At 45.2% G+C, this 65,000-nt stretch overlaps 3 protein-coding genes and 1 long non-coding RNA gene across 5 annotated transcripts in view; 3 read left to right on the forward strand and 1 right to left on the reverse strand.

Annotated features, from left to right (window-relative positions):
* The first annotated feature begins 4,229 nt into the window (after positions 1-4,229).
* ctps1a (CTP synthase 1a) lies at positions 4,230-15,128 on the forward strand. The gene is made up of 18 exons (XM_080532337.1): positions 4,230-4,398; positions 4,797-4,967; positions 5,482-5,582; positions 5,905-6,021; positions 6,650-6,733; positions 6,880-6,960; positions 7,098-7,249; positions 7,526-7,658; positions 8,032-8,120; positions 8,504-8,598; positions 8,871-8,933; positions 9,541-9,584; positions 10,192-10,288; positions 10,595-10,650; positions 10,755-10,851; positions 13,150-13,294; positions 13,781-13,879; positions 14,362-15,128. Exons 1-17 carry the CDS (start codon positions 4,233-4,235, stop codon positions 13,863-13,865), a joined length of 1,776 nt encoding a protein of 591 aa, XP_080388463.1. The 5' UTR covers positions 4,230-4,232; the 3' UTR covers positions 13,866-13,879; positions 14,362-15,128.
* A 1,282-nt stretch (positions 15,129-16,410) lies between these two features.
* On the reverse strand, positions 16,411-19,695 carry LOC308158878. 2 transcript variants are annotated; one of them, XR_013937469.1, is made up of 5 exons: positions 18,580-19,695; positions 18,274-18,327; positions 17,930-17,970; positions 17,412-17,499; positions 16,411-17,167 (listed from the first exon to the last, which is right to left on the reverse strand). It is a non-coding gene; the product is annotated as an uncharacterized lncRNA (long non-coding RNA). The 2 variants fall into 2 exon arrangements; XR_013937470.1 differs by having other exon boundaries at positions 17,930-19,695.
* Positions 19,696-20,208: 513 nt separating this feature from the next.
* Positions 20,209-39,643, forward strand: smarcc1b (SWI/SNF related BAF chromatin remodeling complex subunit C1b; the record flags this gene model as incomplete). The annotated part of the gene is made up of 28 exons (XM_080530552.1): positions 20,209-20,385; positions 20,785-20,904; positions 21,244-21,329; positions 21,505-21,586; positions 21,767-21,859; positions 22,128-22,197; positions 22,360-22,429; positions 22,569-22,644; positions 25,540-25,665; positions 25,885-25,970; positions 28,505-28,617; positions 28,752-28,811; positions 28,938-28,975; positions 29,211-29,326; positions 29,520-29,591; positions 29,677-29,790; positions 29,860-30,013; positions 30,237-30,347; positions 30,631-30,681; positions 30,831-31,089; positions 31,219-31,299; positions 31,435-31,490; positions 31,645-31,789; positions 32,137-32,276; positions 32,823-32,957; positions 38,689-38,821; positions 38,921-39,007; positions 39,304-39,643. 28 exons carry the CDS (start codon positions 20,209-20,211, stop codon positions 39,390-39,392), a joined length of 2,940 nt encoding a protein of 979 aa, XP_080386678.1. The 3' UTR covers positions 39,393-39,643.
* Positions 39,644-51,803: 12,160 nt separating this feature from the next.
* LOC308158117 (chondroitin sulfate proteoglycan 5-like) overlaps positions 51,804-65,000 on the forward strand; it is a gene marked incomplete at both ends in the record, with an annotated part of 15,327 nt that continues 2,130 nt past the window's right edge. The window contains 7 exon segments of the mRNA XM_080531714.1: positions 51,804-51,888; positions 55,598-56,480; positions 58,976-59,164; positions 59,848-59,950; positions 59,952-60,008; positions 60,600-60,656; positions 63,922-64,086. Coding sequence (XP_080387840.1) covers positions 51,804-51,888; positions 55,598-56,480; positions 58,976-59,164; positions 59,848-59,950; positions 59,952-60,008; positions 60,600-60,656; positions 63,922-64,086 — 1,539 coding nt within the window.

A 65,000-nucleotide genomic window follows, 5' to 3' on the forward strand; every position in this document is an offset into this window, starting at 1 on the left:
ATATATACACACAGCTCTGTTCAATAATTTAATAATTTCTTTATTCTTGTTGTAGATTACACTCTCTTTGTTTGTTTTTATCTTCACTCTTGCTTTGGCAATGTTAATGTATGTTTCCCATGCCTATAAAGCCCTTTAAATTGTAAATTGTAAATTGAGAGACAGAGAGAGAAGAGAGAGAGAGAGAGAGAGAGAGAGAGAGAGAGAGAGAGAGAGAGAGAGAGAGAGAGAGAGAGAGAGAAAGCCCATCCCCCCCTATCCCTCTGTAGGCTCAAAGAATTGCATGAGACGGTAATCCACACCAGCAAAGAGCCTCCACATGGTTAACCCCCCTCTACTGTGACTCAAGGCTCCCAGGGAGACCCATCTGCACTGAAGATTCTAATCAAACAAACGGAGTGACAGTTCCACTATTTATGTCACGTGGGGCAAGGATGACAAATTTCACAATTTGGTTCATCTTACTGGCTACACTTTCAACTGACACGTGAGAACCCTACAACCCTGTCAGTCTTCTTTTATGACATGGGGGGTTTCAAGTTTCAAGTTTATTGTTACATCCCATTATGCGTATAAGAGAGTAACATTCTTAGGCTTCAGTTCCTCGACATTGCAGCAACAACAGAAACAAAGTGGTGGTAGTTATGAAGACAAATAAGGCAATAAGGCAACAGAAATAATGTGTCAATAGTTATAAGAGACAAGTGTATCCATGACAACGTGGAGGTGATTATTGACAGGGACAGGAGGAATTGGGTGCAACCTACAGTAGGTCTTACTGTAGGATTAACACAATAGTGCATCACATGGTAAATATGTGTGCTTGTGGACTGGACACTGTGTCTGTGAAGATACACTGTACTGGGTGCTCCAGCTCAGTTTCACCTCCCTGTCTAAAGAGAGAATGGTGCATAGGAACATTCACACAAAGACTATTGTTGCTTATTAATAACACTATGGCGATATCCATCATTTTCTAAAATGTTCTTTCTATAAAATGATTGCTTGTCATGACGTGAAAAAGCTTTTTATACATACATTTGAAAGGACTGTAGTAGCTATGTTTAGTTTCGCTTACATAACAATCATACTCCTTAAGTGATCTATCCATTCTTTTTTTTTTTGCATTCATGAATGTATGTCATGAATGTCACCAAAACATATTCTATTGGATTTATCACAAGTTTCGATGAAACTCTTCATACGTAAACCAAAGTGTGTGTCTGGGCAGGCTCTCCTCCATCTTGATCACTGCTTCTTGTCTAATAAGAGGAAATGGCTTGAGAGGAGGAGAGGAGCCAGTGGTACAGTGGGAGGTTAATCCAATCACAGTCATGGTCAGATATGAATTAAAATGGCCTCATTAGGCTGTGTGTCTGAGAGAGTCTGCTAATGGGCACTGTGGGTCCATTTGGTACCCAGACTCCACGCGAGGTTATCATCAAACAGCACCAGGAATGACTTAGAGGACGTCCCCCTCTGGGTCAGCTGTCTAAATGGACAGAGCGTATAGCGCCTTATTCCAAAGAGCTTTACAATGGCCCCTCACTCACCCAGTCACACACACATTCACACACCAATGGCGGCAAGTTACCATGCAAGGCGCCGGCCCGCTCATTGGGAGCAATTTGGGGTTCAGTGTCTCGCCCAAGGACACCACAACATGTGGCCAGCCGGGGATCGAACCGCCGCCGAACCACCGACCTTGCGATCATTAGACACCGGCTCTACCTCCTGAGCCACAGCCGCCCCAACTGTCTGTCAGCCCGTAAGAACTGACCAACCCGACTACTCAATGTTCCGTTATTCATGGAAACCACGACAACTCCGGTTCTCACATGGTATACAGAACTCTGTTGGACCGGATCAAAACGAACACATAAGAGTGATTTTGTCCAGGGGACATCATGTGAGTGTTGTGCTTGTATGAATTACAAGCCCTTAGATGGAGATAATGGAGGACACACAGACCTCTGTCCTGAACTGTAAGCACTATAAGGGGACGGTTTGTTTTGGATTTTATTTTTTTGCTACATACAGTATGAGAGGGTGACCTTTGTTTGTACCACAGTGAACTGAAACTCACCCCTGAAAACATGTGCTTTAATCTAGGCTCACCAGCTGAGTGTGTGGATGTTATGTTTGTGTGGATGTTAGTGTTAGGGGAGAGGGGGAAGTGTATAGTGTTAGGGGAGAGGGGGAAGTGTGTAGGCCCCCGATGGAAATATTGTTTCTACATGTGACCTCTCTCTCACTCAATGAGAGCGAGGCAGTAACAGTTACTGTTCAGCCCATAAATTGCCGCTGCTTTGAAGAGCAGGACAATGTTTCACTGGCCACCCACTGGTGGAACAGATTAGTTTGAAGGTGGGTGTGATCTTGTGATCTGAAGTAAACAGACTTATTACGGTATATTTAATCTACATGGGAAGACACAATTTGCACCAGATGCAGATGAGAATTCAATTGGGTGACTTTGGGATGGCACTTAACATGCATTGGTAGGCCTAATGCCAAATCCTTCTACAGTTAATATTATTATTATATCTTTTTAAAATTATTATTATATATTTTGATAGTATTTTTAAATATATTTATTATATATTATATATAACAACAAGACATGTATATAAAAGAAATGGCACTAAGCGCCAACCTGATCTAACTTATCATTGTGTAACACAGTGGTCACAATTATTTAGGTAAGGCAAGTTAGAGCAGGTAGAGCATGACTGCCCTCTGCTGGTTGAATAGTTTTTGTCATACGACAGGTTGTGAATTATAATTTTAGGAAGGATTCCACAACCAATAGATATACATCTTTGCGTGAAGTTAGTTAGTTGGTTAGTTAGTTAGTCAGTTCGTTCGTTAAAGTTAGACATACTGTTAATAGTTCAAAACGTGTTAGAAATCCCTCCTGGTCGATGAAGAACGTACGAACTGCATATATTATGCGCAGATGCTACGCAAATTTGGTGTCCATCGACGATGGGTGCGTTCGTCAATTCCCTCTGAGGGCGGCGGAGCGCACACTGGGTTCAACGTCACAAAGGGACCGATTAATTTGATTGGGCGACAGGCATTCCATGAGTGCTGATCAGATTTCCAGAGCGAATTTACGAACGCAGCTGATGATATAGTTTTAGCCGCGGCTTTCCATTCTGGTAGTAGATTGGCCAGCCAACACGTGGTGAGTGGATGGATGTTGCACCGGCGTAAATAACAGTTTCTTTATCAGGACAATAATATTATAATTTCTTTATAGTAAGACCTCATTTTACATAATCGACGATTTAGGAATTGTATTTCGAAATCTTAACATCTAACCGCTGAGATCCATTTATTGAGTTGGTGAGTTGAAACGTGCTTGACTGCCTAGCACTTGACAGCATCATGGTTGCGCGCTAGCTAAAAGAACCTAGCTTGTTGTGAGGTAGCCGACATGTGAGGGACTAATGGTGTCCTTATGGAGTCAGCGGTTTGATCTTTCTCTCTACAGTCACATTTGTTATGATGTTGTCTTCTGATGTTGTCGTATTTTGACCTGGCAATAGATAGTTGTGCTCCGGACATGCATTTAGGCATTGTCTCTTTAATAGGCTGAAGTAAAGGCAACTCGAACTGGTCTTCATCTTGTAACCAACCTCTGTCTCATCTCTGACTAGGGTTGTATGTGTATTTACATATGGATGTTCAACATAGAAGCATAAATCATGTTCTAGTCATGTTGATATACACCACATCCAAATGTGAATACATATAATCGTATATGCACTGTATATGTTTTCACAGTCATACACTGCTGTTGTGAAAAGTTCACTTTCATTATGTTAGTTATCACTTATCTTATCATCTTACTTATCTTCTCTATAGTACATCTTCTCACGCAGCTATATAAATCTGGTTGGTTGGTTGGTTGGTTGCACTTTTTCCCATTTGCAATTAATGACTATGTTATCTTACCATAAAATACCATCTAGCTGCCACGTCTTAGGAATATAAATGTTTGTCTTAGACATTACAATACTTACAGCTGAAGATAAGAAAGACAAGAGGGCAGGGGTTTTCTTGTGCAATTTCCTCTGCATGATCTTAGTGGAATGGCAGGCGGAGCAGTGAATGAATGGTCCCTAATCAAGATCCACCCTATATGGTTCATGGTATTATGGGTAATAACAAAAATAATAATAATAGGTCTGTGCTTTCTTTCTCCACAGTTTCCCAGTGCCACAATGAAGTACATCCTGGTGACTGGAGGTGTGATCTCTGGCATTGGCAAAGGCATCATAGCCAGCAGTGTGGGCACAATCCTCAAGTCATGTGGTCTGCATGTGACTGCCATCAAAATCGACCCCTACATCAACATTGACGCGGGGACCTTCTCCCCGTATGAGCATGGTAAGGCAAAGGTCCACACACCTGACTTGTTTACTTCCTTTGTCTAGCACTGGTGACTCCATGGTCACATGACTGCACTTGTTCCCACCGAAGGTTTTTACTTACCATGACTGACATATAGTTGATTCACTTACGTAGACAAATGTACTTATTGTAAGTCGCTTTGGATAAAAGCATCTGATAAATGACAAGTGTAAAAGTAACCCCATACATATAAATAGCTGTATCACATGCCAGATCTGCTCCCTCATATATATCAGTCATACATCTCAAGAGGCATCAGCCCTTACTACGACTCCACATCCTATGGATTGGAGTGTGTGACTCTGGTCAGATACAGTTGTGCGGATGCTGATGTGTCAAGAGCGTAGGCCATATCATGTGATTGTCGTGTCCAGGGGAAGTGTTTGTGCTGGATGACGGTGGCGAAGTGGACCTGGACCTGGGGAACTACGAACGCTTCCTGGACATCCGGCTCACCAAGGACAACAACCTGACCACCGGCAAGATCTACCAGTCGGTCATCAACAAGGAGCGAAGGGGAGACTACCTGGGCAAGACTGTGCAGGGTGAGCCCTGGTTTTACTGGGGAGGGAGTGTGGGGGTGGAAGCAAGGAGGGAGTTGGGTAGAGAGTGGGGGAGACAGTGGGGAGGGTTGGGGGTGAGAATGGGGAGGGTTGGGGGGGGGGGAGTGGGGGGAGGGAGGTTGAGTGGCAATTCAGGAACCAGTATGGCAGATATTACCAAACGTTATTTATATATATTTATATATCACATTTCATACATAGATGCAACACAATGTAATATAAACACAGAAAATGAAAAAGACTTTCAAATCAAAGGAGGATGATGAAAGTATTACAGCTATGGAAATTCAAACACTGAAAAGCAATAAAACGGTGACCCAGTACACAGTAGGTGAGATCTATGAATACGGGGCTATGAGGAGCAGGAAGATGAGCTGTCCTTGTTGTGGGGAGCAGGGAGATGAGCTGTCCTTGTTGTGGGGAGCAGGGAGATGAGCTGTCCTTGTTGTGGGGAGCAGGGAGATGAGCTGTCCTTCTCTGTGGTCTGTCCATCCAGTGGTGCCACACATCACCGATGCCATCCAGGATTGGGTGGTGCGCCAGGCCCAGGTGCCCGTGGACGACGACGAGGTGGAGCCTGAAGTGTGTGTTATTGAGGTGAGACTGGGATGCTAGTTTTGTAACATTTAAAAAATATTTTATTCTATTATTATTATCTATTATTATCAATTGTCACTTAATCTTGTTGTCGGTGTTTGTGGTGTGACCTGCTGTAGCGCCTTTTTTCCCCTCGGAGATCAATAAAGTCCATTTCTATCTATCTAGTCGCTCTGCTCTGAGACCCCTCGTTTGGTTGGTTGTTACTGTTGTGTGTCGGTCCCTGTGCTTGAGCAGTCATGTCAGGCTGGAAAGTACCGTGGACTTGTTTTACTTGTTTAACTTGTGCGTGTGTGTGTGTGTGTGTGTGTGTGTGTGGCAGCTGGGGGGCACGGTTGGAGACATCGAGAGCATGCCTTTCATCGAGGCCTTCAGGCAGTTCCAGTTCAAGGTCAAGAGAGAGAACTTCTGTAACATCCACGTCAGTCTGATCCCGCAGGTGAGAAGGTGTCCCATGTGTACAGTATGTGTAGTCAGTCTGATCCCGCAGGTGAGGAGGTGTCCCATGTGTACAGTATGTGTAGTCAGTCTGATCCCGCAGGTGAGGAGGTGTCCCGTGTGTACAGTATGTGTAGTCAGTCTGATCCCGCAGGTGAGGAGGTGTCCCGTGTGTACAGTATGTGTAGTCAGTCTGATCCCGCATGTGAGGAGGTGTCCCATGTGTACAGTATGTGTAGTCAGTCTGATCCCGCAGGTGAGGAGGTGTCCCATGTGTACAGTATGTGTATGTGTAAGTCAAATCTGCGCGTCCACCTAAGCCTTGAGTCAATCAACAAGAGCAAGAGAACATCGTTGTAGCTTACGCCTGGGCCACACCGGATACCTCTAACCTCAGCAGCGCGTGTGCGTTTCATTTCGGCGCCCATGTGAACAGGCTAGAGCAGCCACACAGCCCGCTTCAGCCGCTGCGGCTGCTCTAACTTGTTAACACGGGCGCCGAAACGAAACGCACACGCGTTGCTGAGGTAGAGGTATCCGGTGTGAACCAAGCGTTAGTTAGTGTTAGTTAGCGTTAGTTAGCGTTAGCGTACATGTTTTAACACGGTGTGATCACGGTGTGCCTCCAGCCCAGTGCCACAGGGGAACAGAAGACCAAGCCCACACAGAACAGCGTGAGAGAGCTGAGAGGCCTGGGCTTGTCCCCTGATCTGGTGAGTCCCTTTCTTTTTTTATATCTCAGACCTCTTTAGTTACTTATCACACCATCAATCTCTGTCTCTTCAACATGACATGTTGTATCAGTCCTGTTGTAGTTTTGGATAGTGATGTAATTGTGTTCTTGTGGCATGGCCTTCAGATCATGTGTCGCTGTTCCACCCCGCTGGAGAACTCTGTCAAGGAGAAGATCTCCATGTTCTGCCATGTAGAACCTGAACAGGTAGGGCTTGAACCCATTAAGACACACAACACACACACACACACACACACACACACACACACACACACACAGTTGATCAGACCAGTCAAACCCCCCCAGTTTGTGACTGACTCCGTCCGGCATCGCCCCCTCCTCAGGTGATCTGCGTGGCGGATGTGTCGTCCATCTACAGAGTGCCCCTGCTGCTGGAGGACCAGGGCGTGGTGGGCTACTTCCGCCGCAGGCTGGACCTGCCCATCGAGACGCGGCCCAGGAAGATGCTCACCAAGTGGAAGGAGATGTCTGACAGGTGGGGTGTTACGCACCGTTACGTCACGTATACATCCACCAGCGTGATGTATCCGTCCGCCACGTTGAGGCTGAGGTGTCTAGATGGGGATGTTTGAAAGCAGCTCCTTTAGGATGCTCTTTTTTACAGGAGCTTGTCCCTTTAGTTTCAAGCTGAGGTAAACAGCATGATGGAAGATTGTGTGTGTGTGTGTGTGTGTGTTTTATGCTTTAAATATAAAATAAATCGCAGTAGAGTATGTATGGAATCATAACGTGTGTGTGTTTGTGTTCCCAGGTCAGACAGACTCCTGGAGCACTGCTCTATTGCTCTGGTGGGGAAGTACACCAAGTTCGCCGACTCCTACGCCTCGGTCATCAAAGCCCTGGAGCACTCTGCCCTGGCCATCAGCCACAAGCTGGAGGTCAAGGTAAACACGCAGCCCTTCTTCTGACTAGGCGTCGCTCTAACGTGGGATGTGTTTATCATATGGACTTGGCAAATAGCCCCTTTAATCCACATTATTCAGGACGTTATTTAGTGGGTAAGTAGGTGTTCAGTGGGTAGTGAGACCCCCTCCAGAATACGCTTCCTTTTGCTGTAATTATGGTGGTTGCATGTTAAGTACCTCAGTTTACGTGCACATTCATGGCATAGCTAGAATATGTGAGCTGAATGCTATCATTAGCTAAAGGCGCTACCCAAAATAGCATCTTGTAACACTCCCCCCCCCCCCCCCCCTCTCTCTCTCTCTCTCTCTCTCTCTTTCTCCCCTTCCATCCCTCTTTCTCTCTTTCTCTCAGTATATTGACTCTGCAGACTTGGAGTTGAGCACTCTGCAGGAGGAGCCTGTGAAGTACCATGAAGCATGGCAGAAACTCTGCAGTGCGGAGTGAGTGTGTGGAAGGGGGGGGGGGGGGGGGGAGTGCGTACCTGAAGCATGGCAGAAACTCTGCAGTGCGGAGTGAGTGTGTGGAAGGGGGGGGGGGGGGGGGGTGGGGGAGTGCGTACCTGCAGACAGTTATGAGCCTGTGAAGTACCATGAAGCATGGCAGAAACTCTGCAGTGCGGAGTGAGTGTGTGGAAGGGGGGGGTGGGGGGTGGGGGAGTGCCTACCTGCAGTTATGACGTTACACTGGTATTGTATTGACTTGAATGAACAGAAACAAAACAAATTAAAAGAATCCAGGGGTCAACAAGCCTTCCTTCCTGTTGTCTGTGTGGTGTGTTGGTAGTGAAGGTCAGGCTAGTAAACACGCCGTCCTTCATCCACAGTGGTGTTCTGGTCCCGGGGGGGTTCGGTGTCAGAGGAACGGAAGGGAAGATCCATGCCATCAACTGGGCACGGAAACAGAAGAAGCCTTTCCTTGGTGAGCGATTCATTTATGGCAGCTTTATAGGCAGGCGATCTTTATTGAAACGATTATGCCTGAAGAAGGTCTATGACCGAAAGCTCGCAATAAACAACGATTTCAGTGTGCGGATGCTGCTTTTTTTCCACTGTATTTGAAAAGATGAAGTGAAAGTAACTTCACTCTAAACTACACCTTACGCTTGAATACAAAAAAAATGTTTTTCATGAATGTTAATGTTTGTGTACTTCAGTGTTGTAACCAACCCCCGTGCCTCTGTGTGTGTTCAGGAGTGTGTCTAGGGATGCAGCTGGCGGTGTGTGAGTTTGCAAGGGACATGCTGGGCTGGACAGGTAAGGTCCATTATCTTTATGATTAATAAGAGACATGCATTGTGTGGAAAATTCACATTTATAGGCTGCATCCTTGAATACACTGGCTTACACAAATACGTCCGGCTTCACTAGCTCTGAATGAATCAGTCATGAGGGAAACATTTTTCTATTTATTTTTCAAATGTTATGCGACTAGATTTATCCTGCTTCGGAAAATGGCATAATCATAACATCCTCCACATAATGCAAGTAAAGTAACGGCACACAGCCACTACATTCATGTAATAATCCCCACAGATATAAATACGGTTGGTAGATTGGTGGAGCCCCGCCTGGCCACATGTCGAAGCGTCCTTGGGCAAGACACTGAAGCCTAAATGTGATGAAATGTGTAATGTTGAACTTTGTACCATTTAGAGGTTAGGTTTGCTTCTTTTCACTTATTAATTGTAAAAGGCATTTTGACTAAGGGTGCCCAAATTTTTGCACCCCACTGTACATATATTATTGTTATATAACACACATACATCGCTACATACAATACATGTTATGTCTTTATGTCTGTGTACAAATGTGAGGACCTGTGCTCAATGCGAGTCTTATTCCTTGTCTTGTATTTCCACAGATGCCAACTCCACTGAGTTTGACCCTGAGTCCAAGCATCCAGTGGTATGTTGCTCACAGTCCAGTGCAGTGGTCGGTTAACCCAAAGTTTTGTAGCTAAAGTAGAACCGGTTCTCTTAAGAAAATCCAGGACCACTGTCTGTTAGACCTAACCAGCGAAGTCCTGTCCTTCATTTAACACGTGGGGTTCTTTCATGCACAGAAGATTGACCTGCAAACAATGATTTTCCGATAGTTACTCTCTTGTGGATTTCCAGCTGGGTTGTTGGGAGGAATTAAGTATTATCATGTCTTTTGCACTATGCCACTATTTGCATCTGGTTAGATGCCAAAGTACATTTCGTTGTCTCAGTACTTGTACTCTGTGCAATGACAATAAAGTTGAATCTGATGTAATCTAAAAGTAGAGCTTTAGCCACAAAGCTTTTGGAAAACTGACCACTGTTCCTCTGATCACTGGAAATGCACTCATGCAAACATCTGATCCCTTATTGGTTGTTGCTAGGTGATTGACATGCCAGAACACAATCTGATCTCTTATTGGTTGTTGCTAGGTGATTGACATGCCAGAACACAATCTGATCTCTTATTGGTTGTTGCTAGGTGATTGACATGCCAGAACACAATCTGATCTCTTATTGGTTGTTGCTAGGTGATTGACATGCCAGAACACAATCCCGGACAAATGGGCGGGACCATGAGGCTTGGGAAGAGAAGGACCATTTTCAAGACCACCAACAGCGTGTTGAGTAAGAGACAAAGCGTTTGATGGTTATGCTGCATTCAGGTGCTCCTCAGAGGCAGAAAGCCTGAAAATGTGCGACTCAGCTACTTGTACTACTTTTAAATCTCAGAGTTTCCCCCACTCGTGGCTATCTCAGAATTAGCCAATAGGGACCCAGGGTTCTCCCCAGGATCTTTGAACATAGTGACGGAGCCATGTGGACAGGGTGGCATAGCACCCCTCTTTAAAGCAGTGGAAGGCAGCAGAATATCACAGTTGACGATTCCTTGCGCTTTCTCCACTCTGTGCTTATGGTTGTGTTTGATCACAGGACGGCTTTACGGAGATGCTGAATACGTTGAGGAAAGACATAGACATCGCTTTGAGGTATGTGAGAGGTTCACCTGGTAGTTCTCTTATGTATATTCCCTCTCTTTGTGTCAAACGTGTTGACAACTGTTTTGTTGATGTTTGTATGTATCCTCCCTCAGGTCAACCCAGAGTTGAAGCAGCACTTTGAGGAGAAGGGCTTCCGCTTCGTGGGTCAGGACGTGGAGGGGGAGAGGATGGAGGTGATAGAGTTGGATGGTAAGACCATACAGACGACTCCAGACTAGCTTTATTTGTTTATGTTACATTCTTGTTGTTGGTCAAATCAAAAGTTTATTTATACCACACATTTCATACACCGATGCAATACGGTACACACCCCCCCACCTGTCTAGACAGGCTTTGGGTGTCTGACTTTTTTTTTTCCGGTACGTTGCCCCTGTGCTGTCCCTATCTCCCTATTCTGTGTCTACCTGTCCCTGTTCTCTCCCTATCTGTCCCTGTTATGCAGGGCTTGACGCTTACCTTTTCCCCAGGTAGCACTGTGCTACCATGTCAAAAAATTTAGTAGCACACCAAGAATTTCAGTAGCACAATGAAAATTGCGCAATTTTCGTATGACGACAACAAATTATCATAATCATAACATATCAGAATTATCATTACCGGCTCTTGACACTGTAGGTGTTTATTAATGCCTGTGTGGTGTTATTTTTAAATGTTTACATTTTTTAGTTAGTAATTCATAAAATACAAAGGTTCCATCTCACAGAACATAATGGAATGTAAAAACTTTGACGCTCAATATCTCTGAACTGCCCTAAGCGGAGATAGAACCTTATCATTCTAAACGGAGATAGAACCTTATCATTCTAAACGGAGATAGAACCTTCTCATTCTAAACGGAGATAGAACCTTATCATTCTAAACGGAGATAGAACCTTATCATTCTAAACGGAGATAGAACCTTATCATTCTAAACGGAGATAGAACCTTATCATTCTAAACGGAGATAGAACCTTCTCATTCTAAACGGAGATAGAACCTTATCATTCTAAACGGAGATAGAACCTTATCATTCTAAACGGAGATAGAACCTTCTCATTCTAAACGGAGATAGAACCTTATCATTCTAAACGGAGATAGAACCTTATCATTCTAAACGGAGATAGAACCTTATCATTCTAAACGGAGATAGACTTTGTATGTTAATATCAAAGGAACATGTTGGAAATAGGTGTTCACACTTTCACATGTCATCCCTTGGATTACTGCTTACTGTCGAACCATGAATAAACTCAATCAATCAATCAATCAATCAAAGAGACAAAGCGGAGATTCCTTATTTGACAGCATCTAGACAACACAGCTCCGAGTCTGCCCAACCAGGTTAATGCCAGCACTCCAAAACCAACTCAGTAATCAATCAGCCAAACAGCAGTGAATATGCAAACCGTATAGCAGCCATTAATATGCAGCATACACAGGTAAGCCTACCTGGCTTCTGTGATTGTCTTTGGCTGCAGGTCCCGAAGTTAATATGTTGACAAGTTCAGTGATTTATCTCCTATGGTCACTTGTGATCATGAGGGACATGATCCCCATGATCTCTTACTCAGGGACACAGAGGCTCTCACAGTATGAATGAATGAATGAATGAATGGTCTTTATTGTCATTGCTATAGTACAGGTACCAAACAACGACATTTAGGAGGGGTGGCTCCCCTGGTGTTAGTAAAAAAAAAAAAAAAAAAAAAAAAAACTTTTTTTTTTTTTTTTATTCGCACTGGTGCGATTGAATGTATTTCCAAGTCGCACAGAAATATATTCACTCGCAAATGCGACCAAAACAGTCGCACTGTCGAGCCCTGCTGTTATGTCCCTATCTGTCCCGATCTCCCTATTCTGTGTCTCTCTCCCTATCTGTCCCTGTTCTCTCCCTATCTGTCTCTGTTCTGTCCCTATATGTCCCTGTTCTGTCCCTATACGTCCCTGTCTGTCCCTGTTATATCCCTCTGTCCCTGTTCTGTCCCTATTGGTGCTTCTCCACTACCGTTCCGTACCAGAACCTGTGTGCCCGCTTTGTTTTGCTTTCTCCACTGCCAACTGGGCCGTAGTACCCATACTGATCTTAGCTACCCTTCCTGACTCGGAGCGAAAGGTGCTACGATGTGACGCGTCATACAGCTGTTGTTTACAATGGTCCGAGAGCCTTCAGACCGAAAGCTCGCAATAAACATAGTTTTTTGCACAGATTTGAGTGTGCAATTGCTGCTTTTTTGCACTCTATTTCAGAGATTCCCAACCTATGGGCCCTATTCTGTGTGTCTATCTCCCCATCTGTCCCTGTTCTGTCCCTGTTCTGTCCCTGTATGTCCCTATATGTCCCTATATGTCCCTGTTATTTTTTGTATATTTTTTTTCTTGGCCTTGTTCTGGGCATGTGATAGAAGCTCTATATGCATAAAAGAAATGTGTGACTTTGTGGATTTAAAAATAAATAAATAAAGATGGTCGGTTCAGCTCTTGACCGCTGCGTCCTCCGGTGTGTTTCAGACCATCCGTATTTCGTGGGGGTGCAGTACCACCCTGAGTTCACCTCCCGCCCCATCAAACCGTCGCCCCCTTACTTCGGCCTGCTGCTGGCCGCGGCGGGGAAACTACAGGGCTTCCTGCAGAAGGGCTGCCGCCTGTCTCCACGGTAACCGCACCACATCAATCAGTCTGCACAACCATGCGATTTCATATTCCACACACGCGCACGCACACAGCACAATTGTAGTACAATCATGAAACACTGCATATAGACATACGCATGCTTGCGGAATAGTGATTTCCCCCCATATTGTTTTTTTGGTCTGTTTGGTGGACATCAGTATGTCACTGAGATGCAGCATTTGTTATTGCCTGCATTTGTGGAATGTAATGTTGTGTGAACACACACACACACCATCTGAATGGAATGATAAGCCTGTTTTTAAACACAGCAGTAGGACTGTAGTGAGATTTATTCTGCTTTATCTGACAAAGAATTTGAATGTCTTCCACTATAATACCTGTGAAAGCTGTGAACATTAAAACATGTGTAACAACTGAAAGAATATAATGAAGAAAATGTTTTTGAGAGGTGACTAGAAGTAGTGTATGTTTCTAAACGTACTGTTTGCGTCCCTCATCCTCTCCCTAGGGACACATACAGTGATCGAAGTGGCAGCAGTTCCCCAGACTCTGAAATATCCGAGTTCAAATTGCCCTCCATCTCCCAGGAATGACTGCTCTGTACAAGGTAAGACACAGCCCAAAATGTCACCTTCCTGGATGTTGCCATCTTTCTCATTTAGTTTTTTTTTGTTGGTGAACAGCCACAACTTTTTGTTGAGGATATGTAAACAGCATCACCACATGTTAGAATGTGCTTTTGGGAACCAGAACAGCTTCTTCACTGAAACATGATTACCCTAATGAAGTGATACCATTCCCTTAATTGCTAAGCACAGCCGATCAGCATTATTTATTCTTAAATGCAACAGAGTTGCAGACTCTTAATCTTGTATATAAAACATTTATTTTGCCACCTTCTCACTCTCTCATACCTGCATATGGTCAATATATAAAGCATTTATTTTGCCGCCTTCTCACTCTCATACGTGCATATGGTCATTACTTAATGATTGCATTTGTTTAAGTCTTCTGCTGCCCTAGTGCTGTTCCTGCTGTACCACTTCTATCCATCACGTAACAGAACTAACTCGTCATTCTCTCTTGCAGTGGGAAAGATGAAGACCTGATGAAATGGGAAGCATTTTGAATGCATTTTTAACAGAGGATCCTTCAGAGAAGGGTGGAGTTTTGCTTGTATAGAGGACCTATTTGTTTCCCTGACCTCCCATATTGCCTGACTTACGAACTCGAAGCAGATTTATTTTTCTTACGCTCCTGACGACACACGCACAGGCAGCTACGATCAAACCGTCATTCAGGTCAACAGCCCCTCGGACATCGACGTTACATGCAGAATTGTTTTTGCTGTAATATGCACTGAAGTATGTTCTCATGGCCGGTGGTGGGCAATGTTGTGAGAGCAAGCATACTGTATCTAAAGAAAGATCACAGGAAAGGTATTATACAAATTATGCATATTTAATGGAAGTATTCTGAGAGGGCTGGTTCTTCTACCTTCATTGGAGCTGTACAATGAATCAACGTTGTAACTTCTCTTCATCCACAAATGACTGTCTCAATAGCCACTGGATCTGCCTTATATGAAATTATTGTATGTATATATATTTCTGGTAGTAAAAATGACTTGTAACACTTGTCTTTTGTGAAAACGGCATCTTTACTCTGCTTCTGTGCACATTGTTGACCAGTTAACTGCAACAGCATGTCTGTCACAATCTGATGTACTGTTATGATCCCACAATTAATTGTGCTGCATAGTATTTAGACAATATTGGTGGGTTAGATCAGGTGTAACAGGTAATGCAGGAGCGCTGTCTGTCATATCTACACAACCTAAGGGTAGTGGTGGCCTGGCCTGGTGATCAGAAGGTTGAGTTCAAATCCCACCCTAGCACCCCCACTAGTGTGCCCTTGAGTAAAGCAATCAGCGCTAAGGACTAAGTCCCTGTAATCTCTAATTGCTTTGGATAAGAGTCTGCTAAATGGTTAAAACAATCCATGAGCCTTCTTTCAATTGTTCAAAACTCCTCCAAAAGGATTTGGGGATCGATTTTCTGCTGAATGGAGTTGTGTTGCCAACTGAGACTACACTATTGAAGGTTTTACAGACAGACCAAGCCACTCAAATTCAACTGCCTAATTGAAGGAGCCCTCTTACTAAAACGTCTCAATACTCCACTTGATTAAAATAAAATTAATCACAATGAATATTTCATTATGAATCTGAAGACCAAATACATTTTGTACCAACAAATAAACCCCTCAAAAAAAGTTCGGAAACGTCATTTTGGTTGATTATTCCTCCCCTTTAATAATACCAATTGGTATTGTATTTTATATCGTTGGAAAGCCTGATTAGTCACCTTTATAACGAGGTACAACCTGTAAGGATCAGGAATTCGTGGAATGAGCATATATATTATATAACACATATTGGCCATTTTTACACTTTATTAATTTTACACTGTCAGGGACCTCAGCAGTGTGTGGAAGATCCATACGCAGTCACAACAGCTTGGCACCTCCTCCTCATGCTGGTCACACACTGCTGTGGGACGGCATCCCATTCCTCAACTAGGATTTGCCGCAAGTCAGCCAACATGGTTGCGTTGGTCACTCTGGCACGTACAGCACACACAAGCTGATCCCACAAGTGTTCAATTGGGTTGAGGTCTGGACTCACGGCAGGCCATTCCACCCTCTCCACTCCCAAATTCTGGAGGTGCTCTGTGATGATCCTGGCTCTGTGGGGGTGATCATGGAGGATGGAGTTAGGTCCCAGATTCTGGCCCCAGAATATAATTCCTGTCAATTAAGTGCCATACACCTGCCAGCACTTGAAGCTCAAAACGAGAGTGAATACCAACAGAATGTTGCAGGGGATTTTGGCACGTTTTTTGGGGCTGCTACCCACACGTTTAGCTGTTACTCATTCCGCGAATGCATGATCCTTACAAGTTGTACCTCGTTGTAAAGGTGACTAATCAGGCTTTCGAACGATATAAAATACAATACCAATTGGAATTTTTAAAGGGGAGGAAGAAACGACTGAAATAACATTTCCAAACTTCTTTTTAGGAGTTTAGTATAAGAGTAGCACCTTAATTGAAAATTATAACTCAAAGTTTATTTTAAATCAAGCTTTATTTAATACCATTCACAAAAGCAAGTGACATGAGATGGATAGAGCTCAGACAGCAAGCCCAGCTCCACATCAAGAAACCATTAAGGCAAATGTATGGGGAATGTCCCTGTCATTCGTAATTGTAAGTCGCTTTGGATAAAAGCGTCTGCTAAATGGCAAAATAATTAATTATGTATTTATATAGCACTAGAACACACCTGTATGAGGCTAGACTGATTTGTATACAGGGTTGTAATAATGACAGTCGTGGTTACATTCATGAACATTCTCTCTTCTTGGTCCTTTATGTCAGATGAATTAGCACACCTAACAGACAGACATCCTGTTTGCGATCAAATCGACAGAAATTACCCCCTACAGTATGGTTGATATGTTCATGTGTTTATTTGGACCAGGAATATCCTATATTTTAGACTGGGAAAGCAATACTAGCTCCAATAACAACAGAGGCACAGAACTAACGGTAGGAGTTGGTGAATTGATGAATGGAACAGAGATAGCGAACCCTGAGCTAGGTTCAAAAGATGGTGTACAAGTAAATACTAGTATTTTAAACTTATGATTAATCACAGCCTATTACTGTAATTAAAATGTTAAATCAACTGACAGCACTACTATACAAACACACCAAATGTTTGTCCAGCACCACTGTCTGATGGAAGATGACGGAAGTTGAAAGAAATGGTTTAAATGTAAAACGCGTCCATCATCCACTTCATCACAGCAACACACCGTCCACGACAAGATCTGAAAATGAGAGCGTACATTTAGGCCAAGTAGAATCCCACATTAAACATCACATTCACAAGGGAGCTCTGATCTCAGTCCCATATCCGCTAGTTTCATCCAACAGTCACCAGAATAAATATATAATCACTGATCAGAACACAAGCCCTGTTGAATAACAACCCCTAGACTTAACTTAAACCAGTCCGTTGAAATGATCGAACCATGCATGTTTTGAAAAGTATGAACTGAAAAGTTCACATACCTTACGATGGTCTAGAATGGTGCACAAGCAACATCAAGCCACAGACAACCAGAAGGGGCACGGCCTGTTGGCATCTGATCTGCAACACCTGAGAACGAGGAAGACTTGATTATGGAATGACCGCCAACGTTACAGCTTTTGGCCAGACTAAAAATTAAATGGGGTCAAGACTACATTTTGACTAAGCACATGGCCTTCCCTGTTGGAAAGCTCTGATCTCAGTCCCATATCCGCAAGTTTCATCCAACAGTCACCATACTAAATTGGTATCATCACTGATCAGAACACAAGCGCCTTAAGTCAAACACACAAGGTGCGCTATATTGTGGCTAGAGCACAGCTGTGCTGCGGTCAAAGGCATGAGCACTGCTGGAAGGCACCTTATAACTAGTCGAGAGTTGCCAGATCTAACCATCCTACAAAACATTGAGACTTCAGAACCTTGTCTGTAGTGATGTGCAAGCCACATCTCAATTGGGGTGCAAACTGCAAATAATCTGGGGAGGAAGTACACATACCTAGAGTGTGCAGCTTGGGACATGAAGTGGCAACTCCAACCCTAAAGAAACAAATACATTGTTAGCATCTAGTCATGCAGTAAGAAAAAGTCACTTAAGATGGGTTTTCCAGCCACCAGTGGGGTGGAATTGAGGAAAACCATTGAGGCACCACTGCCAGATTGGGAGATGCGCCCGAACGCATTTGTTGGACAGTAGAGTGACCGCCAAAGGCACAGAGAGGCCCAGACAGTCAAAGACTCCCCGTTCATCTGGCATGCACTTGGAGAACCTGGAGCTACAGACAGAGCTCTGGTCCTTAGGATAGCATGCTGCTGCCTACCTACAAGTGGAATTGGACTTACCCACTACTCTACTCCAGCAGGTATGGTAATCTCACATGGTAGTGGATAGGAGAGCTGAAGAGTGAAAGAGGTTCATAACATTAGTTCTGTAAATGCTATCCAAAGCACTGATACTCACTGTGCAAAGACATTAATAAAGATGGCTCAGTCGAGTACTAAGAGTTCTCATTATCGAGGCACGCCACTCAGTGAGGGCAAGTTTGTCATCACTAGGCAGAATAGTTTTAATATTACACTTTTAAATCTAATTACCTTTACCTGCAACGTTTGCAGTAGAAGTGCTATACAAATAGAAGTTATCATTACCTCATATTCCAGAGTCAGGCCATTATTTCCCCTGGTTCTGGTCATGTTGGACTGGAGAGCAATGACAAATAATTTGTTTAGCAAATAAAACCAACATTTTCCATGTATAGACAAACTATTTTCAAATAGATTTGGCTCAGTCGCGTAATAAGTTCTCATAATCGAGGTTAGACCACTCAGTGAGGGCAAGTTTGTAATCACAGCCAGAAGAGTTTTAATTTAATATTACACTTTTAAATCTAATTACCTTTACCTGCAACATTTGCAGTAAAAGTGCTATACAAATAGAAGTTATCATTACCTCATATTCCAGAGTCAGGCCATTATTTCCCCTGGTTCTGGTCATGTTGGACTGGAGAGCAATGACAAATAATTTGTTAAGCAAATAAAACCAAAATTTTCCATGTATAGACAAACTATTTTCAAATAGATTTGGCTCAGTCGCGTAATAAGTTCTCATAATCGAGGTTAGACCTCTCAGTGAGGGCAAGTTTGTAATCACAGCCAGAAAAGGGTGTAATATTTAATGTAATCTGTGTATTACCTATATCATGTCCTCTTGTTAATTTCACCCCTGTCCAAGGGGCCGTTCAGTAGAATCCATCAGCCTGCATAGAATACGTTAACAATTAAACTAGGAACCTGCAAAATCACATCTCATACATAATCAATCCAAAGTAGTATAACGCAGCCATGTGAACTCAACGTGGCAGTTTATGAGTGTCCTTCCCCTTTATGTTGCTGAGACAGTTACGGTCGAACTGAACAGCGACCGTCGGTGAAAGTGTTCATTTCGGCAGTCTTTTGACCATTCTCTGCTACTGGGAGAACAAGAACGGCTTCGATAGGTGCCTGGTAGAGGTTGGGGTACAGAGAGGGCACGGAGACTTGCCTGTCTGCAGAATCAATGCATCCATGTGTTGAGGGCCAGAGTCCGGAGCACGCCTCAAGACCACCTAGAGGCAGGAGACAGGAAGTTAGCGATCAAATGAACTCCGACCACGTGCAGTTGCAATTGAGAATATTAATGCAATGTTCTTCCCCTTTATGTTGCTGATGAGCTACAACAAAACTACACAGCGACCGTCGGTGAAAGATGTTCTTTTGGCCCTTTGTTGACAGACAAAACCACGAATGGGTTGAGTCAGCTTCGATAAAGGCCGCCACGAGGCATACACACTTCAGACAACAGGCTACTCTTACTTACAGCCTACCCAAAACACGAAAATGCTTCTCAAGATTTGACTACACACTACTTCGCAACGTTTCGCTTGGGGACAGTCCAATTAATTGACACAGAAACAATATGACAGCTATATTGTGCTACGTACCATTGCTATTGCTGCTGCTGCTGCCGTATTCATCTTTGGAGTTGGAAATGAAGAGATGGAAATATCGCAGCCGGACTATTTATATACTACGGCCCAGCCGGGCGATTGGTCCAAATGTGTCACATGGAAGATTTGCATGAGGGGAGTCTTTTTACTCATCATATCGCGAGAGGACAACAGGAGAAGAAGATATCGCGAGAGGGATGTTACGGGAAGATGCTCCGTGAGTGCGTGCGTAGGCGGGTCGGTCTCCCGTCTGTTGCTCGTTCGCTCGCTCGCTCAGCCGTTATTCATTATCATGGCGACAATGTCGGGGGCAACGAACCCCGGTGTTCCCGGACCCAGCCAGCCGGTCAGTGGTACCTCGGGGCACCGGAAAAAAGACGGTTATCCGTCCGCAAGCTACTGGGAAAGCCCCGATACTGTAGCTCAACTGGAGACGGTGCGTCAGTGGATCGCGAAGCACTACAAAAAGGTGCGCAAACTGTGACTAAGCTAACGGCTAACCTCTGTCAACACACTGGGTCTGGTTGGTAAACAAAGCCAGCTAGCTAACCAGGTAGTATATCACAACCTCGCTTTATAGTAACCTCGCTTTATAAACACGATTAGCTCATCTTGAAAGTCGTTGACACATCATGCAGGCCTCCTAGCTATACATTCAACTTAGACTTCTTGAGATGCAGAGAGAGAGGTCACATTATTGTGATCCCATGTATTGTGAAGGATGCATAACACCGAGATTGAAAACCAAGAGTCAGAGTGCATGTAGCAAGTCATCCAAGAAAGCCCTCTCTATCCCAATACTTAGTCTTACTGTGTGTGTGTGTGTGTGTGTGTGTGTGTGTGTGTGTGTGTGTGTGTGTGTGTGTAGTACGTGCAGGTAGACCCTCCCTCCTGCCAGGCTTTGGCTGCCCTCACCCTGCAGCTGCTTCAGTTTCAGGAGGAGACGTTCGGTAGACGGGCTAAAAAACCCTCAATGATCAAACTACCTGTGAGTCCTCACTCTCTCTCTCTCACACACGCACACACACATTCACTCTCTCTCTCTCTCTCTCTCTCTCTCTCTCTCTCTCTCTCTCTCTCTCTCTCTCTCTCTCTCTCTCTCTCTCTCACACACACACACACACACTCTCATACACACACATTCACTCACTCTCTCTTCATCTCTCTCTGTCTCACACACATCTCTGCCATGACAACAAGATGGTCTTACACATATTACCATATGAATGCTAATGATGTCTCAATCAGGCTATTTAGTTTATTTGTATTTTTAAGATCAGTAAGTAGACATGTCCTGTGTGTGTGTGTGTGTGTGTTCAATCCTCAGACTCACTGCTTCCTGGACCTGCGGCCTGGGGGCGGGCTCTGTCACATCCTTGGTTCTGCTCACAAGTTCAAGACGGAGCAGGGATGGTGAGTGGGGGGGGGGGTGAGTGAAGGGTGTGTTGGGGGGCTGGGCTGATGGGGGGGGGGGGGGGGGGGGTGGGGGCTGGCTATCTAGAGGTTGATATGGAGTACTGGGTTGCAGTCGTTATACGCAAAGCATTGTGTCACTGATGATGATGACGATAATCATCGTCTCCCCCAGGCGTAGGTTTGACCTGCAGAACCCCTCGAGAACCGACCGCAACATAGAGATGTTCGTCACCCTGGAGAAGACTCTGGTCCAGGTGCCTGACCGCAACATGAACCACACTCACACACACACAACTCCAACATGACCATACACACACAAACTGCTTTTGGTCCATACCTAGACTGGACTGCACATGCTTTTGAGACACACTGACGTGAGTGTGTGTGTGTGTGTGTGTGTGTGTGTGTGTGTGTGTGTGTGTCTGCGTGTGTAGAATAACTGTCTGACGCGGTCTGTGGTGTATCTGGACCCTGAGATAGAGCAGAAACTGGCCGGCAGACTCTGTGACATCATCAACAAACACCAGGTGACCTGTTACAGGAGGAGAGGGGGAAGGGGATGAGGAGAGGATGATATTGGACAGAGGGAGGTGATATGTGCTATGTTTTTCTGCTTTTTTGGGGTCTGTTATTTCGGTGTTAGGTCATATTGTTTGTATTGTATTTATTATTTTGTTTAGTATTGTTCTTGACTATGTAAAAAGCGCTATACAAATACACACTCTACTACGACTCTACTAGTCTATGTGCACACTGGGTGAAAGGGCTGCTGGGTAATGTAGTTGTGTCTCTTAGGGATCGGTGACTGAGGACAGAACCCAGGCCACGCACCACGTCTACCCCTCACCTGCCACCACGGACGACGGTCAGTGTGTGTGTGTGTGTGTATGTGTGTTTACAGTGTTATGTTTAGCATTGCATGTATTTGTGTTCATAGTTTGTGTGAACAGTTTTGACTTGTGTGTGTTCATAGTTTTGATTGTGTGTGTGCGTGCGTGCGTGTGTGTGTGTGTGTCTTCTGTTCCAGATGAGTGGCTGCGTCCTGTCATGCGGAAAGACAAGCATGTCCTGGTGCACTGGGGGAAGCATCCTGACAGGTAGCACACATACACGCACACACACACACATACATACATACATACATACATATACACACACACACACACATACATACATACACACACACAGTCGCCTTATCTACACTGTATATCTGTGATAACATGCCTCCCTCTGTAGCTACGACAGCTGGATCTCTGCTAGTGACGTGGAGGGGGAGGTGGAGGAACAACCACACTCAGACAGACCCTGGAAGGTGAGGTAACACACACACACACACACACTAATTTATATATGTACACACTAGGGGTGCAACGGTTCTCTGTTTTATATTGAACCGTATGTCGGTTTTTCGGTTTATGCTATGTTCCATTGAAAGTCGGAGGTCGAATTTGCCTGGAAAGCAGTTACTTCTTGTTCAAATGTTTGTTCATGGCGAGCGGAGTTAAGAACATGGCAACAGTTTGAGGAAGCCCCGGATTGCTACAAATCTGCGTTGTGGGGTCATTCATTTTAGTTTTGGCATTGAATACAATGATGAGGGAACGAAGACAGTGAACAGAAACGTTACTGCAAACATTGCTTCATGCGTGTCGTATATGTGCATAATATGCGCATAATGCATATATGAGCTACCAGCTGTCATGGCTAAAGTGCACTTTTACTTTTATTTCCTCCTCTCCTATACCAGTAGTCAAGGCTAAGAGGCACTTTTACATTTGAAAGTGTTTTTTGTTAAAATATATTAATATGTTTTATATTATACAATATACCAGTCATATTCTGTAATGTGTCTGAATGTTAAAGTTCTGTAAGTATAAGAAAAATAAAGTAAAGTAACAGTTTGTAAATAAATAGTAGCATTTTCTTTCTCCTTACGCACAAAACACATACCGAAACTGACCCAAAAATCGAGGTTCATTATGGAGCTATTTTAGTGCCAGCAGAAATTGAATTGTATTTGACAGATTGAATTGAATATGAGCACAAATTGAATTGTATTTGACAGATCTGAATTGTATTTGACAGATTGAATTGAATCTGAGCACAAACTGAATTGTATTCGACAGATTGAATTGTATTCAATTCAGTTTTCATTATTTTCATTCAGTTTTCAAATTCAGTTTCTCTAAATACAATTCGGTTTTTCTCCAAATACAATTCAGTTCTCTAAATACAATTCAGTTTTTCTCAAAATACAATTCAGTTTTTCTCAAAATACGAGTTCAGTTTTAGAGGCACTCATCCGGGGACTCTGGGCTAGGTAGAATAATAGAGCACCGATTCTAACTCCCATCCCTCCCATCCGACGTCGTTATATGGAGAAAAGTAATGAAATAGGCAATGTGTGTCCTTTCAGTCTGCCTGAGGTGTTGTAGGGGGGTATTTAGTATAACAGGCTAATGGGTTTATTGTGAGTTTACTTTGATTGTTTGTTTATTGCCTTGATCACCGTATTGAGAAGTCATATGGTTATGGGGGGTGATATTGCAAGGTAATTTAAGCACCTGCGCATCTTGCATGGCGATAGTGGAGAGAGAGGGGAGCGATGTATTTTTGTTGACCGCATTATACGCATATTCTATAGGCTACGCATTGTTTGTTATTTTTCTGGTTTTGATCGCTTATGGATTATTTTTGTACGTCGCCAAGTTTGATTGTTCTATTCAATAAATGATCTCGCTACAGGTGTCATATAACCCTAACCCATATCCTGTCATATAAAAGTACCTTATTGACTCTCCAGGTAATGTATTTCTGACATCCATCACTTTTGCTGTCGTTAAGATCAGGGATCTCAAGTCTCACGCATTGGGCGTAAGACACACGCGGCGTGTGAACGGGTTGAAATGCGTGTGAGACTTGAGAGCCCTGAGTTAAGATACTTTATTTTTCTGTTTGGTAGTCTGTCCAATGTGACACTTGCCCTCCTCCACCGGCCCTAGTTTTGGATCTAGCTTGCTGTTCATTATTTTCATGATAAATCCTAGCTAGCTAGCTATAACATCTTCATATACACCATACAGGCAAAATATTGATTAACAGTAATCACCCTAACCCTACTTTGGCAAATGCCCATTGAACAGATTTATTTATTATCCTATCTTAAGAAAACGAATGTAACACTCTCATCTGGGGATTTACACGGTAAATCAAATGAAGAACTACACATCCCTGATGACAGGGAGATGACGTATGACTGCTCTGATGAATCAACCCCTATTTAATTAATTTTCTCTATATAACGACGCCGATCATTGATCGGCAACGACACTATATAATAGTTTGCCTAACTGGCCATCGGATTTGGGCTCCTAATATCTAAAAAGCACTACGGTTTCCTTATTTTATCGGATTAAAGTAGCAAAGACCAGAAATGTCCATTGACCGCCAATCAAACTTCTACACTTCTATCACCCAAAAAGGGGCGTGGACATGACGGGAGAGCAAAGTACCCGGATGCGTTGCTCTTATGAATTCGGATGGGAGGGATTAGAATCGGTGCTCTATTATTCTACCTAGCCCAGAGTCCCCGGATGAGTGCCTCTAAAACTGAACTCGTATTTTGAGAAAAACTGAATTGTATTTTGAGAACTGAATTGTATTTTGAGTAAAACTGAATTGTATTTGGAGAAAAACCGAATTGTATTTAGAGAAACTGAATTTGAAAACTGAATGAAAATAATGAAAACTGAATTGAATACAATTCAATCTGTCGAATACAATTCAGTTTGTGCTCAGATTCAATTCAATCTGTCAAATACAATTCAGATCTGTGAAATACAATTCAATTTGTGCTCATATTCAATTAAATCTGTCAAATACAATTCAATTTCTGATGGCACTAAAATAGGTCCATAGTTCATACCGAACCGTGGGCCAACTGAACCGTTGCACCCCTAGGACACACACACATATGTATGTTACGGTACATGTGGGAATACGGTACATGTGGGAAAACTAGGGTTAGGGTTAGGGTTAGACATGCCAGCATGTACTAAGTCACCCTAGCACCTAACCCTAACCCTAGTTTTCCCACATGTACCGTATTCCCACATGTACCGTAACATGTATACTACTGTATGTATGTACCCTTTGGTCATACCTTTATTTTGTCAATGTCTGTGTGTGTGTGTGTGTGTGTTTCCAGGTGCATGCCCGCTGGGTGTTGGACACAGAAGTGTTTAATGAGTGGATGAACGAGGAAGACTACCAAGTAGACGAAAGGCTCACTCCACTCATCATCCGCCGGCACGGCCACCTCAGAGAAGACCAGGTATGTGTGTGTGTGTCTGTGTCTGTGTCTGTGTTCAGAATCACATACTTCCGTACTGTTTGGAATGAGGCATAGTGAGTACATATAGCTGCCTTGTGTGAACTTTGCAATTTGTAATGTGTTCCCATTGCCCCTGTGTGTGTTGCTGTATTGCTTTGTCTCATTTTCTTCCTTCTTTTCTCTCCATCTGATCACTCTTCCCTTTCTCCTCACCTTCAGGACCGCAAGCCAACCCCTGTGAAGAAGAGAAGACGCTCCCCCTCTCCTCCCTCCTCCGAAGGCAGAAGGAAAGGAGGAAAGAAAGGGTAGGATCTCTGTGTGTGTGTGTGTGTGTGTGTGTGTGTGTGTGCGTGCGTCAGGGTTTCCGTTAGAAAAATTTGCCGTCGGACATCGTGTCCGGGAAGAATTCGATTTACCGGACAAACGTGATATATTCCGGTCATCATATTAAAATATAATAAAAAAAGAAAAATCTAAATCATTTTTTTTTTTTTATCCAAATCTAATATAGCTGTTTGTCGCGGTGATTACTGTTGTGTAGCGGCCTATATATGCCATTTAATGTCTATTTCTCATCCGATACGATTAGATGCGAGCTATATAATATATAATAATATAACATGATTTGACGCATGCGCGCTATGCCATGCGTCAAATCCAGCGCTGAACGGGTCCAGCGCTGAACGGGCGCCTCACTGGGAACTGAACAGACAGCATCGATCAATGAACGGACTCCACATTACGTTAACTGAAGTTTGTTAAATTGTTTGGGATTAATGTGAGTTTTCTATTTTCTCTTTACAGTTTTACCCTTTTTTTTTTTTTAAATCAATAAAACAACGTCATTTCTATAAGTCTCGCTGGTTGGGAAGGCATTTCGTTTAGCTCGGGAGTATGACAATGGGAAGAACATAACTGTTTATTGAGAAACAATTGATAGGCAGTCTGGGATACGTATATAAAGAAATACCACAATGTCTAGATGTATAACATTTTATTGAACAGTAACAGTGCAAGCATGTAGGCTACGGGGAACAGGGATTTTGGTCAGTAGGTCCTTTGTACAGAGGGCGTTTCTCTCCGACAACGCGTTCCCAGGTACCATGGAAGTCATAGGTAGTCCAGCACACTGACAGAGAGACAGACAGACAGACAGACAGACAGACAGACAGACAGACAGACAGACAGACAGTCAGCTTACTTCTACCCTTTTGAGTGGAATTACTCCTTTAATTAGCTGTTAGCCATCTCAAAGCCCCCTGAGCTGCTCGTCAACACTGAGAATAGACCACATTATAGAAACCAAAACACCGTTTTTTAAATCCACAGGGAATAACCGAGAGTGTAAGGAAAGGCACACCCAGCGCTGTCAGTGGTGGGGAGACTTGAAGTGACTTTGCTTGATTTCCATCACAGATTCAAGGATTGAAACACTGATGAAAATAGGGAGTAATAGTGATGGGATTATCTTAGATTAATTTAGATTAGATTAGATTAGATTAGGTGAGATTCAACTTTATTGTCATTGCAGAGTACAAGTACCAGACAACAAAATGCAGTTTAGCATCTAACCAGAAGTGCAAATAGTGATATAAAAACAAACACTTAACTTTCGGGGAAACTGCTAAAATAAAATAAATTAAATAAATTTAAAAAGAAAGCGACTATTAGCACCGCCGAATGACAACAAACGTATGAGTAATGAGTAAAACAATGTCACTTTTATAGTATGTTGTTTAACTTGCCGTTCGGTCGCCATGGCTCTGGTGTGTGTAGCAGCTTCAGCTAGCTGGCTGGAAACTTCTAGGGGTGCGTTCGTAAACACGCTCTGAGAGCGCCGGAGCGCACGCTGGCTTCGATGTCACAGAGCGACCGAGTCGTTCGATTGGACGAGAGGCGTTCCGCGAGTGCTGATCGGATTTCCAGAGCGTGTTTACGAACGCATCCAGCCAGCTTTAGCGAATTGTATTCAAAGGGAATTATTTTCACCGGACAATATGTCCGACGACTTTTCAATTTGTCGGACTTCACCTAATTTTACCGGACAAAGACCGGTAATTGCCGGTTAACGGAAACCCAGGCGTGCGTGCGTTAATTTCTGGTTGTAGCCACAGATTTCTGATCTCAGGGGACACCCCACAATCCAAAGGGAGCCATGCTTCTTCTTCTTCTTCTGTGGTCACTCAATGTCCTAATCAACAAGCCAAGAACCCCACCGCCATGTCCGGTTTTATTACTAAAATGGTTTCTGTCGTTAGAAACAGATACAATCGTTATCCCTGCGTTGTCATTTTGTAGAAAATAAATGGTTTCATCACTAAGAACGAAGCAAATCGATTGCACAAATGAGGAAACATATTCACCCGATGACGCCAAGCTACCACGAAAGGAACCGTTTACACACCGAGCGCACATACAGGAGATGCAGGTCATATTCACCAACAATCACCATCAACATGGAATGAACCTCTGGGCTTTATTGACCAATGGCACCTTGCTGAATTTTCAACTAGGCCAACTAAACATAACTGCTAGCATTGGAGCTGAAATCAGGATGGCACCAAGAGGGATGAACGGCCAGTTAACCCACCAACTGCCAAAGAGTTCCGGAACACTCCCCGCCTAGAGTGCCGAGTTTTATGTGGTGTTTACCTAGCAACAATACTTTGATTGGCTACAACATGAAGCTTCATTTATGCATTTTTGATAAATAAAGTCCCCCTCAGCACTCTAACATGTTGAAGTTTTGGCCGACTTTATTCAATATACTCGGCATTGAATGAGTTAAATGGGACATAGGGTGGTAACCGACGGTTACTGTCACTGCCTGTGTCATCAGTGGCTCCAAGAGGCGTGGCCACCAGGAGGAGGAGCCAGAGGAAGACATGACGAAGGACATGGAGGACCCGACCCCCGTACCCAACATGGAGGAGGTGATACTGCCAAAGAACGGTATGCACACACACACACACACTCACACACACACACACACACACTCTCACACTCACACACACACACACACACACACACACACACACACACACAGTTTTCTCTGACATGATCTCTCTCTCTCTCTCTCTCTGCAGTAAACTTGAAGAAGGACAGTGAGAACACTCCAGTGAAAGGAGGGACCATGGCTGACCTAGGTGAGTGTGTCCGCATGTGTGTGTCCTCCCAACCGTGTGTGTGTTTGTGTGTGTGTGTGTGTGTGTGTGTGTGTGTTTCTCTGTCACTTGTTCGCCTCTCATCCCTCTCTTTTCTCCCTCCTGCAGATGAACTGGAGGATGATTCCCTGTTTCCTGGAGGAAGGGTAACAATAACATCCTGAGATTCACCCTAGCTGTCCTGTGTGTGTGTGGGCGTGTGGTATGTGTGTGTGTTTGTGTGTGTTTGTGTGTGTGTGTGTGTGTGTGTGTGTGTGTGTGTGTTTATGTGTGTTTATGTGTGTTTGAGAAAAAGCAGGAATCGAGTCTGGGGCATTGACCTGTGAACTATGACTGTGTGTTTGTGTGTGTGTGTGTGTGTGTGTATATGTGTGTGTGTAGGAAGAGGATGAGGGGAGAGGAGAGGGGGGGCGTCTCTCTGATGGAGAAGACAACATCACGGAACAGACCCACCACATCATCGTACCCAGCTACGGTTCCTGGTTCAACTACAACAGGTACACACACACACACACACACCACACACGCTTCCTTGTTTGCTTTCTCCCTTGTGTCCATTGAGCCCAGTCCAGACTTCATCAGCAGACTGTTTACATAACATTTGGATTCATCTATTTTTAGAAATTGAACTGTGTGTGTGCGTGTGTGTGTGCGTGTGCGCGTGCGTGTGTACGTGTGCGTGTGTTCCAGTATTCATCAGATAGAGAAACGAGCGCTGCCTGAATTCTTCAACGGAAAGAACAAGTCCAAATCTGCAGAGATGTGAGTACTGACATTACCAACACATACACACTCTCCACAGAAGACCTGATTCTGCACTGTTTAACTGTGTGTGTGTGTGTTGCAGATACCTGGCGTATCGTAACTTCATGATAGACTCGTACCGGCTGAACCCCCAGGAGTACCTCAGCTCCACCTCGTGCAGACGCAACCTGACTGGAGATGTCTGCGCGGTCATGAGGTGTGTTTGTGTTTGTTTGTGTGTGTGTGTGTGTGTGTGTGTGTGTGTAACCCCTGTCTCTGTGTGTAGGGTCCATGCGTTACTGGAGCAGTGGGGTTTGGTGAACTACCAGGTGGACGCAGAGAGCAAACCCCTCCCCATGGGCCCTCCCCCCACCCCTCACTTCAACGTCCTGGCTGACACCCCCTCTGGGCTGGCCCCCCTGCAACACAGGCCTCTACAGGTAACACACACGCACGCTCAACACCTGTACCCCCTTACTGTTTTGGATCCCCTAAAAACTGTGGAAGTCTGGATGTTTAGAAATGTACATACTGTATCTATTCCTCTCTTTTCTCTCTCACTCTCTCTCTCACCCTCTCTCTGTCCTCTCTCTTTCTCTCTGTCTCTCCCTCTTTCTCTCACTCTCTTCCTCCCTCTCTCACTCTCTCTCCCTCTCTCTCTAGGTGTCTGGCTCCCAACAGATGTTGTTCTTCCCAGAGAAAAGCAGAGAGAAGCCGTCTGAAACTCCCAGCTTTGGCCTCCGCAATGACATCTACGCCAGGAAACACCCCAAGGTGACACACACACACACACACACACACACACACTCATACATCTATGCCAGGAAGCACACACACATACACACACAACATGAAGATTTGTAATTCTATCTGTTTCTGTGGCTGTCAATGATCCTGAAACCACACAGAATTACACATGCCAACGACACTTACCGTGTGTTTCTTTGTTTGTTTCTCTCTGTCTTGCTTTCCTCCGGCCTCTCTCTCTCTCTCTCTCTCTCTCTCTCTCTCTCTCTCTCTCTCTCTCTCTCTCTCTCTCTCTCTCTCTCTCTCTCAGAGTAAGGCAGGGAGGGAGTGGACGGAGCAAGAGACACTCCTGCTGCTTGAGGTGAGCCAATCAGCTTCAACACGCTTGTTCCCTCCAGCAGACGGCTCTGATCTCAGACCAAGGACTAGTCACTCTCTCTCTCTCTCTCTCTCTCTCTCTCTCCATCCCTCCCTCTCTCCATCCATCCCTCCCTCTCCCTCTCCCTCTAGGCGTTGGAGGTGTATAGAGATGACTGGAACAAGGTATCGGAGCACGTGGGCTCTCGTACCCAGGACGAGTGTATCCTCCACTTCCTCCGCCTGCCCATCGAGGACCCTTACCTGGAGGACTCCTCCTCCTCGCTGGGCCCCCTGGCCTTCCAACCCGTGCCCTTTAGCCAATCAGAGAACCCCGTGATGAGTACCGTGGCGTTCCTGGCCTCCGTGGTTGACCCGCGAGTCGCCTCCGCCGCCGCCAGGGCTGCCCTGGGTCAGTGTGTGTGCATGTGTGTGTGTGCGTGTGTGCGTGTGTGTGTGTGTGTGTGTGTGTGTGAGAGCAAGGTGTCTATGAGGGTGTGTATGCATTTGGATTAACTTCCTCCCCTCTCTCTCTCTGTAGAGGAGTTTTCTCGTGTGCACGAGGAGGCCACTGAGAAGGTTCTAGAGGCTGGCCCTGGCTCTGACCAGCCTGACAAGACAGGTATAACACACACACACATCAGAACTCCATTAACCTCCTCACAACGTGTGTGTGTGTGTGTGTGTGTGTGTGTGTGAGTGTACTCAACAGATCCATAACCCTCTTCTTTCCTCCATCTCATCTTCTCCCCTGCAGAAGCGATAGTTTCTGAGAAAATGGAGTCAAACTCCAGCGACCTCCAGCCTTTGCAGGTGAGGTGATACTGCCCTTGATTTCTATCGGAGTTAGTCAGATTAGTCTGGGTGTCTTCTTTTTTACTGACTGTTATTTTTTCCTGTGTGTGTGTGTGTGTGTGTGTGTGTGTGTGTGTGTGTGTGCGTGTGTGCGTGTGTGTGCACATTTCAGGCTGAGGCGAGAGCAGATGGACAGAAGGTTTCAGAACCCAGTGGAGGAGAGAGAACAGTGGAGGGAGCACTGGTGAAGAGAGAGAATGCTGAAATGACAGTTACAGAAGAGAGAGATGGAGAGAGGGGAGAGGACAATAAGACAGGTGTGTGTGTGTGTGTGTGTGTGTGTGTGTGCGTGTGTGTGTGTGTGCATGCGTGTGTGTGTGTGTGTGTGTGTGAGGGAAAGTGTGTCGTCTACACCAGTGGTTCTCAACCCTCTCCTCGGGGCGCCCCAGCCGCACCACATATTTGATCTGTTCCACCACCAGCACACGTGATTCAACTAATCAAGTACAAAGCAATTATGGTTTGTACTTGATTAGTTGAATCAGGTGTGCTGGTGGTGGAACAGATCAAATATGTGGAGCGGCTGGGGTGCCCCGAGGAGAGGGTTGGGAAACACTGGTCTACACAATCAAGAGACCATTGATTCTTTTTCCCACTCTTTCAGGCAGGGGGGAGGATGAGGACAGTGCAGGGCAGAGGGATGGAGAGGGGGATGAGGGGAGGACAGAAGTGGAGCTGGAGTTGCCAGTGAACGTTGCCATGGCAGCAGCAGCTGCCCTCGCTTCTGCCGCCACCAAGGCCAAGGTAAGCTCCGCCCACGGAACCCTCAAACGGACCTATCACAGAAATGTAGATAAAACTGGTTGTGTATTCACAATGATTCACTTGTGGACTATTACAGGCACTTAGATTGTTTCTGTTGCCGTTGTTTCAATCACCAACTGTCACCAATTGAAAGCTCTACGAGGCGGTTTTCCTGGACATAGATGAAAAGCCTATTCCTGGATACTAAATCACACTTCCAATGGACAATCTCCATTGAACATGTCTTTTAGTCTAGGATTAATCGTCTTGTATGTCTGGGAAACCGGCCCTAAAACAACATAACTTGGGATAGTAGTGGTCTAGGGGATAGTGAGTTGGATTGGTGATTGGAAGGTTATGAGTTTGAATCCCGCCTGGAACACCACCACTACTGTGCCCTTGAGTAAGGCACGTAGCCCTAAAATAGGGTTAGGGTTACTGTCCCTGTAACTTCTAATTGTAAATCACTTTGGATTAAAAGCGTCTCGCTAAATGGTCAATTATGTTATTATTATAACATAACTCCCCCCCCACACACACACACAGCACCTGGCGGCCGTGGAGGAGAGAAAGATCAAGTCCCTGGTGGCTCTGCTGGTGGACACCCAGATGAAGAAGCTGGAGATCAAACTGAGACACTTTGAGGAGCTGGAGACCATCATGGACCGGGAGAAGGAGGCTGTGAGTCTGGGAGATCTAATCTGAGGGATCTAGTCTCAGGGATCTAGTCTGAGGGATCTAGTATGATGGATCTAATTTCCCAGTGATGGGACAATAAAGTGACTTTTGACTTTGACTTTGACTTGATCTAGTCTGAGGGATCTAGTCCGTGGGATCAAGTCTGAGGGATCTAGTCTGAGGGATCTGGCAAGGCAAGGCAAGGCAAGTTTATTTGTATAGCACATTTCATACAACAGGGCAATTCAAAGTGCTTTACATGCATTATTAAAATATACAGCAAGAGGAGCATAGGAAAATACAAATTACAATGAATAAAAGCAAATATAAGAAGTAAATAGATAAAACATTTAAAAAGACAATAGTTAATGGAAAAAAGACATTGATAGAAGTGTTTGTGTTTAATCATAACTGGTGCAAAACATGAAGGTTTTTAGCTTAGATTTAAATATTTTAAGGGTTTGGGCCTGTTTGATTTCTTCAGGGAGTTTGTTCCAGGAGCATGCAGCAGCGTGACTGAAAGCTGCTGCACCGTGTTTTGTTTTTACTCTTGGAATTATTAGCTGTTTTGTCTCAGCTGACCTTAGGGACCTTGCGGGAATATAGGGTGGGAGGAGATCTGATATGTATTTTGGTCCAAGACCATTTTGTGATTTGTATGTAATTAGGAGGATTTTGAATTAAATTCTCTGAGAGACTGGTAGCCAGTGCAGGGATCTCAGGATTGGTGTAATGTGTTCAAATTTCATTGTTTTTGTTAGGACCCTAGCAGCGACGTTTTGGATGAGCTGCAATTTACGAACAGCTGCTTTAGATAGGCCTGTTAGTAGACCATTACAATAATCAAGTCTACTCGAAACAAATGCATGGATGAGTTTTTCAAGGTCTTGCTTGGACATGAAACCTCTCATTCTTGTTATGTTTTTCAGGTGATAGTAGGCTGATTTAGTTATCGAGTTTATGTGGCTGTTGAAGTTTAGATCGGAGTCTAGAATTACACCAAGATTTCTGACCTGTTTTTTAGTGTGAAGAGAGAGAGAATCAAGTTTTGCACTGACTTTCGATCTTTTGTCAGGTGCACCGAATACAATTATCTCTGTTTTGTCCTTGTTTAGTTGGAGGAAGTTTTGTGTCATCCGGGCATTTATTTGCTCAATGCAATTACAGAGATTGTCAATGGGACTATAGTCGTTCGGTGAGAGGGCTATGTAGATTTGAGTGTCATCCGCATAGTTGTGGTAGGCAATTTTGTTCTTTTTTATGATGTGTCCCAATGGAAGCATGTAGAGATTGAATAGAAGGGGGCCAAGGATTGACCCTTGGGGAACCCCACATGTCATTTTAATTTGGTCAGATTCAAAGTTGCCAATGGAGACATAGTAGCTTCTGTCCTGTAGGTAGGATCTAAACCAGTTCAGGGCAGTGCCCGAAAGTCCTACCCAGGTTTTTAGTATATCTATTAGAATGTCATGGTCTACAGCAGCGGTCGGGAACCTATGGCTCGCGAGCCATATATGGCTCTTCCGGTGACGGCATATGGCTCCCAGACAATTGGGTTGAAAATTAAAAAAAAAAAAAAAAAGTTGAAAAAAAAAAGTTCAGTTTGGAACTGATTTTAAAATACTTGTGATATTGCGTAATAATACTGTGTCATTTTAAAGTAAACAGAAATTAGTTTTGAAGTTAAATTTCACGGGACTCTTCACGGGACCCATGACCCGTGACCCGTGGGTCGGGTCGGGAACCAATGTCTCGCGAGAGTGTCAGAGGTCGTTGTAAAGGTGAATAAATAAAAAACAATTTGATCAGATAGTGAACTAGCTTATACGCTTCAACCCTTGTAACGAGAAAGATGGCAAAAAGAAAAAAAGACGATGATTACCGTGCATTCCAGGCTGCGTGGACAGAGGAATTTGCATTTGTGGAGATCGCAGGATCTGCGATATGTCTAATATGCAATGATAAAATTGCATCGATGAAACGGTCAAATATAAAGCGGCACTTCGATACGCATCATGCTTCATTTGCATCGAAATATCCAGCGGGGGACAGCAGGAAAAAGGCATGCGAGGAGCTACAACGGAGAGTGCAGACGAGTCAACAGCAACTGCGTGGGTGGACCAAGCAAGGTGACGGGAATTCCGCTAGCTTTGCGGGTGCTTTGGCAATAGTCAGGAATGGAAAACCATTCACAGATGGCGAGTATGCCAAAACATTCATGCTTGATGTGGCCAATGAACTGTTTGATGACTTCCCAAATAAAGACAAGATAATCAAACGAATAAAAGACATGCCTCTGTCAGCAAGAACTGTTCACGATCGTAGCATCATGATGGCAAATCAAGTTGAGGAAACACAAATTAAGGACATAAACGCCGGGACATACTTTTCTCTCGCGTTAGATGAGTCAACAGATGTTAGCCATCTATCTCAGTTCAGTATATTTGCCAGGTATGCTGCAGGTGACACACTGCGTGAGGAAAGCTTGGCTGTTTTGCCAATGAAAGGGACAACCAGAGGAGAGGATTTATTCACGTCTTTCATGGAGTTTGCTAAAGAAAAAAAAACTGCCGATGGATAAACTTATTTCTGTCTGTACTGATGGTGCACCCTGTATGTTGGGGAAGAACAAAGGATTTGTAGCGCTTCTCCGTGAACATGAAAAGAGAGCCATCCTAAGTTTTCATTGCATCCTGCACCAGGAGGCGCTTTGCTCTCAGACGTGTGGCCAGGAGCTAGGTGAGGTGATGTCGCTGGTCATTCGAGTGGTCAACTTCATTGTTGCCCGAGCTTTAAATGATCGCCAGTTTAAAGCTCTGTTAGAAGAAGTTGGGAATCATTATCCCAGTCTGCTTTTACACAGCAACGTGCGTTGGTTGTCAAGGGGAAAGGTGCTCAGCCGTTTTGCAGCTTGCCTGAGTGAAATCCGGACTTTTCTTCAAATGAAAGGCGTCAAGCATCCTGAGCTAGACAACACTGACTGGCTCCTGCAGTTTCACTATCTCGTGGACATAACAGGCCATCTGAACCAGCTCAATGTGAAAATGCAAGGTATTGGAAATACAATCTCATCCCTTCAACAAGCAGTGTTTGCATTTGAAAGCAAGCTGGAAGTCTTTCTCAGGGACATTGAAACAGGTCGTCTTCTGCACTTTGTAACACTGCAACAATTTAGAGATGCATGCTTAGCAAGTGACTCCACTCAACATCTGGATCTCCAGCAGCTAGCTGGCTTTACGTCCAATCTCCTGCAGTCATTCAAAGCACGTTTTGGAGAATTTCGTGCGCGCACTGGTCTTTTCAAGTTCATCACTCATCCACATGAGTGTGCACTGGACAAAATCGACCTGACATGCATCCCTGGGGTCTCTATGGGAGACTTTGAGCTGGAAGTTGCTGACCTGAAGGCATCAGACATGTGGATGAGTAAGTTCAAGACACTTAATGGAGAGTTGGAAAGTCTTGCGCGACAGCGAGCAGAGCTGGCGAGGGAACACAAGTGGACAGAAATGAAAAAACTTCAACCTGAAGACCAGCTGATTCTGAAAACTTGGAACGAGCTTCCTGTGACATACCACACAATGCAGCGTGTTAGTATTGCCGTATTGACCATGTTTGGCTCTACATATGTATGTGAGCAGTCATTCTCGCATATGAGGAACATTAAGACCAACCTACGCTCACGTTTAACTGATGGAAGCCTCAACGCCTGCATGAAGCTCAACCTCACCACGTATGAACCAGACTACAAGGACATCAGCAAAACCATGCAGCACCAGAAATCGCATTAAAAGTAAGACATATTTAATTTATTATATGTTAAAAATACTATATGGCTCTCAATGAAATACATTTAGAAATATTTGGCTTTTATGGCTCTCACAGTCAAAAAGGTTCCCGACCCCTGGTCTACAGTGTCAAAGGCAGCACTAAGATCTAGTAGTATCAAAACTGAGATTTTTCCGGAGTCTGTGTTTACGCGAATGTCATTAAGGACCTTAATAAGGGCCGTTTCAGTGCTATGTAGGGGGCGAAAGCCTGATTGAAAGTCATCAAAGAGATCATTTAGGGTCAAATAATTGCTAAGTTGTTCGTGGGCAACCATTTCAATAATTTTTCCTGTACAGGGAAGGTTTGATATGGGTCTGTAGTTGTTTAGTACAAATGGGTCTAGGCCGTTCTTTTTTAGTAGAGGCTTAATAACTGCAGTTTTCAGGGCTTCAGGGAAGATTCCTGATGAAAGGGAGGTGTTAATTATTTGTATTACTTCGCCTGCCATGCAGCTAAATATGTTTTTTAAAAAGCTTGTTGGCAGGACATCAAGGGCACAGGTGGATGGTTTAAGAGGTGACATGATTTTATCTAGGGTCTTGTAATCAATGGTGTTAAATTGTGACATGGTTGTTATGTCCGCCCTATTTGGGGTTGTTAATGGGGACATGTTTTTCATGCCTGACACAGAAGACCTAATGCCTTGTCTAATGGTTTCTATTTTATTGTTAAAAAAGGATGCAAGCTCATTGCATTTACTAGTTGAGTGAAATTCCTGAGCAATGGGTGTTGGGGGATTTGTTAGTCTGTCAACAGTTCTGAAAAGGATGGGGGCATTATTATTGATGTTATTGTTTATGATCTTAGAGAAAAATGATTGCCTGGCACTTCTTATTTCTAAGTTATAGTTTTGAAGATTCTCTTTATAGATATCATAGTGGACTTGAAGGTTTGTTTTTCTCCATCTGCGCTCTGCTTTACGACATTCTCTTTTTTGGGTCTTTACGGATGGGGCAGTTCTCCAGGGAGCTTTTTGCTTACCAGAGATGCATTTGGATCTAATGGGTGCAATATCATCAATGGTTTTTGTGATTTTTAAGTTGAAGTCGTGTAGAAGGTCATTTACTGAGGTTGGAATAGAAGTTTTGGGGGGGGGCTAGGGAAAAGGCCTGTGTGAACAGTGCACTGGTCTTTTCATTGATATATCGTTTGGAAATAGTTTTAGACATAGTTTGAATAACAGGAAAGATAGATACGTCAAAGAATATGCAACAGTGGTCAGACAGGGCAATGTCAGTTACAACAACATTTGAAATATCTAGGCCTTTGGTGATGATAAGGTCCAGAGTGTGACCTCGATTATGAGTAGGGAGGTTCACATGTTGTTGAAGTTCAAAAACATCTAACAGAACAGAGAGTTCTTTGGCTTTGTTGTCCTCTGAGTTATCTACATGAATATTGAAATCACCAGCAATGATCAGACCATTAAATTCAGTAGTAATGATGGAGAGAAGCTCTGTAAGTTCATTAAAGAAGCTAGTAGAGTGTTGGGGTGGTCTGTATAAAATTATAAAAAGAATTCGAGTGGAACATTTAAAAACAACTGAAAGATATTCAAATGATAACAATTCCCCGAAGGATTTCTGTTTGCAGTTAAAACTGTCTCGGAAGAAAGAGGCGATTCCACCACCTTTTTTGTGGGATCTAACGACATCTAAGGTTCTACATTTGGGGGGTGCTGACTCAATCTGGTCTGGGGGATCTAGTCTGGGAATCATGTCTGGGGGATCTAGTCTGGGGGATCTAGTCTCGTTTTTGGTTGCCTGTTCTAGTGATCTAGTCTTGTGATCTTGTACATCTAGAACAGAGGTTTCATAGATGAGTGTTCCTTTATTTATTACTCCTATTGTTTTCTATGTATCTGATCTCTCTCTCTCGTCCTTGTGTGCATGCCTGCGTGTAGTTGGAGCAGCAGCGCCAGCAGCTGTTGTCAGAGAGGCAGAGTTTCCATGCAGAGCAGCTGAAGAATGTGGAGATTAAGGTTCGCCAGCAGAGGGAGCAGCAGGGACAGCCACCATACACACTACAGCACTCAGGTCTGCGTACACACCTACATTATAGTTAAAGATGTAAAAGAGTGAGTATGTTCAGATGTAGTCATCACACTAACCATACCACCCCCCCCCCCCCTGTAGGCCAGTCCATTCCCAACCGGATGATGCCTAGTGGGGGGAATGCTCCAACCATGGCCCCCCGCCACCCTGGAGCTCCTAACGGCATGTGTAAGTACCTTAGAACCTCGAATCCTAACCCCTATCCCTCCTGTCTTTAACCTAACCCCCAACCTCACTTCACCCCAGTCTTAACACACATATAAATCACATATGAGTCTTATTTGTAGGTCTTTACATAAAGTGAATTTACACACAGCAGTTACACCCAAGCTAACAGCAGGGAGCACAATTCTGTTTTTGGATTAACTGTTTTCTATGTATTAAATAATAGAGTCTAGTGTATGTATGATATGATGAGTGGGATATTTTATATAAGTCTTCTTCTTCTCCTCTCCCTTACTCAGACCCCTCCTCTGCACAGCCTGATGGGATAGCCCCGGTCCAGCCAGGTCCTCCTGCCACGCCCGTCCACAGCCGAGGCGCCGAGACATGAGACACACACACACACACACACACACAACTCACCCAACTCCCATTACACAACACAACACACAACTGTATTCAAAGAATATACACACACACACACACTGTACCTGTTCAAATCTCATGGGTCCTCATATTTGACTGTTTATTGTAATTTCTACGTCATTTATTAATGCTTTTAAACACACACACACACACACACACATACACTGTATGCTGTCTTTGGTTCAGAATGTCTGATGTCTGTAAAATAAGTCTGTACTGCACAGTCAAACCAGCGCATTAAAGTTGTTTTGTATGAAACTTCCTCTGTGATTTATGAGCTGTCCATTTTCTACCATGTTTCCCTTCCTATGGGGAAGTGTGCATTGTTGGTAGATGAGTAGGGGGATGTTTGTGTATTACTGTGTATGTAGAGTTACACAGTCATACCCTTCTCCTGAAGTATGCTATATGAGTGTATATATATATATAAGTATACTATATGAAGTATTTTTGTATACTTCACTATATACAACATATTTATCATATATGTATCATAGCCTGTACAATTGCACATTGTATATAATGTCAAAAAAAAAAATCTTGTACCATGTAATGACAATAAAGTGAATCTAATCTAATCTATACACTTCCATCAGTGGAGGCTGGTGGAGGTAGAAATCGGAGAGGATCATTGTCATGCATGGGAGGAAATATGGAATGGTATCAAACACATGTGGTACTATGAGTCAAAACAATGTGTTATTGATTGACATTTATTAAGAATCCTTTCTGAATCAGAATCAGAAGACTTTATTGCCATGACATGTAAACATGTTAGGAATTTGGTTTGGGACAATGGAGCACGGTTTACAGCAGGACAAGACAGTGCAAACCAACATCAAAGTGCAAGAGTCATAATTAATATAAATATAAAGTGCAGAGATCAAGTGTTCATATCCAGACAGTCCAAAGCTCTCTGGGTGGGGGTGGAGGGAGGGTAGATAGATAGGGGTCGGGTCAGGTCAGGGGGGGGGGGGCCCAGCGGCATTTAGGAGCCGGATGGCTGTGGGGAAAAAGCTGTGTGCATGTCGGGCCTTCACAGTTTTTAGGGACCGCACCCTCCTGCCTGAGGGGAGCGGGGCGAAGAGACCGTGTCCTGGGTGTGCGGGGTCAGCCATGATCTTCCTGGCCCTCCCCAAAGCCCTACTTTTAAACAGGGCCTCAAGGGGGGGCAAAGGGCAGCCAATCACCCTCTCCGCCGAGCGTATCACCCGCTGCAGCTTGGCCTTGTCCTTGGCCGCGGGGAACCAGATGATGATGGCGGAGGTGACGATGGACTCAATGATGGCCGTGTAGAAGTTCACCAGCGTGGTCTTTGGTAGGTGGAATTTCCTGAGCTGCCTCAGGAAAAACAGTCTCTTCTGGGCCTTTTTTGTGAGGGCGTCGATGTTGGGCCCCCACTTCAAGTCCCGAGAGACTGTCACCCCAAGGAAGCGGCATGACTCCACTGTGGTGACTGGAGTGCCTCCCAGTATGATTGGAGAGGGAGGGGGTGGGTTCCTCCTGAAGTCCACTATCAGCTCCACTGTCTTAAGAGCATTCAGCTCTAGGTTGTTCCGGGTGCACCAGGAGACCACCAAGTCAATCTCGCTCCTGTAAGCAGATTCATCCCCCCTGGAGATGAGCCCTACCAGGGTGGTATCGTCCGCGAACTTGAGGAGCTTGACCGACTGTAGTGTAGAGGTAAAACAGGAGGGGAGACAGGACGCAGCCCTGCGGGGAACCGGTGCTGATGGTCCTCAGCTCAGAGATGGACTTCCCGAGCTTCACCCGCTGGGTCCTGCTGGACAGAAAGTTTGTGATCCACCTGCAGGTGTAGTCAGGCACCTGCAGTGCAGAGAGCCCACACTCCAGTATGGGTGGCAAGATAGATAGGCTTCACAAAGACTTTAACAGGAAACCCAAAAAAAAGCTAAGAATCGGAGTAACAAATCGTAACAAATCCGTAACAAATCCATGTGTCTGATTGACATGAGTCCTTTCAGTTTCACAATGGGAGAGAAAAAAGGGCTAAGAATCGGTGGCGTACCAGAAATTCATGTCCCCAGTTCAAATTCATGTCCCCAGTTCCCAGCACAGGTTCATTATTCACCTCCTTCCTTTTAATTCCACACCTTAACTGTGATTGACTTTCTCAAAATAACAAAATAGATCAAACGATTAGGGTTCTGTGAGACAGCGTGGCTGTTGTGGTTGGACTCAGATGAATGAATGGACTTTATCATTATTGTCATTGCTACAGTACAGGTACCAAACAACGAAATTTAGGAGGGGTGGCTCCCCTGGTGTTAGGAAAGGGGAAAAAAAAAAACTTTTAGAAAAAGAATAAAATCACAAGAAGGTAAGGAGCTGGTTTACATAAATAAAGGCTATGTACACAATCCACTCTACTATACTGCACAGATAGTCAACTAGGGTTGTCATATTGCACAAAAGTATTTTTTCACGTTATTTAAAGTGTCACAGTTTGCAGGCTTGAAATGTACATGTTTGTGCCTTAGCACTAGCTGCCATACAATCCGTCCAGACTGTCCTGGGCCCAGAACTTAGGCCTTTGCTGTGTTCAGGGCCTAGACGGCCCTGTGGTAGAAGCAGTTCTTCAGTCTGTTTGTCTTAGCGGCCGGGGTCCTGTACCTCCTTTTCGAGGGCAGCCTGATAAAGTGTACGTGCCCAGGGTGGGTCGGGTCGCTGCGCAGTGGAGAGCATCCTCACCTACTGCATCTGCAACTGGTTCTCCAGCTGCACAGCCGCAGAGAGGAATGCTCTACAGAGAGTCGTGAGAACGGCCCAGAAGATCACCGGCGCCCCCCTCCCCTCTCTGGAAGAGCTGTACAACACACGCTGCCTCAGGAAGGCCTCCAAGATCTCCAGAGACCCATCCCACCCTGGGTACGAACACTTTGCTCAGCTGCCCTCGAACAGGCGGTACAGGACCATGTACGCAAGGACAAACAGACTGAAGCTCAGCTTCTACCCCAGGGCCATCCAGGCCCTGAACACAGCAAAGACCTAGGTTCTGGGCCCTGGACAGTCTGGACGGATTGATGGCATCTGCTGGATTGAAAATCAGGTGTAGTGCTGAGGCACAAATGTGTACATTTCAAGCCTGCAAACTGCGACACTTTAAATGAATGTGCAATAACACTATGTGCAATAGGACAACCCTAGGGTACATAAGGTTGCAGAGAATAGGAAATGTTAGAATAGGTATAGCATAGCATAGAGTACAGCACAGTGTTTTATTTGTACAGTATAGTATCAGTGGCGGCTGGTGCTAAACATTTTGGGTGGGGCACAGGTTATGGGGGCATGCTCCACGGGGAAGAATATCAACTTTAAAATCTGGATTTACAGTCGATTTTAGTATGAGAATATTCTACCCCCCTGTACAGACCTCGCCATCCCCTCTACCCCCCTGTACAGACCTCTTCATCCCCTCTACCCCCCTGTACAGACCTCTTCATCCCCTCTACCCACCTCTACAGACCTCTTCATCCCCTCTACCCCCCTGTACAGACCTCTTCATCCCCTCTACCCACCTCTACAGACCTCTTCATCCCCTCTACCCACCTCTACAGACCTCTCCATCCCCTCTATCCCCTGTACAGACCTCTTCATCCCCTCTACCCCCTGTACAGACCTCTTCATCCCCTCTACCCCCCTGTACAGACCTCTTCATCCCCTCTACCCCCCTGTACAGACCTCTCCATCCCCTCTACCCTCCTCTACAGACCTCTTCATCCCCTCTACCCCCCTGTACAGACCTCTTCATCCCCTCTACCCCCCTGTACAGACCTCTTCATCCCCTCTACCCCCCTGTACAGACCCCGTCATCCCCTCTACCCACCTCTACAGACCCCGTCATCTCCTCTACCCCCTGTACAGACCTCTTCATCCCCTGTACAGACCTCTTCATCCACTCTACCCCCCTGTACAGACCTCTTCATCCCCTCTACCCCCCCTGTACAGACCTCTTCATCACCTCTACCCACCTCTACAGACCCCGTCATCCCCTCTACCCCCTGTACAGACCTCTTCATCCCCTGTACAGACCTCTTCATCCCCTCTACCCCCCTGTACAGACCTCTTCATCCCCTCTACCCCCCCTGTACAGACCTCTTCATCACCTCTACCCCCCCAGTTTTCTCTACAATTTCTACAATTTTCTCTCTACAGTTTCTACACGTCAACGTGTACCGAAACACTTGTTTCCAACGTGGTCCTACGTTTCTCCTACACCAAGACACATACAAAGAGCATAGAAACATACAAAGAGCATAGAAACATACAAAGAGCATAGAAGATACAATCAGAATACAGTCTGCCATTCCTTCTCCCAGCATCGATTTGGTTTTCCTATCATGACTGAAGGACAGACGATTCACTTACTTACACTACTGTAAGTCGCTTTGGATAAAGGCGTCTGCTAAAATGCCAAACATGTAAACAAATAAATCATGTAAATGTCGGCTAAGGTGATCAGCTGAGCTTGACTTGGGACTTGACTAACAACAAGTGACACATTTCCCATCTCACACGCTGTTGTTGCACAATGTTATTGTGTGTGTGTGTGTGTGTGTGTGTGTGTGTGTGTGAGTGAGTGAGTGAGTGAGTGAGTGAGTGAGTGAGTGAGTGAGTGAGTGAGTGAGTGAGTGAGTGTGTGTGTGTGTGTGTGTGTGTGTGTGTGTGTGTGTGTGCGTGTGTGTGTGCGTGTGCGTGCGCCCGTGCGTGCGTGCGCTGGGTGAATACATAAACAAACAAGCGAAAAGACGACATTAGAAAACGTACCATGCTGACGATATTACTAAATGTTTGAAGTAGCTTTTATCTTAGCTGACTCTCTTACCTTCAGGTCGAGTTTGTGTATTCTGGCTTCGCAAAAGACCAACAGTAGCAGGAGAAACACGTCTCGAAATACATGTCGGGGCCGTGCCATGGTGGCTAACTAAACCAGCTAGGTGTAAACCAGCTAGGTGTTTTTGGCGCCCCGGCCGAGAAATAGGAGACAGCCAATTGGAGCGCTGCTACAGCTCACGTGGAAGCCAAAAGTATTTGGCCTGCGATAGACTTGCATTCGACCGGCGTCCCGACTCCTCCCCCTATGTATTTGAACAGTGAATTTTACACACACACAGATAAAATGTTTATTGTATTGGAGGATTTTTAATGAATGCTGATAGGCGCCGACAGAATATCAGCCGCATTTTGTGAATAAACAATGTTTATTTAAAAAAAAAATGTATATAAATCGCAACTAGGAAGTGAAGGTGGGGGTGGCGCCCCAGCGCCCTCTATCGGCCAGCCGCCACTGTAGTGGATAGTGTACATAGCCTTTATTTATGTAAACCAGCTCCTTTCCCTTCTGGTTTTTCTTTAGTTTTTTTTCTTCTTTTCCTAGCACCAGGGGAGCCCCCCCTCCCAAATGTCGTTGTCTGGTACCTGTACTATGTCAATGACAATAAAGACCATTCATTCATTCATTCATTACTGTGTATGTAGAGTTACACAGTCATACCCTTCTCCTGAAGTATGCTATATGAGTATAAATATATATATATATATATATATATATATATATATATATATTATAAGTATACTATATGAAGTATTTTTGTATATTTCACTATATACAACATATTTATCATATATGTATCATAGCCTGTACAATTGCACATTGTATATAATGTCAATTTTTTTCTTGTACCATGTAATGACAATAAAGTGAATCTAATCTAATCGATACACTTCCATCAGTGGAGGCTGGTGGAGGTAGAAATCGGAGAGGATCATTGTCATGCATGGGAGGAAATATGGAATGGTATCAAACACACGTGGTACTATGAGTCAAAACAATGTGTTATTGATTGACATTTATTAAGAATCCTTTCTGGCTTCACAAAGACTTTAACAGAAAAAAAAAAAAAAGCTAAGAATCGGAGGCGTAACAAATCCATGTGTCTGATTGACATGAGTCCTTTCAGTTTCACAATGACTTAAACAGGAAAAGAAAAAAAGGGCTAAGAATCGGTGGCGTACCAGAAATTCATGTCCCCAGTTCAAATTCATGTCCCCAGTTCCCAGCACAGGTTCATTATTCACCTCCTTCCTTTTAATTCCACACCTTAACTGTGATTGACTTTCTCAAAATAACCAAATAGATCAAACGATTAGGGTTCTGTGAGACAGCGTGGCTGTTGTGGTTAGACTCAGATGCTCAACCAGGAGGTTCAGTCTTGCTTTCTTTGTCCTGATTGGCCCAAACCCCTCAACCACCACTTCTTCCTATGAGGAGGTTGTCCTATAATAATACAATAATACAGGCAACACCATCTCAGTACACTCATACTATATCATCATACTGAACTTTACACTCAGGTACACAACAACAACAACAACAGTAAAACAAAACTGTAGTAAAAAAGCAGTGGAGTGACTTACTGGGATGGTTAGGGTTAAGATTGATTTTTCTACTGATTTTGTAGATAAATACAATGACTACAGCCACTATTCCCAGCACAGCCAGATCAGCAGTATCAAAAACCATGGCTCCAATAGTCACAGCAAATGCACCAAAGGTCAGCTGTACATCATTGCTGAAAAAGAAAAGATCACTCTCAACATCCATTTGTCTGAACCCTTTCCCTTGGTTAAGTTCAGCAGCTCTGATAGTTACAATCTATTTCCATACCATACAGTACTGAGTAGAACATTAAAGGAAGTAAATTAATTCATAACATATTTTAATGGATGATGTTCATTAACTAGACACATGAATGAACATTACTAATGAGAAAGAGTCTAAAGTTTTAGAACACCAGTTTTCTATTGAAACTTAGCTAAAATGCTAACATGTCATCAACAAATCACTCAGTAAGTGGAATTGAGTCCATCTTAATCCAAGTATAATAGTTTATGTAATTTTGGAATTAATAATCTTAAATTCTTTTAATAATCTTACATTTTAATAAGGTTTATTTTATACATTTTTATTTTATTATTATTATTTGTTTTTATAAGGTCTCTGATTTGCATAGGAATCAACTACACACTGGGTGTATCAGGTTGTCATTACAAACTGAGCAAATGGAGAGGAACAAAACGGCATCTACAAAGTTGAATGGTGGAGAGGAAAAAGCAGTCGATGGAACATCATCATCTCAGTTACTCTCCAACTTGATCTATAACCAAGTGACCAAAAACAATCCCTTTATGGAAAATAAGAATCTCATCCATAATTGTTTGAAACAATGAACTCATGTGAAATGTATGCAGTGAGTGCATACATTTCAGTCTATATGGTCCCAGTGGGAAGTATTAATTAACTAATTAATTAACTAATTAATTAATTAACTAATTTAAATGTAATACATTGTTCAAAAGTTATCTGTCCAGCTCGTCTCTCTCATCCCAGAGACTCATTTGTTAACCTACACCTGTCACTTACCTGATACTTATGCTTTAATTATTGCTATTGACTGCGCCTTACTTCATTGTGCATTGTTAATATGTTTACTGTGTAATTACTGCACTGTTGAGAGAAAGCTTGCAAAGTAAGCATTTCATGTAGTTTATAACCTGTACACTGTGTGCATGACCAATAAACTTGACTTGACTCAAGTGCAAACCTACCCATTTCAAACATAACCTTATTGGTCAACAGGTTTATATCCAACTTCAGTTTTCTCTACAAATAAATCACTTAATTCAATCACACTCTCTAAACAGCGTAGCCTACTACCAACGAGAGAAACGATCTACAGAGAGTCGTGAGAACAGCACAGGGGATCACCGGCGCCACCCTCCCCTCTCTGAAGGAGCTGTACGAAACACGCTGTCTCAGGAGGGCCTCCAAGATCTCCAAGGACCCGACCCACCCTGGGCACGAACACTTTGTCAAGCTGCCCTCGAACAGGAGGTACAGGACCCCGGCCGCTAGGACAAACAGACTGAAGGACAGCTTCTACCACAGGGCCGTCAAGGCCCTGAACACAGAAAAGGCCTAAGTTCTGGGCCCAGGACAAGTCCGGACGGATTGTAATGGCAGCTAGTGCTGAGGCACAAACATGTACATTTTCAAGCCTGCAAACTGTGACACTTTAAAAAAAAATGTGAAAAAATACTTTCTTGTGCAATATGACAACCCTAGTTGACTATCTGTGCAGTATAGTACAGTGGATTGTGTACATAGCCTCTATTGATGTAAACCAGCTCCTTATCTTCTTGTGATTTTATGCATCTATGCTTTTTCCAAAATGTGTTTCTTTTTCCTTTCTTAAACACCAGGGGAGCCTCCCCTCCTAAATTTCGTTGTTTGGTACCTGTACTGTAACAATGACAAATAAAGTCTATCTATCTATCTATCCCGAGGGGCTCAGGGCCGGCGACTGGGATGTGTTCGCAGAGTTTGGAGGTGTTAGCCTCCCACTCCGCGCGCCACATATAATCCGCCCATTATGCCGCACTGATGTTGAGATCTCTGCATTGCGGCAGCCCTAGCCCTCGTTTATTCAACTAGTGAATACTGTGCCCCAGTATGGTGTCGCAGTGCCCACACCCACCTCATCGACTCGCCTATAAACGAAGCCTTGCGCATTGTGACAGGATGCCTGCGTCCTACCCCCGTGGACAACCTTCCCATCCTAGCAGGCATCCAGCCCGCAGGCCTCCGCCGCATGGGAGCCACAGCACGTCTCGCCTGCCGGGCCGTGGAGCTTAATAACCATCTGCTCCATGATAGGCTCACTATAACAGCGGAGCCCTCCCGGCGTCTCAAGTCGAGACACCCATTTGTGCCTGCCGCACAGGATCTCAGGCAGCAATGCAGAGATCTCAACATCAGTGCGGCAGGATGGGCGGATTATATGTGGCGCGCGGAATGGGAGGCTAACACCTCCAAACTCCGCGGCCCTGAGCCCCTCGGAATGGAGATAAGAAAAGTGTTCTCGCATAGTTCAGTGAGTGATGTCTGAAAGTGAAACAAACAAAAAAGACAACTCTGTAGGAGTGGCTGCCAGATACTAGTGATGGGGGAAACGAAGCTTTCGACGCATTGACACATTCAACACAGCTGTTGTGTCGGAAAAATTCTGGCAGATACCCTGGCCTCGTCCACTTCTAAAATGTATCAACATTACCCTCCTAAGACCTGGCAATTCATTGTTGTCCTCTTTGGGGGCATGAGTCTGAGACCTCTAAGTTATGCAATCTATTTGAGTCCTACTGTCCTGTCAAGAGGACATCATTTCTAGTGATGCCACAGACAGTTGTGGGGTGTGGCTAACAGAGCACATGGACTTTCTTTTCAAAGTGGCTGGCATCCCATGTTCCACATTTTATGGCAACAAGGGAGTTAAGTGATACATGTTTTGTAGATATTATGTTTCTATTGCTAATAATCAAATAGTTTCTTCAATATGAGAGTCTTAACTTCAATTTAGTAAGATTTCAAAACACATTTATTCAATGTCCTTTGTAGTGGACAGCAGGACCTCCCGTTTTTAACCAATTTCAATACTTCAGGAAGCAGAGGGCTGAGTGAGGCAGAAAAGATTTTACTCAGAATTGTGGAAGGGGAGTCAGACTTAGAGCTGTCAGGAGATGAGGTGGAGGAGGGTCAGACAGTAGACAAGGGTCCTCATGTTGACAGACACCAATAGCAGACTCCAAAGGTAAGTGCAAAGGTAGAATCAATACTAGACATTGACTACTTTCTTATGCCTGCACAAATTATGTGACAGAACACACCTGACTAGTAACCAGAAACACCTGTCAAGCCAGTTGTCCCAATAATTTAGTGCCATGAAATAGGGAGACTATGTATAAAAAATACCCTCAAATAAAAGATGAGTATCTTTACTTTAATCGCATAGTAATTGTTTGATTTCAAATCCAAACTTTTGGAGTATAGTCAAAATGTGAAGAAAAAGAAATATTGTCCAAATAATTACATAGGGCACTGTATGCAAAAAGAAGACCATTTAGTATGGCCTCTATAGTATTACCATCTAATCTATATGTTCCAACACCTATACCTTTCATGTAAACTATACATTTCCATTTGAATAACAGTTATGCAAATAATCATAATGTAAAATAACTTAGAACTTATGACTTTCGCTTTGGATAAAGACGTCTGCTAAATGCCAAAAATGTACAAATCCTTTATGATCTGACTGTCCAAACCCTTACTTCAAATATGTCCGTATCACTTTGCACAAACCCCCGTTGGACGATGATGATCCATAATGTACACAAATGAGTGTGAGTTACTGTATATACGCGTGTACGCGTGTACTTGTTGTAAGTCGCTTTGGATAAAGGCGTCTGCTAAATGTAAAAAATGTAATGTAATGTGTCTCCTAAGATTCAGTCCAGATTGAGTGGGAAGATAATTCCTGAAGCCAAGTGTGATCACAGCATCAGATCATGATAGAGCCAGAAGACACTGATAGGCCTCTGCTGTTGTGAATGAAGTAAGCTACCGTGCCTGATCCCCAAAGGACTGTGGTAGAGTCCAACCACCTGTCACACAGTAGGACACACACACAGGCATGCAGACACACACACACACATGCACACAGGCAGGGATGTGCACACACACACACACACACACACATGCAAGGGCACGCACACACACATGCACGCAGGCAGGCATGCACACACATACACACACACACACACACACACACAGGACGTCACAGGCGCCCCTGCTGTTCAACACAGGAACAGGATGAACAGACTGCTGTGATCTGAGCTGATGACGCATGCGTACGCGGACACACACACACACACACACATACACACACACACACACACTGAGGTGCGCGATGCATTCAGTGTGACCCATCTGCTCACCCAACACCCAAGACACTTTCTTCTCTATCGTTCTTTCAATGTAAAATACTGACTTACTGTCATACATACAAATACATCACTGAAGTGAACTGAACTGATATCACCTGAGAAGGAGGGACAATGAGAGGATTGGCTCACCAATGACTGTCGTGTAGAGAGATGGGGTATGTGTGTGTGTGTGCCTGTTCATTTCCAAAAGCACACCTTCTAACACACACAGATTGATGAATGAATGCATGGGAGACTGCTTTCCCCACCGATACAGGGAAAATGAAATATGCATGGGGGACTGCTTACATGCAGGACTGCTTTCTGCACCAAAATCTGACTGCCATGTAGAGAGATGGGGAGTGTGTGTGTGTGTGTGTGTGTGTGTGTGTGTGTGTGTGTGTGTGTGTGTGTGTGCGTGCGTGCGTGTGCGTGTGCGTGCGTGTGCGTGCGTGTGCTCATGTGCGCGTATGTGTGTATGTGTCTACTGTACATGGGGGTGGGGGATGGGCTAGCATGTGAGGGGGCAGATACAGTTTATTTCTGCTCTGTTTGGCAATCTCTCTCGGCTTCCCTCTGTCTCACTTCTTTCTCCCCTCTCTTTCTCCCACTCCCCTCCCCTCCCCTCCCCTCCTGTCTTCCTTCTACCCCCCCTCTCTCCCCCATCTCCCTCTCCCTCTCTTTCCTCCTTTTGTGAGAGATGGGGATGGAGAGATGGGTAAGGGGTGAGAGGTTGTAGGGGTGAGGGTGAGTGGGTGAGGAGGGTGAGGCAAGCATCTGCCCTGTCTGGAGCCCCGACCTCCCAGATACAAAGAGGATTACAGCACCCCCCCCCCCCTCCATGCGTACCCCATATTCACCCTCAAATAACCCCCTCATCCATCCTCAATGTTTGATACCCTCCTTACCCTGCCCACACACACACACACACACACGCGCGCACACACACACACACACACACACACACACACACACACACACACACACTTGCAAGCCACTGGCTAAAATTGAGCTTATTGACTTCCAATAGACACATCAAAACACATGCCCCCCCCCCCCCCACACACACACACACACATTGGGAGGAGTAAAGACAGATACAGTATATAGCTTGACATCGTTTTCGCTACACACACACAGCGCGCGTGCGTATCTCATCACGGTCATCACCAGCGGGGCTTAACGGATCGCTCACGCAGGAGCGACCGGGGCTCATTAGAATCCCATCTACACCGCAAGCCGTCCGGTGTTGGACCCACAGAAACGCGCACAAGACGATGGGACCGGAGTCGACGCTTTAACTGCAATACACCGACGCACAGAGGATACTAGGCTACATTTATTGAAACGTTGGCGAGGACACGGTCAGCCATGGTGAGGTCGAGAGATCTCTGAACTCAGTCAGGATTCACTGTTTGGATTATCCGCAGCCTGCTACTACACGTTAACCCGTGGTGGAGCCGGTATCCCGTTGCTAAGGGACAGCTCTGTTCGGTGTGTGTATCGGGGTGTGTGCGTATTGGTGGAAGCCGGTATGGCGCGCGAGGATGGTCGTTCGGGGATCTGGCAGGTGCTGCTGCTGTCCATCTCACTGCTCATACTCCCTCTGTCTGGTCACGGTAAGATTATGTATGTGTATGTGTGTGTGTGTGTGTGTGTTTGTGTGTGTGCGCGTGCGTGTGTGTGTATGAAGGAATGTACCGCGTATTTAGTAATGGATGGGCATGTGTTGGGCTTATCACATGAGAGAGAGAGAGAGAGAGAGAGAGAAGGAGAGAGAAGGAGAGAGATCGATCGATATCGAGTATAGAATGTAGGATAACACACCTTTACCTTTGGCGCGCTATGGTCATATTCCATGTCGTTGCCATTAGGCTACAGTTATTATAGGGGGGCCGTTGGTATGAGTATGCAGCCCACACCACACCCATATCTGCTTTAGTGATGAACTCCTGCTGAGAGCTTTATCGATGACCGATGGCACTGATGGCATTTAGCCGCGGGTCAGCGCTGTCTGGTCCACTTCACATCATGTTCACGTTCAACATGCTAGTCGCCTATGACTAGCAGCAAAGGAGAGGGAGGAGGGAAGAAGGGAGGCACACGGGGAAAGGGCGAGCAGAGAAAAGAAGGAGCAAAAGAAGAAGTGGAAAAGGGTCGCAGCTGCGTCCCTTCGAATCGGTGCCTGGCCGGGACAATGGCCGGATTACGCGCACCGTGGCCGGCCTCTGAAGCGTTATAGGCTATCCATGCCAGAGCTGCATTCCCCCATATCGCTCCAGACATCCCCCAGACAACACCACAGGCAGACAGACATCCCCTTCCCACTCCTCTCCTCCACCTCCCTCCCTCTCTCCCCTTCTCCATCTCCTCCTCTCCATCTCAGCCTAGACAACCCTCTCTCTCTCTCTCTCTCTCTCTCTCTCTCTCTCTCTCTCTCTCTCTCTCTCTCTCTCTCTCTCTCTCTCTCTCTCTCTCTCTCTCTCTCTCTCTCTCTCTCTCTCTCTCTCTCTCTCTCTCTCTCTCTCTCTCTCTCTCTCTCTCTCTCTCTCTCTCTCTCTCTCTCTACCCGAGGGGAAATACCAGACAGTGGCCATCACGGCTCGCCCACCAGGTTTATTTTGCAGTCTTTGTCTTACATAAAGACGGGCCACGGCTATCTCCAATCCGTTCCGTTGTGCGGATGCGCCGCCACCGTCTTTTCAGTTCAAAGTGAAGGCGCGCGGCGCTGCCCAGCAACAGGGTGGCGCGAGCGCTGAGCTCAGAGAGGTCGGCTGGGTGCATGTCGTGCACGCGCTGGCCACGAGCATGGCTACATAACACATCTTAATGTGTCGCTAACCAGTAAAAAACTTGATTATAGCCGATGCACCTTTGTATTGGTATGAACAACCAACTTACCCACAAACACACACACACACACACACACACACACACACAAACACACACACACACACACACACGCACACACACACTGCTGGCACACACTGCTGAGTGTGTATGTGTGTGTCTGGTCTCTGTGTGTGAGTGGATCCATCCTGTGAGGTCCATCTGCCCTGTACTCCTGATAGCCATGACCTGTCCCAACGTATCAGTGTCACACACACATGCAAGAGGAGAGGTTGGGGCGGAGATGGAGAAGAGAAGATGAAGGGAGGGAAGAAGGAGAGAGAGGAGAAGGAGATTTTTCTTTTGTCAGATTGCTGGCCTGGTGGGAGTAGGGTGAGGCGGGTGAGGCCATATGGGGGAGACAAAGATTACTAGGTGTGTTTGTGTCCTGATGTTCCCTAGCTGCTTGGAAAGTGAAAACTACTGGGAGTCTACCCAATCATCGTTACCATGGCAAGAGGTCTGTTACCATGGTGACATATTCAGAGTGACGTGGTGGTGTCCTGCTGTGAATGACACCTGTCTGACTCACTGACTGTCTGTCTGTCTGTCCTACTGACTGTCTGACTGTCTGTCTGTCTGTCTGACTGACTGACTGGCTGTCAGACTGGCTGTCTGTCTATCTGACTGTCTGACTGACGGACTGACTGTCTGTCTGTCTGTCTGACTGGCTGTCAGACTGGCTGTCTGTCTATCTGACTGCCTGGCTGTCTGACTGTCTGACGGACTGCCTGACTGACTGACTAACTGTTTGTCCGACTGACTGACTAACTGACTGACGGACTGACTGATCAACCCACTGCCTAACTGGCTGACAGACTGACAGATCGGATCGAGGGACTGAATGACTGACTGTCTGACCGACGGGCCGACTAACTGATTGATTGACATGAAAAGAAGATTTATCTGAAAGGAAATGACAGGACAAAAGATAGCCAGCGGAGGGAGAGGAAATAACCCAGAAGAGGGATGATGGAAGACAGAGGAGTCTCACACCCTCCTCCTGGCCACCTCTTTACATTTCACCATGGCAACAGTGTGTGTGTGTGTGTGTGTGTGTGTGTGTGTGTGTGTATGCGTGCATGTGTGTGTGTGTCTGTGTCTGTGTGTGTCTGTGTGTGTGTGTGTGTGTGTGTGCACGCGCCCGTGTGTGTGTGTGTGTGTGCTCCCGTGTGTGTGTATGTGTGTGCCTGCATTTGTGTGTTTGCATTTTGAAGCCTCTCATGCTCTCATGCTCTCATGCTCTCTGGGCTCTGCTGTTGTTTGTGACTCCAGGCACGTTTGGGATTGTTTTGTATCTGTGCTGAACGAGTTCCAGACAGGGACAGGGAATAGAACCAACTGAATGCAGGGCTGGCCTGCCTATTGAGGGGAGCAGAGGCAGACACAGTACATACCCATGGTGCCTAGCATGACTGGGGTTGGCCACTCTCACAGACAGACACAGAAAATCCCTGCCCAATCACTCCGTTCTTCCACCTCGGCTGGCCGCCTGGCACCGTCGCCTCTACGAGGATGCAGCAGTCGAGCTATTTGGTCATGGCTTTTCATTGTCCTGGCACACTGTTATCAGGACTGCGAGTCACTGACTATTTTCCGCCGTAGATGGAAGACCCATCTCTTCAGGCTACATCTTGACTGTCTTTCCTAAAGACCTCTTCAACCGCACTACCCCCTGTACAGTTTCTGTACTGTAAATATGTAATGTAAATATGCTTTTCTTATGATGTATAGATGGTTCACTTACTTGTTCACTTACTTTACAACTGGACTTGTTAAGTCGCTTTGGATAAAGACATCTGCTAAATGTCTAAAATGTCAATGTAAATGTAGACGAGACATAGACTGCATATCCCCCATTTATCTCTCTTTATCTCTTGCCCTCTTTCTCTTTCTCTTCCTCATTTCTCTGCCTCTCCAGATTGCTGAGTTATACTGTATGTCAAGGCTGTAACCTACAGCTCTAATTCCTAGTCTATAATCCCAATCCGGTCAGTGGAACACATTAGTCAATCACTCGTCTTAATCCCACAGACAGCCTACAGGACGCGAGGAGGGATTGTCTGGGTTCCCTGTTGGACTCACAATCAGTCAATCAAACATACATGCTATATTGGTTTAGATTAATGATCAGCATCAAATACAGTATATACCCAACAAGTTAAATGACTTGTGGAATCTGAAATGTGTTTTTGAGTTATGTAGTTCTTGTGTCTAAATATTCAGTCTGGAGGATGAATCAAAGGAGTGTTGATCATCACAGTCTCACATGGTCTAGCATACTCACATCTCTCTGGGGAGAGAGAGAGAGAGAGAGAGAGAGAGAGAGAGAGAGAGAGGGAGAGAGAGAGAGAGAGAGAAAGAGAGAGAGATGAGAGATGTAATATACTGTAGATTTGTATTAATCATTATTTCCTGACTGTTCTTTCTGATTCTCAGGAGTGCCTTCATTGGCCACTGCAAGCAAGCCAGAACACCATCGCAACCAATCGTCTGTCCACGCTGTGAGGAGGGAGGGGTTTAACGGCAGGACGGTGCTCAGCGACGACTCAGCAGAGAGGGACCACCTGATTGGAGCAGGGTTAGGTTTAGGGGCAGGACTTCCTCTCAGCGTGAGCCATCGTGACTCCTCTCGTAGACACGCCCACCTCGACTTCTCAGAGGAGGCGGAGCCAATCACAGAGGAGTTGACCGCCGGAGGGGAGGGGCCAGACCCATCAACCCACCCCTCCTCAGATGGCGTCATCACCGTGGAGTTCCACAGCCCCGCTCCTGACCCCTCGCTGGCCTCTGACCTCTCTCGTGACTGGCTAAAGCACCTGGAGCCCATGCAACAGAAGGGAGGAGACCCTACAGCTTGGACACTGTCCGACTTCTATGACTACATGTCCCCCGACGACGATCTCTCGGCCTTGGACACGACCCCCGACCCCGAACCCTCCCCCTCAGCTGCCGCCGACATGGAGGACGAGAACCCTCTCCTCATTGGCTCTCTGGACGTCCCTGAAAACACACAGACCAGCAGTTACGTCCAGCCCTCCTCTCCAACACCCCCAGGGCCAAGGGCAGACAGGGGGCAGGGGTTAGGGCTGGAAGGGGGGCCGGGGTCAGACAAGGGTCAGGGGTTAGGGCTGGAAGGGGGGCCGGGGTCAGACAAGGGTCAGGGGTTAGGGCTGGAAAGGGGGCAGGGGGCAGATGCCTGTAGTTTAGGGTTTGTGCTGTCTGAGGCGGGGGAGTGTGTGTCACAGTGTGAGGTAAAGCCAAACTTCTGCTACAATGGAGGGGTCTGCACCATCGCCACGGGGATAGGAGCCTTCTGCAGGTGAGACACACAGGTTGACACTACTCATATATGTATATATATATATACTTTTTGAAAATTCTTTTTCTTTTTTAGATATAAGCCACAACCTGTCCAGATGGTCAAAAATCTATGTTTAACCCAATGTTGTCAGGCTACCATATACACTGTTATAGCCAGTAGGGACATATACAACGGCATTGTCACAACATGGGAAAGGAGACAGTGGCAGTGGTTATGACCACCCCTCCCAAGCTGTCATGTCATTCTAAGAGATCTTCCAGAAAAGGTAGGTTACCCAATCCTGTCAGCGCTATCTGGCATCTGTCCTGTTCAATCCATCCCCTTTCTCCTCTCTGCAATTGGCGTGCTTACAGCCTTTAGTTTACAGGCTAGCCCTAAGTGTTCTTTTTGTTGTTGTTTTCTTTTACAATAGGCCTATAGCCAAGGAAGATCAGCTCAGTGGCCTTGCAGTTAGAGTGTCCACTCTGAGATTGGGAGGTTGTGAGTTCGATCCCCGGCCCAGTCATAAAAAATGGTACCCAATGCCTCCCTGCTCAGCATTACGGGTTGGATTGGGAGTAAGATCCTGCGACATACCAGCGTCATGTCCAGGGGGTGTACTTGTACATCAAGCCGCCTCACACTACTGAAACAGGAGATAGGCTCCTGCTCCTATGGGCCATTAGGCTCGAGAACCATGGGTTCTCAAGGCTACTATGGAGAGGAGATTAGCCTATTATTTGAAGGCGATCAAGGTCTACTTTTGGAACCGAGTTAGCCTGTGAGCTCCAAAATTAAGAGCATTAAAAAGATCATCCTGCATGCAAAGAACAGGCCTCTGTTCCCTTACATTCCACAGAGAGAGAGAGAGAGAGAGAGAGAGAGAGAGAGAGGGAAAGAGAGAGAGAGAGAGAGATATTAAGGCATTACAGCAGCTCACACCACAGCTGCAACAAAATAAAGTGACAATTGAACAATAATTATAATAAAAATACAAATAAAAAATAGACATAAATAGACATCTGAAACATAATATACAGTAGCAACAGTCCAGCATGATTTAACATCCCCCATCCTGACTCTGATCACCCCGATCGAGCCAGCCAGAGGAGGAGTTGTACAGCCTTACTGCAGCAGGCAAACAAAGATCCTATAGCGCTCCTTAGTGCAACGTGGCTGTAATAGTCTGTTGCTAAATGAGCTTTTCTGCTCTGACACAGTGTCATGTAGGGGAGGGGAGGGATTGTCCATGATAGCCAGGAGTTTGGTCCTCATCCTCCTATTGGCCACCTCCTCCACTGTGTCCAGGGTGACACAGAGGACAGAACCAGCTTTCCTAGTAAGCTGGTTCAGCCTCTTGGTGTCACCTTGCTTGACCCTGCCCCTCCCCCCCCTGCCCCCCCAGCATACCACCGCGTGCAGCACTGTGCTGGCCTCCACTGACTGGTGGAACATGTTCATCAGAGTCCTGCACACGCCAACGGACCTGAGCCTTCTCAGGAGATAAAGCCGGCTCTGGCCCCTCTTGTGCAGGACATCTGTGTTACCAGTCCAGTCCAGTTTATTATCCAGTAATAAAGTATGGCAGCTGCTGGACTGAAAAAATCAGGTGTAGTGCTGAGGCACAAACATGTACATTTCAAGCCTGCAAACTGTGACACTTTAAATAACGTGAAACAATACTATTGTGCAATATGACAACCCTAGTCGTCTATCTGTACAGTATAGTACAGTGGATTGTGTACATAGCCTTTATTTATGTAAACCAGCTCCTTCCCTTCTTGTGATTTATTTTTTTTAACTTTTTTTTTTTTTTTTTTCCTTTCCTAACACCAGGGGAGCCACCCCTCCTAAATTTCGTTGTTTGGTACCTGTACTGTAGCAATGACAATAAAGTCCATTCCATTCATTCATTCATTCATTCATTCATTCAAAACAACTGTACTCAACCCAACTCTCAGTTCACACACACACACACACACACACATGCACATGCACACACACACACACACACACACACACACACACACACACATGAACATACAAACACACGCATGGACACACACACACACACACACACACGCACGCACACACACACATACACATACGAACACACAAGCACACGCATGGACGTACACACACACACACACACACACACACCACACACACAATGATCCCCTGACTTTGATCCAATTAAGGATGAGGCTGGGGGATGACTTGCTGCTGCTCTGATCTGGAACACAACATGATGTCACTCCTGTCAACACAAATCCCACGCTGTTACTTTTTCTGTAACGTAACCAAAGTAAACACCACCAATATCCAATGTAATTACTCCCACCGTAACCATAGAAAACACAACTGCAGACACTCACCCTATTGCTTTGACCTTACTAGAATAATTTAGCAATGTAAATGAATTATTATCTCGGTTTCACTCTCTCTCTCTCTCTCTCTCTCTCTCTCTCTCTCTCTCTCTCTCTCTCTCTCTCTCTCTCTCTCTCTCTCTCCAGGTGTAATGTGCAGGAGTATATCTGGAATAAGGGAACACGTTGTGATTGGGCGATAACAGAGTTCCAGGTGTTGTGTATCATAGTGGGCGTGGCTTCCCTGATGCTCCTCCTACTCCTTATGATTGTGATCTTCTTCGCCAAGCGACTGCACCGCCTCAGGAACGAGAACAAACGACTGCGCAAACGCAGGTGAGACCCCAGTATGTGTGTGTGTGTGTGTGTGTGTGTGTGTGCCCCAAGAGCATGAACCTCACACTGAACTACTCTTCTTATTTTTCTCTATATCCTGTCAGACAAGACCAAGCTTGGGAATGAGTGAATGAGAGAGAGAGAGAGAGAGAGAGAGATAGATAGAGAGAGAGAGAGAGAGATAGAGAGAGAGAGAGAGAGAGAGAGAGGGAGGGAGACAGAGACAGACAGAGAGAGAGACAAAGACAGAGAGAGAGATGATGATGACTGATGAAGAGATAGATAGAGAATGCAGCAGTGATAATATTGATGTCATCATCTGAAAGTAGGTCAGCCTGACAGTGCAATGTTTATGTGTGTGTCAGAGGTTGTGTGTGTGTGTGTGCCCGCATGCATGTGTGTGTTTTTCTGCGTGTACATGTGCATGTGTGTGTGTGTGTGTGTGTGTGTGTGTGTTGACCTACAGTATATAACTGTGCAGCTTAAAGGTTTTACCAGACTTCTCACAGCCAGAAAGATGTGAGGGAGAGTACAATAGCTGGACAGAGAGGCTCTCAATTATAAAACCTGAATGTTACAATGGCTGTTTGCTAAGTGTCACGTTTATCACACGGACTACAATCTCTCTCTCCCCTCTTCCCCCCCCCACCTCCCTCCCTCCCTCTCCCCCCTCACCCCTGCAGTAAATACCGTCCCCAGAGTGAGCAGCCGACAGACGGTATGTCTGTGTCCACGCTAACCGACGGCTCCCACCCAAACGTAAGGAAACTGTGTGACTCTCCCCCGCCCCCCCCCCCAAGCCCACGCCCACAACCTGGCTTACTATGACAACATTATCTGTCAGGTACACTTTCACTCTCTTTCCTGTTGTTTATTCTCCTCTCACTCTCTCACTCTCTCTCTCTCTCTCTCTCTCTCTCTCTCTCTCTCTCTCTCTCTCTCTCTCTCTCTCTCTCTCTCTTTCATTCAATCCTTTACTCTCTCCTTTCTTCTTCCTCCTATCATCTCTTCTCTTCTTTGTGACATTCTCTCCTCTCTCTACCCTTTCATTCGCTCCTTTACTCTCCTTTCACCTGCCCTCCTCTGCTCTCTCTCTCTTCTCCTCTTCTCTCCTGTCATCTGTTCTCTTCTTCTGTGACTCTGTTTTCTCTCTACCCTTTCATTCTTTCCTCTCATCTGCTCTCTCTCTCCTCTCCTCTTTTTCCTGTCATTGTCCATGGTCAATGCTTCTGCCTGCCTGCCTGTCTGTCTTTCTGTCTGTCTTCCAGCCTCTTTTGCTCACACACACACACACACACACACACACACACACACACACACACACACACACACACACACACACACACACACACCTTCCCCCTGGCGTCCTTTTACTTGATGATAGTTTAGATTCACAGAGATGTGTAACCCTCTCCACGCCCATCCATCCCCTCAGAAACCACTCAGCAGATTTACATGGGAATACTATAGGGCCAGATCCCCTTACAACCAGGTAAGCAGTGCCACAATGGTCCACTAGCCTTGAGCAGTTTCCCCAGCTAGCTAAGCTTTATCCATACCCGCCCAGAAACCGCTCCCCTGTGCCCCGAGAGACATTTTTGGCTCCCAGAACCTAAAACCCTGCAACCAGCCCTGATCCTGCATGCTGGTCCAGGGACCTCATCCTGACACGGCAGGAATCATGAATTACTGAGCAGCTTCCAGAAACCTAGCCAACCACTGAGTCTCTTGCTGCTGCCACCAAACCAACCGCTGAACAGCTTATTACAACCTATCCCAGTGCTGAACAGCTTATTACAACCTACCCCAGTGCTGAACAGCTTATTACAACCTATCCCAGTGCTGAACAGCTTATTACAACCTATCCCAGTGCTGAACAGCTTATTACAACCTATCCCAGTGCTGAACAGCTTATTACAACCTATCCCAGTGCTGAACAGCTTATTACAACCTATCCCAGTGCTGAACAGCTTATTACAACCTACCCCAGTGCTGTACAGCTTATTACAACCTACCCCAGTGCTGAACAGCTTATTACAACCTATCCCAGTGCTGAACAGCTTATTACAACCTATCCCAGTGCTGAACAGCTTATTACAACCTATCCCAGTGCTGAACAGCTTACTGAAGCCCTTCCTGCACCCTGTTACCGCCTTAGAACCCCCAGGTAGTCTACTTGTTCTGCTGCACTGTGTCAAAGCTTGAGGTGCAATTCTGTTCCTGTGGCTTTATAGTTTCACCACCTGCTTCAGCTGCCCCCCCCCATACGCATACATAACTCTGCATTGATGTATTGTTGTTTGATTGGGCTGTTTAAGAGGAAATCAGGTTTTCAACACAGAGAGAGGGTCTGATTATAGAGAAAGAGATCGCTGTGTTTATGGATTTGAATTTGAATTTACAATCAAGCCAGATAAATGTCTTCTTTCTCTCTCTGAGTCTGGGTGTTTCACAGTGTGGTTGAGTGTGGTTCATTGTTAGTTTTGTCAACTGAAAAGCAACAGTAAACCAAGTGTTAAATAGACATACTGTATGCCCATGTAAAGCCTGGGATATCTGTGCTTCTATCAGATGTCTTCATTTTTCCATTTCATAACTCAATGAAAAGTTATTCCCTCTAGTCTCCCAAAACAATTCTGTTAAATTCATCCAGCAGTTGGAGTTGTTAACTTTATATATACAGCGTCTTTGAGCCTCGGAAAAGCGCTATATAAATCTAATAAATTATTATTATTATTATTATTATGTATATATATGTTTTTCAGGCATTTCTGTTTTATTGGGATAGAGACAGTAGAGATTGACAGGAAGGATGGGTGAGAGAGAGCAGGGATGACATGCAGGATATGGCCATGCGATTAGGTGGCTTTAGTGAGCTACACCACCCAGGTGCCCCAGGAGTTGTTAACATAAAGACATGAGAAGGGTTGCCACCTTTCTCTCTACCAAATACGGGACAAAGGATGGTGTGCCACTGCATGGGGCAGTTGCAGGAATTGGCGCATTTACACTATACGGGACATCCCAGCTAATACGGAACTGTTGGCAACCCTAGACATGAGGCACCAGGCTCAGCACAGACAGGCTAGCTAACGCTAACCAGTCGATGCTTCCTGACCCAATTACTGACCACATCGCCTGAACACTCTCCCCATGGCGATCCTCATATGCCTGTCACGGGCCAATCAATGGATGGCACTCTCTAGCACACACACACACACACACACACACACACACACACACACACACACTTGCGTGTATGCACGCACACATGCACTACATCAAAATGCCATCCTCTAGTGTCAAAATACCCTGCTCTATTGTCAAAAAATCGATTGTATCGATTGTATCTCTGTTGTACTTAGTGGCAGACTACAATATGGCAGAAATGATGAGACATACCCTCCTCAAACCTTCACTACATCAACATCTACACCCTCCTCGATTGTCAACATCAATAGGACACATATTCACTGTGGAATATCCAAGATATTGATCCAGAGATTAGAGGTCTAGTATGCTTCCATCCCTGGCCTTCAGAAGGACTAACTCTATATGAGTTGCCCTACTTCTACAGGAAGTGATGACATATACCTGAGTGACCTACTGTACGACCCTACTGTATAACCCTAACCCTACCTCTCTGTTGGCATTTGCAAGGTCACTAGTGTCACTAGACTCCTGCTGACCGCAGGTGACTCTCTGTCTCCAGGATGCAAATTAGCTTTGATAGTTTGGGGCAAAATATGAATATGAATGAGCTGTGATTTAAACGCAGCATGATTGGCTGACCCATATCTCACACAACCATCAGCGCTAACAGGCAAGACCACCAGTGCTAACGTGACGCAGGCGGGTAAGGCAGAGTGTGTCTCTGGGCAAGGGAAATAACTATGGCTGGACTTGCTGAAGCAAGACCACTAATAAGTATGTTTGATAACTATAGATCTTGCTGAAGCAAGAACTATAGTTGGCTGGCTAGTTACTTAGCTAGCTATATTTCTAGATTAGATTGAATGATGGCATCTAGTTAGTATAATTGTCAAAGACAGAACAAGTTAGCTGGAGACATAGGAAACCTCAAAACATTTACTTCAATGAGCTTCCCTAGCTTAGAGATAAACTCTGCCTTCACCACAGCTTATTAATATTCATAGCTTGCCTCAGACTATACTACAAAAAATATTATTCGCCTCCAGGATGCTATAAACTGTCAGTGTTACAGGCCAAAACCCCCCCAATACTGCTATTTGGTAGGACATTGCAGACGTCAATCTGTTTGTGTTAGAAGAAGTTGTGCTTTTGGAAATGAACAGGCACACACAGGCACACACACACACACACACACACACACACACACACACACACACACACACACACACACACACACACACACACACTGTCTGAAAATACTGAAAATAGTTCAGACAGAGGACCTGATCACAGATGCTGTCAGAAGAAGGCTGTCTAGAGATAGACATAGGACTCTGAACAAAGACTGTCTGGATGGAAGTGTGGAACCTCGGAATCTGGGATGAAAAAAGAACACACTCACACACTCACCCTCTTCACCATAGAATTCAATGAAATTAGCTTGCTGTTGAAAGAGATTCTGTTCCTTCAGCACTATAGACAGACAGACAGACAGACGTGTTGTGCGTGTGTTATGTGTGTGAGTGTGTGAGTGTGTGTGTGTGTGTGTGTGTGTGTGTGTGTGTGTGTGTGTGTGCATAACGTGTTTGTATGTCTCCCTACAGGACGACCCTCAGAAGCTGGAGGACCCTGTAAAGTCTCTACCCCCGGATGAGGAAGAGAATCTGAACATCCGGAATTCTCATTCGCCGAAACAGGAGAACAACCGAACCTCCCAGGCCTCAGACCATTCCCTTAGCCACACCCCTAACGCAGATGAGGCCATGGAGGTAAACGTGCCCGATGGCAACATGCTGTAAACACAACTAGCCACCACACAGAGGCGCTACAGCACAATACCATCTACATCTAGGGCCTCTGTAACGCCGCTACTCACCACAGTGAGGCGCTAGTACCATTTACACATAGGGCCATCGTAACGCTGCTATTCACCACAGTGAGTACTAAAGCATAGTACCATCTACACCTAGGGTCTTTGGAACACCTTGAGAACATCTTTAACGGAACCCTATCTTCTATCGAGTGTATACTTCTAACCCTGTTCTCTATGAAGTGTATACTTGTGATCCCTGTTGTCAAGTGTATACTTTATGAAGTCAAAAGGAGTGCACCGTATGGAAAACAGGGTGTCATTTGAGATGCTACTCACTACAGCACAACACTACAAGGGCGCTATACCACTCCTGACCACTCAGCGGCGCCACTGCCTCCTCTTCCTCTTCCTCCTCTCCACCTCACACTCATCGCTGGACTAAACACTCCTTTGGCGGTTGACAGCAGGAGTCTTCTCTCCACCAATGCCCTGCTCTTACCTTCAACCTTTCAACTCTGACCTGTCGTTGTCTCTCTCTGCCCCCTGCCCCCCCCCTCCCCCGGGGGCCCCTTCTCTGTCCCGCCTTACCGCCTGTACGCATGCATTGGTGTAAAAAATACTGACAAAAAGAAATGAACCAAGAAGTTGATATTTCAGATATGTTGATGTTTGACATAATACAGTGAATATACGTATAGATTTCATGGGGTAAAGTATTGCTTGGATTGATATTTAAACTACAGTACTGTACAGCACGTTGTGTCTTGGTTTTCATTTATGTGGTTTATAATCTTTTGGCGTACTTCAGGTTTTTTGTACTTTTTTTGGGAAAGCTAAAAATAAAATGATAGCATTCAGATTCAGAGTTGT

The sequence above is a fragment of the Nansenia antarctica genome, assembly GCF_963989245.1.
Source record: "Nansenia antarctica genome assembly, chromosome: 5".
Lineage (NCBI taxonomy): Eukaryota > Metazoa > Chordata > Actinopteri > Argentiniformes > Microstomatidae > Nansenia > Nansenia antarctica.

Excerpts from the sequence above, each read along its gene's own strand:
- ctps1a (XM_080532337.1), top strand. The coding sequence starts at position 4,233 with ATGAAGTACATCCTGGTGACTGGAGGTGTGATCTCTGGCATTGGCAAA. Across the intron at positions 10,289-10,594 it reads GACCACCAACAGCGTGTTGA|GACGGCTTTACGGAGATGCT; the intron begins GTAAGAGACAAA and ends GTTTGATCACAG. Across the intron at positions 13,295-13,780 it reads GGCTGCCGCCTGTCTCCACG|GGACACATACAGTGATCGAA; the intron begins GTAACCGCACCA and ends TCCTCTCCCTAG.